Source organism: Sciurus vulgaris (genome assembly GCF_902686455.1).
Source record: "Sciurus vulgaris genome assembly, chromosome: 5".
Taxonomy (NCBI): domain Eukaryota; kingdom Metazoa; phylum Chordata; class Mammalia; order Rodentia; family Sciuridae; genus Sciurus; species Sciurus vulgaris.
In genome coordinates this window covers 78703947-78776035 of record NC_136465.1, presented here as the reverse complement: position 1 = coordinate 78776035, position 72089 = coordinate 78703947, and the positions used below count along the sequence as shown (strand labels likewise).

Here is a 72089-nt window from a genome sequence, read left to right as displayed (position 1 = left end):
TTAATCTTATTTATTTACTTACTTACTTACAGTACTGGAGATTTAACCCACCAGTACTTTACCACTGAGGTATATCCCCTGCCCTTTTTGTTTTTTATTCTGAGACAGGGTCTCACTAAGTTGCTTAGGACCTTGCTAAGTTGCTGATGCTAGCTTTGAGTTTACAGTCCTCCTGCCTCAGTCTCCTGAGCTGCTGGGATTGCAGGCATGCACCACTATACCTAGCCTACAATCTCCTACTTATTCTGCTTCTCTAGAGATTCCAGATTACATACTATACCCTTCGTTCCTTTATGCCTTTCTTTCTTCCTTTTGTCCTTCCTTTCTTTGCAGTGCCAGGGATCAAATCTAGGATCTTACACACACTAAACAACCACTCTACCACTAACCTAGCCCTTTTTTAACCCCAGCCCTTTTTTAATTTTAGTTTGAGACAGGGTCTTGCCAGGTTGCCCAGGCTGACCTTGAACTTGTGATCTTTCCACTTTGGTCACCTGAGTAGTTGTGGTGCACCACTGCACCTGGCTTCCATTTTTGAAATTATGATATAGTTTAAAAGTATAAAAAGAGACATACTGAACCTGTCATTTGATGCACGGAAGGCTCAACAAAGATTCAGAGAATTCTTACCAACATGCATCACCTTACTTTGATTATGGTACAATGACAGACAACTGTGGGACATTTGACCAAATATCTGATCATTGTCAGGTCATGAAAGAGAAGGGAAGACTGAGGCCCTGTCACAGACTGCAGGTGACTAAGGGGAAGGAATAATTCAGTGCAACTTGTGTTTCTAATGAGATCATAGAGTTACAAAAGGACATTAGTGGAAGAACTGGGGCCATTCCAATACTGTCTTTTGTTGGACGCTGTGTATGAATTATGGGTTGGTTTGAGCCATCGTAAGGCAGGAAGATTGCTTTTCAGGAACTCCTGGGTGAAATTCCCTGGGCTTGAGAAAGCCCAGATTGTGCTGGCGTCCTTCCTTAGCCCACAGCCCTAAGTTCAGCTGCCTGGAGATGAGCATAACCTGCCAAACTCCAAACAACATTTTTTCCCCATTTTCATCCTGTTTTCCTGAAGAAGCCCTCATTGAATCCCTTTGGTGTGTGTTACACTATAAATAAAACATTCTCAGACTTTTCCCTTTGTAAGGATCAGACCCATCAGGTCTCCTCTACTTGTCACACCCATGCTTCAAAAAATATTTTCTTGCATCCTTTGCTTGATTTCTCAATATTACTTTTCAGACTTTTTATTTCCAGCCAACCCACACCTCGGAGGGTTACTTATACCCTCCCAGTCAGGCTGTGGCCAGAGTCTTTGTGTTAGCTAATGGTACTGCACCAAAGCTAACATCCTTGTCCGCTCATCATGCTGGTTGTGTAAGCTGCCAACATTAGAGCAGTGAGCTGAGGCATATATGGATGCCCATCAGTGTGCTTGCAGCTTCTCTGGGAATGTAAATTGAGGCCAAGATAAAAAGGTAAAAGAAAAATATACCAAAGTATGGAAAATTATATATAACAAACACTCATCTATTACAACTCAGTTTGTCAGGCTTTAACATTTCGCCATATTTGACTAATTTTTGTTTGTTTGTTTTTAGTTGTCAATGGACCTTTTTTTTTATTTATTTATGTATGGTACTGAGGATCGAACTCAGGGCCTCACACATGCCAGGCAAGCGGTCTACTACTGAGCCATAACCCCAGTTCTGATTATCTTTTAATAAGAATATATTATAGATAAAATGTAGGCCCCTTATCTCCCTCTTTGCTGTTCTGTTTCCCACTTCCCTCACAAGCACAAGTCTCATCTTGATGTTTACTTTATGCATGCTTTAATGCTATTTCATACTAATATATCACTTTGGGGATAAAACATGGGGTTAGGAATATACTCGATACATCTGAATGGTACACATCATAATGGTTAAAGTGGTAAACTTCATAAGTATTTTAACAATAAAAATTGCAGGGAAAAATACCAGTGTACATGGACTTTATGTGATTCTTTTCATGAAAACCTTCAAATTCAACCCTCTCATGCTGAATTATTCTTTCCTGCTACCCTTAATACACCTGTCACAGACTACTCTCACCCACAACCCCTCATGGTCATGCGTTTATGTGGCTTTGACTCTTGAATTAGGAACCCCTGGACCCCAAAGAACCCGACCTCTTTTTTTTGGCATGTTAAGCTAGTGAGTTTTCTGTGTGCTCAGTGTCTGTGGAAGGGAGGAAGGAGATAAGGAGAGTGAAAATGAGGAAGGGCAGTCCTTTACGACTCGCCAAGCGCTCACAGGCTTTCCACAAGGTAGACAATGAAGGTCACAGGGGTGGGAGTGAAAGCTGGAGGAGGAGACCATTGAGGGAACCTGTGGACAAGTGAGGAAGATGATGGTGGCCATGGGAGGTAAACTGGCAGCACAAGAAGGTCAGAAGAAGGATCAGTCCAGCCATCCTTAAAGAAGTTGACCAGTGGGGACGATTTTAATGACACTTGCAAAGGAATTTCAGAGAGCACAGTGCAGTGGGTTGAGAGAGGACTTAGTTAAATCAAGATCTGTTGAAAACCTTACATTTTGGTAAGATGATTTCATTGTGGCTGATAGCTCAATGAGAGTTGACTCCAACTCTCTTGGATGTCACTTGAATGAAGTGTTCAGGGACTATCCTCAGGAACGTGACCAGCACCACCAGCCACAGTATTTATCCAGTGCTTGCTTTATCTCATTCATTCTGGAACATCCCTCTGAGGTCTGCAGTACCATCTCCCTCATCTTATGAATGAAGAAAGCCAGGCTTACGGTGGTTTAGCAGTATTCCCAGCCCCCACCTTCCTCCTCAGTGAGCCACTTACGCCAGCCAGCTTGCATTGTTTCTCAGGTGCAGCCCACAGGGACTTGTACCTGGCAACACTCTGCCTGGCCTCCAGGTCTTCCCTTGAAATCTTGGTGGAAGCCTTCATGACCCCTTATATATTTGTCAAAAAAGAGCCATGGGTTTAAGCACATCTACTTTTCCTAATATAGAAAAGTAGGAAGATGAAAATAAATACCCCTATCCCACCATCCAGGGGGAATGATAACCATCAGAAAAAGACTTTGTACACTTCTTTTTACTCTTATTTTTCTTCATATGTACACATGTGTATGGATTGTACCTATATGCACATATCATATGTATGTGGATGTCACATCAAAGAAAGTGAGATCCTTAAATTTCATGGCACAGCCTGCAGGAAACAGGTATATGGCTATCCTCTAATTCTTAACCACTTTCTCACTGACTTTTTTGGTGATCATTAATTTAGGTGATCAATGGCCCTTAGATTATTAAAACCATTAACCATAGTCTTATTAATGATAGTAAACCCTCTTATCCACAAATTTCTGCCTGTCATTTCATAGCACTATAAGTTGGACAATTGGATTAAAGATCACAAATATATATGTTATGATCATTGATACTAAGTCACTTTCTAGAAAGAACACAGCTATTTAAGTGGTCATCCTCCCACCATCTGATGGCATCTACAGTCCAGCATTTCCTGTGATGCTCTAGCAAGTCACTGGGGAAGATGATACACTCACAATGACTTTCTCCTTCTATCTCTCTCTTACACACACACACACACACACACACACACACACACACACACACACACACACACACACACACACACACATACTCATGTATATTGTAAACTCTGTCACTCCTGGCTCTTGTGACTGCCTGCGGGATAGAGATGCTGCCAACTCCTGAAGCATAAATGGGAGAGCTGAAGTCTTTCAGCTCCTGAATCCAGTAACTAAGAAGTGCATCTGTCAGAAGTCTGTGTTCTGAGACTGTTGGCTACCATGGCAACAGAGGACCACATTAGAGCCAAAAGTGTGGAAGGAGAAAAAGGGGATAGAAAACCGAAGGACCTTGCTTTAGTCGGGGTTTTTTTTGTGTCACTGTGACCAAAGTATATGACAAAACATCTTAGAGAAGGGAAAGTATATTTGGGGCTCACGTTTTCAGAGGTCATAAATAAGTGACTCCCTGGCTCTGGGTCCAAGGTATGGCAGCACATCATGGGGGAAGGACCTAGAGGGGGAAAGATGACAACAGATGGGAGTCAGGAAGCAGAGACAGGAAGGGGCCACAGGAAGAACACTTCCAGGGACAGGCCCCAGTGACCCACCTCCTCCAAACATGTCCCACCTTCCTATAGTTACCACCCCATCGGTTCATTCAAACTAGGATGGACTCATGAGGTTTCAGATCTCAGTCTACTCCTTTGACCTCTGACTATTCTTGCATTAACCGGAGCTTCTGGACACCTCTCATCCAAATCATAACATTCTGCTCCTGTCTTCTAAATAGTTCATATCCTTCTCACAGAGCAGGATGCATTCAGTGTATCTCCACGAGTCTCATGCTCTCAACAGCTCTGGCACTGTCCAAAAGTCCAGTCCAAGTCCAAGTCTCCTCCAAGACTCAAGATAAACTCTTGGTTGCGATCCCCTGTAAAAATCAGAAACAAGTTTCACATATTCAAAATACAGTTGCACAGAATAATCATTCCCATTTGAAAATGAAGGACTAGCGCACAGAAGGAAGACTGGAGCCAAAATAAGACCAAAACCCCGATGGTCTGAGAGTCCCCCTGAGTCCACCTCCAGTGACCAGGACACTTGACTGTGGAATATTATTTCCTAAGGGCTTGGTTGCAATGCACATGGGCTCTCTTAGCCTGATAGTCTCTGCAGCCCCCAGCTTGGCTCAGCTGACAGTCCATGTTACTGGCATCTCTTAACTCCTGAGGTCTCCATCCCAGCCTCAGCTTCACCTTTACAAGCAGGGGCAGCCCATAGGGACTTGCACCTGGCATCTCTTTGCCTGGCCTCCAGGTCTTCCCTTGAAATCTTGGTGGAAGCCTTCATGATCCCTTATATATTTGTCAAAAAAGAGGCATGGATTTAACCATGCCTGAAAATACACACACACACACACACACACACACACACACACACACACACCACACACACCACACACAGCCCTTACATAATAGTAGAATAAATCCAAGAACTAGCTATCTGACCTAAAAGAACCTCAGCTCATTGGGATCTGTCAGTTTCATAAGGCCTTTCCCAATATTTGTCTCTATTTCCAGTCAATAAGATAGTATTTAAAGTGAGCTATAACTCTCTTACATTTTTCACTGTTGATTGGACTTAAATACCTAGTTTCTGTCAATAAGATTGTTGAATGTGACTCTGTTTCAGAGTTTCGATGGCATGATTCAAGAAGTAAGCAGAGCTGGGGTTGAGGAGAAATACCTACTATCCAAAAGTTATGCCTGCAGGCTGCCCCAGGTGCCAAGGTCTCCAAGAATTTGGCCAAGAATTTGTTTCTGAGATGTGCAACAAATTTAGTTCTAAGAGAAACAAATAGCAATATGGTTCAGTGCATCTATAAAAAGAGTCAAACCATTTGCTTACAAAACATGTACAACCACATGTCATACTTCAACGAGAAGGAAATACAATCCTCTGATCAGTGATTCATTCATCCATTTCACAAATATTTATTGAGAGGTTATTATGTGCCAGATATTGTTTTAGGGTCTGGGTATACATTTGTGAGCAAAACAAGATCCTGTACTTATGGAGTTAGGGAAGAGAGATGATAAATAAACAAGTAATTGTATAGTATGTCTGGGGATAGGTCCTAAAGGGGGAAAAAAGAAAGTAGGGGTGATGGATGTGCCAAGATGGAGTTGGGTGGAGTGTTCAGGAAAGGCTTTGCTGATAAGATAACATTTGAGCAGAGACCTGAAGGAAGCAAAGGGGTTAGCTGTGCAGAAATCTGGAGCATTCCATAGATAGCAAATCACAAGGGCATTGGTCTGGGAACATGTTTAAAGTTTGTGAAAGACACTGGGAAGCCAAGGTGATGTCGGTAAAAAAACACGAAGGATCTTGTTTGATGCATTAAGGGCAGTTTTATGCTATACAAAGTGTTCACATCATCTGGCAAAAGCACACTTTCCCCTGGTTATTGTAGAACACACATGACAAACTACATGCTGGCTTTTCTTTTTCTGAACTCTATTCAGCCCTCTGCACTGTTAATAATATAACATAAATGAATCCTTAGTGGGATTTGGATTTCCTGATCTTAACACATTTCTTGATCACTTCTTAGAGAATTTATTACACAGTTATATTTTTATACTTGGTTTTTATTAGCAATGTTTGCATATTTGGGTACAAATATGTATTTAATAATGCACTTAACTTGGAAAGAGAAAATATTAATTCAAATTTTAGCCTTCAAGCTTACTTTTTGTGTAACAGTGGATAAGTTACAACCAGAGCCTCAATTTCCTTATAGTACAGTAAAAAATAAGTGTACTCTTCCAAATGTTTTCTCTATCTCACAAAGCTGTTAGAGGGATCAAAGAAGATGATGAACCTGAAAATATTTGAGAATTCAGTTTAAGATCATCACTTTTTCTAATCTTCTCACATTTAACAAACTCTTGCCAGTGCTTTACTGGAGTCTGGATCTATTATATATATAAATTGGGGTCTCTGCCATCAAGGAAATCAGCTTATCAAAGAAACTCACAAGGAACCATTACAAATTAAAAACACTCTGGGTGCTCAGAAAAAAGAAGAACAGTCTACATTGGAGAGGATTCAAAATGAAACTCAGAGAAGATATACTCCTCAGAGGTGAGCTGGATCCTAAAGAAATATAAGGAATTAGTAAGTAAGTTAGGAGGGGAAGGGTTAAAAGCATAGTGGACAGAGTATGCAAGTTCCCTTGTGGAGTGAAAGGACTTAGTACTTCTTGGAGTTTTGTTGTTGTTTTAGGGATTATGAATAATTACTATGACCAAAAGATATTGCAATGTGGAGATAAGTTTTTATGGAGATTTGCAATCATTAGAAATTTCATTCTGTAATGATGTAAAAATCATTACAGATTTTACATAGTAAGGCTTTGCTTGTTGGAAAAAAAAAATTAGAGGGGGAATAAGAATGATGAATGGAAGCCAGTTAGAAGACCCTTAAAGAAATCCAGACGAGGAGTGTATTTAGACAGTGAATAAAAGAAAGCATACAAGATAAAGAGAGATTTAGAAAGTAGACTGTACTGAACATTTTATAGGGTGAAATGGAGGCAGAAAAAAATGAAAAACATCTACAGGCATTTCCCAGCTTTCTGATGTGCACAGCTAAGTGGATGTGCATTCTTTTTTTTTTTTTTTTTTAATTAATTTGTGGACCTTTATTTTACTCATTTATTTATATGTGGTGTTGAGAATTGAACCCAGTGCCTCACACAAGTGAGGCAAGTGCTGTACCACTGAGCCACAACCCCAACCCTGGATGTGCATTCTTAATTTGAAGTGTGGCACATGCCTGTAATCTCTATAACTTGGGAGACTAAGGCAGGAATGTTGCAAGTTCAAGGCCAGTGTGCACAACCTAGTGAGACCCCATCTCAAAATAAAAAATAAAAAGGGCTGCTGGAATCTAAGTCAGTGGTAATGGGTCCCTGAGTCCAAACCCCAATGCGTGTACACACACACACACACACACACACACACACACACACACGTGTTTCTGTTTTAAGTCAACTTGAGGTTGAACAGACTTCAATAATATAACCAGAAATCTATATGTCAGAGTTTTATTCAGGGTAATCTTTACCTAAAGAGAACAGAAATGGATAAGAAAAAAATATTTAATAGACAAATGCACAGCCAGGACTGTGGCCCACGCCTGTAATCCCAGTGGCCCAGGAGGCTGAGACAGAAGGATTTTGATTTCAAAGCCAGTCTCAGCAACAGCAAGGCAGTGAGACTCTGTCTCTAAATAAAAGACAAAATAGGACTGGGGATTTGACTCAGTGGCTGAGTGCTCCTGAGTTCAATTCCTGGTACCACTCCCCCCGCAAAAAAAAAAAAAAAAAAGACAAATGTAAACCCAGTACAGATTGCACAAGTATAGATGAGTAGAAACCTAGATATCCTTACTAACATTCAGTACTATGAAAATAACACTTAGTAGTGTCTTTAATTTTTAAGAAGTACTTTGAATATTTTTTATTTGAACTTCTCAAGAACTCTGTGAACAAGATATTTTTCATCTCCATTTAATTTTTTAATTAAAAAACTTGCGGCTACTGGGGATTGAACTCTGGGATGCTTTACCACTGAGTTACATCCCTTAGTCCTTTTTATTTTACTTATTTTTAATTTTTTATAGATTTTGATAGACCTTTATTTTATTCATTTATTTTTTAATATGCGGTGCTGAGAATCAAACCCAGTGCCTCACTTGTGCTAGGCATGTGCTCTGCCACTGAGCCACAATCCCAGCCCCAGTCCTTTTTTATCTTTTATTTTGAAAAAGAGTTCCCCTAATTTGCTGAGGTTGACCTCAAACTTGCAATCCTCCTGCCTCAACCTCCTAAGATTACAGGTATGCATTGCTATGCTCAGCTTCATCTTACACATAAAGAAGTTGGGAGTTAGAGGTCAAGTCACATTTTCTACTTAGCACTTAGCGTTCTGCTGATCAGCTATCATGAATGGACTGAGCTGCCTCCTGGCCAACCCACAGCTTTGACAGTTTATACAGGACTGGATGTCTACCTGCCAGAGATGTTCTACTGCACAATGGCTCCAGGAGGCAGGAATTTGGACTAGTGAGGTTTTTTTCTTGTTTTCTTTTTTTTTTTTTTTTTTTTTTTTTTTTGGGGGGGGTGTCTTTAAGGATTAGAGAATCATGGAATATGAAACTTGACAAGGACCTGAGGGATGTTGAGTTTGCCTAACCATTTTGTCTTTTTTTTGTTTGTTTGTTTTGGTACTGGGGATTGAACCCAGGAGCACTTAACCACTTAGCCACATCCCCAGCCTTTTTAAAAATATATTTTATTTAGAGATGGGGTCTCTCTGAAGTGCTTAGGGCCTTGCTAAGTTGCTGAGGCTGACTTTGAACTCACAATCCTCCCACCTCAGCCCTCACATTACAGGCATGCTCCACCAAACCCAGCTGATCTAGCCTAAACTTTTCATTTACAAGGGAGAAAATTGAGGATCAGAAATCTATTCAAATTGATGTAAGTATGGAACCTAGCTGTAGGTCAGTGATCTCTAACTGCACTGAATGATTCTGTGAAAATCATGGGGAAACAAGGGAAAAAGGAAAAAGAAAGTGAATGGAATCAGATGTTTGGCATAATGCCTCAAATCATCACATTTTCCCCCCTGGGGAATATGTATGTAATAGTCCAGAATAAAAGTAGTTGGCAAGGGGGACCCTTCTTTTATGGTCAATAGTGTTTATTTGTAGGAAACACAGGCTATGAAGAACTCTGAGAAATGGACTTTATACTACGAGCTCTTCTAAGCAAACTGTGGTAGGCAGAACTAAGCCCCCACCCCAAAGATATACACACCCTAATGCTCAGAATCTGTCATTAAGTTACCTTAGGGAGCAAAAGGGACAATATAGATGAGAATAAGATATTGGAGTTTTAAAGGGGAAGATCATCCTGTAGACACAATCCAATTATCACATAAACTCTTAAAAGTGGAGTAACTTTCCCAGCTGTGGTGAGAGAAAGACATACATACAGCAGTGAAAGAAGGGTCTTTACACATGATGCGAGAGAACACTGTCAGCCACTGCTATTTTTGAAAGATGGAATCAAGAGCTATGGGGTGCACTGCCTGGTAGCAGGTCCTCAGCCCTGAGAAAGCTTAGAGAGAGCTAGTTGTTACCCTTCAGAGATGTTCCACCATGCCTAATGGCTCTAGAGGGCAGGAGTTTGGACCAAATCAAAGAATGAGGGAGATGTCTTAGATGCCAGAAAAGGGAAGGAAACACACTCTCTCCAAGATCTCACCAAAAGAAATATAGCCCAGCCAATATCTTGATTTTACCCTGGGAGATCTTTGTTGGACTTCTGGCTTCCAGAGCTATAAAATTATAAATTTGTATTGTTTAAGCCATCAGATTGTGTAATTTGTTACATTGACAATGAGAAACTCATATACAGTGTAAACTAACATACAATGTAAGACTGGTATTCAGTGAAAAGCAACAGTATATACATGAAAGTTTACCCATGATCAACCATTCCCTAGAATATACCTGTGTCCGGTGAGCATAAGGTCATACTGAGAATAATATCCCACATTTCCTTCAGTTTGTTGCAGAATCTGTGGCTTTTCTAAGATTCTTTCCCCAACTGTCCTGGGAGTCCTTTAGGTACTAGGGGACCTCACAAATTATCACCAGCCTAATCTCTATCTACTTCACGGAACCCACCATTTCCCTTGTCTTGCTTAAATTCCTTCTGGTGACGTTTGTGGTTCTCTCAGGGGCTTGGAAATCTCATGTAAGGTGCCGAGTAGGCAGCAGTGTCTCTACTGCTGGCTATTCACAGCTTGCATCAGAGTTGTCCTGATCCTCTGTTGCCCTTGTAAGCCTTTACAGGAAAGCCTCAAGATCCTGTGGAGCTGTCATTCACTGGCAGCCACCGCTTGCCCTCTTGTGGTGAAATAGCGCTGTATTTGCAGGTAAAGTCTGATGACTCCATCTGCCTCACTTTGTGTTTCTTTGATACAGTTTCATAGGAGTACTACTCTGTATACCCATTTGTGTGCATGTGTGAAAAACTTCTACAGTTGTACTTATAATCTCCTCTCCCTAGGATTCAGATATAAATTGTGAGGACTTGGCAAAAGGACATTGAGACAGACTCAATGTTGAGCTCCAAGCTATTCTTTCTTCTTTCTTTCTTTCTTTCTTTCTTTCTTTCTTTCTTTCTTTCTTTCTTTCTTTCTTTCTTTCTTTCTTTCTTTCTTTCTTTCTTTCTTTCTTTCTTTCTTTCCTTTTTCTTGTTTTAGGTACTGGGGATTGAGGCTCTCTACCAATGAGCTACATCCTCAGCACCCCAAACCCTTTTAAATTTTATTTTGGGATGGGGGTCCCTAAATTGCCCAGATTGACCTTCAACTTGTGATTTCTTGCCTCAGCCTCCCCAGAAGTTGGGATTACAGGTGTGCACCACCGTGCTCAGCATAAACTATTCTGTTAATGGAAATGTCTTCATGCTTTGGCTTTCTTTTTCCCTCTAATAAATTATTTCCCAGGAATTCCTCATGTAAATACATTCCAGGAGTGTCCACCCCAACAGTCTGCAAGCTGGTGTCCTTCTTCACAGTTGGGAAGTCACATAAGAAGGAAAATACTAAGTCGTATGAATGAGCAGCTATATAGGAGTTAGAGGAGAATATGATCTGGTAGTCTAGTTTCATGTAAACTAGAATGAAGAGAATGAAGAGGTTGCCCGTGTATATTTTAGTGTGACTTCCTGCTGTTCAGTATTTAATGTAGGCAGAATAGACACTGAACAAATGTCTTTTGAATTAATTTCAAGACAGAAATTACCATCCGGAAGGGATACAGGGACTGAAACATTGCTGAAACTGAGTCCAAGAGATATAAATTTGAGATGGAGTTAATATTTGAAATTATAGGGAAGTGACTACATGGAGAGAAATGAGAAATAATGGATATTCTAACCATTTTATTTATGAGTATAATGTGTGGGAAAAGCCACAAATATATATCTCCTATTTATATCTGCTGTATAAGTAGGACTTTCTTATCTTTTATGTACCTAGGTGTTCTTGTGTCTAGGCATTTCTGTTCTCAATGTTTTCTGTCAAAAATTCTTAAAATTTATACTGTGTTTGAATTGCTGAATAAGGCTTGAGAGTAAAATATTGCCTCCTACTTTTTTAGTATTAGAAGTTATAACTTCTATCACTCCTTGAAAATAGCTAGATTTTTAATAAAAATTCTGTACATCAAATGAGTCTAACAATATGCTGCAGGAGTTAAAAATATGAGGAAACCAGTCTCAAGGAGAATAGGAGGTAGAATAGATCACATGTCGTGAGGTTCAAATCAATTATTTTGCTTTTATTTTCTATGGTTGAAAGGATGGAAAGAACAATTGATGGATAAAACTTTACCCTTTTTAAAAAGCTGAGGTAATATCACAAAACATAAATTCAGTACAATTTATACAGTTTTTAAAAATTTTTATTTATTTTTGTGTGTGTGTATATATATATATATATATTATTTATATATATATATATATATATATATATATTATTTTTGTGTGTGTGTATATATATATATATATATATATATATATATATATATATGCACACATACACACACACACACACTGAACCCCGGGGTCCTTTACCACTGAGCCACATCCCCAGCCCTCTCCCGATTTTTGGTACTAGAGGTTGAACCCAGGGGTGATTAATCACTAAGCCACATCCCCAATCCTTTTATTTTTTTATTTTGAGATAGGGTCTCACTAGGTTGCTTACAGTCTCCCTAAATTGCTGAGACTGGCTTCAAACCAGTCTCATCCTGCCTCAGCCTCCAGAGCCGCTGGGACCTTTTTATTCTAGGTCTGGCTAAATTACTGAGGCTGGTCTTGAACCTGAGACCCTTCTGCCTCTGCCTCTTGAGTCGCTAGGATTACAGGCGTGCGTCACCACGCTTGGCTTGTTTGATTTATTTTAAGGAGAAATGGGGATCCCTGGACCTTTCATGGACTAGGCAAGCCCTCGACCACTGATCTACACCTCCAACTTCTCATCTTGCGTGAAAAGAGCTCCAGAGGAAATAAAAATTTCAAAACAAAAAAACTGTAGAGAACTGAAGTACTTTGATCTCTAAATACCCCATACTGCATTGCACCCAAGTTCGTTTCTTTGGTACGCTATCCGTGCTGAACAAATTGGTCATCTATTCAAGTTACTTATGATCAGTATGTCTTTCAAAGACTTTACCGATTCCCTCCTCCTGCGATCTTTATTTTCTTTTATTTCTTACATGTTTTTCATTGTTGCAGCAGTAGTCAATACCCAACGCTTAGCAAAGAGTTGGGGCGCTGACAATCTTTTGCACCACCGAGGACAGCTGCTATGGGCTGGGACGCGAGGTGGCGCTGTTGTGCTTTACGGTGACTCGGGTTTCACCTGGGCTGGAGTCTCCATTGCACCTGCCCATCTAACACTCGCTAGAGTAGGAAATGAGAAGGTAACTCGGCAGCAAGTCCAGCTTTTACAGTTTCACCAGAGGTTTCCTGCTGGTTGGTGTGTGGTGAGTGTCGGAAACCTCAGCGCCCTCAGACTTCCCTTTGTGGGGAGCCCGCCCAAACTCCATCCTTTGCTGACAGCCACGCCCCACAGTGGGAAGGAGAAACTGGAAAGCATTTCCTTGAGGCTGGCACACCTTGCTCTGCCCAAACCGGTCATTGTTCACCCCCATGACTGGGCCAGTTCCATCTGAAACCGGAGTGACCGGAGGAGGGACACGGTAGCGAACGGGGTGTTTGGGGTTTGCGGGAGGAAGAGGGACACAATGTTGCAGTAGGGGTGGACTGAAGTTGGGAAAGAAACAAGGGGAGGAAGCTGCAGTGGAATGGCCGTGATCGGCTGTTCGTGTTTTATGGGAACAAACGATAATCATCAGCTGAATTAACCTGTATTTCTTCAGAACAAGCATCTTTTGGCTTTTGGCTTCTGTGTTTTTATAAGACTAAACCTGTGTCAGCACTTTTTGTGAAGCGAGCAGCAGGAAATAAACCCTGGGACATGGGGCCTCTCTCTCTTCCTAGTCAGGAGGGAGGTGGAAGGAATGAGGGTACAGAAATTCCTTGTCCAAGGACTGCAGAGTTGTTCAGATGAGTGCCTAGGCTTCAGCGTCCTCCTCTCTACTGGAATGACCTCACAGGGTAGCGGTGATATTTAAATGAGATAATATCTGTAACCATGTTTATAAAGTGTACAGTGTGATCTGCTGTTCTCGTTAACCAAATCTGTTTGCTTCTTAATCTGTCTTTTCCCTCTTTCTCCTCTTCCCCTACTGGTCCCTCAACCTCTTTCCCATTTTGTCTCCTTTGTTTCTGGTTCATTTGTGTGGTTTTTACTTCCTTCTCTAACGAATCCTCTCCCCATCTGAGTTTTTCATAGATTTGAGACCTTAGTGAGAGCCACCTGTAGCTGTGGAAATAAAGCAGTTTGGCTCTCATAATGTGTAGCCCACAAACTGATAAGCAGGGGCGAGCACAGTTTTGTGCTGACTACCTGGTTTGTCGGAGTCCCTACACCAGAATCTCCACTCACAGCCAGTGAGGGATCATCTGTTTCAGGGAGGCATCCTGAAGAGTTTGTTTCATTGCACTTTTTCTTCAGCACCTCAATTACTGTATGAGTTTGTTAGGATTGCTGCAGCAAAGGACTACAAAACTGGGTGGTTTGAACAACTGTAATTAATGTTTCAAGTTTTGGAAGCTAGAAGTTCAAAATTAAGGTAGTGGCAGGATTAGTTCCTTCTGAGGAACATGCAGGAAGGATTTATTCTAGGCCTCTTTCTTTGGTTTGTAGAATTGGTCTCCATGTTCTGTGTTCTCCCACTGTATTTATCTGTCTCTGAATTTACCCATTTTGTACGAACATCTGTAATATGGGATTAGAGTCCACCCTACCTACCTCAGTTTATCTTGATTATCTTTTTAAAGACCCTATGTTCACATAAGGTCATATTTTGGGGTCCTGGGTGTTAGAACTTCAATACAGGAATGGGGGGGGGGGCACAATTCAACCCATAACAGGGACTAGGTCTTTAAGATGCACATGTTCAAAGGTAGTTAGGCTATTTTCATTGTCTGCTGTGGACGTTTGCCCCACTCCCCCAGCCGCTCACTACTGGTGCTGACAAGCGTATTTATCTGTCTCTGAATTTACCCATTTTGTACGGAGGCCAGAGGTCAGACAGGTAGGCAGGTCAGTGTTTCTTCTGGAGGCTCCAGGGGAGAACCAGCTTCCTGGCCTCACTGGTGCCCAGAGGCTTCTGGCATTTCTTGGCTCCTACTCCCTTCCTCCATCTTCGAAGCCAGGAATGGCCTGCTGACTTCCACATCCCTTCACACTGACCCTTTTTCCTTCCTCTTGTACTTGTAGAGGTCCTTGTAATTACTTTGGTAATCACTGGGTTATCCAAGATAACCTCATATGTTAAGGTTAATCTATTAAATTTCATCTACAACTTCAATATTCCATTGTTAAGTCTATTAAAAACAAATGATTTCCCAGGGGGTAGGAGGAAGGGCAGGAGAGGAGAGTAATGGGAAATGATATTGGTCAAATTATATTGTTATACTGTGTGCATGTATGAATATGTAACAACAAATCCCATCTTTATATACAGCTATAATGCACCAATAAAAAAATGCAGAGAGAGAGAGAGAGAGAGAGAGAGAGAGAGAGAGAGAGAGAGAGAGAATAAAACAACTAATGCTTTCATAGGTTCCAGAAATGAAGACATAGACATCTTGAGAGTGGCATTATTCTGCCTGCTGCACCTGTCCTGTCTCTGAAGGGTTGTCCTTTATGGAGTTTTACTCTGGGGGATATGTTACCTACTGCTGTGCTGCTCCCTTTTATGTAGAAAAATAGCATTCAGTCTAAAGACAGACTGAAAAATATGTCTTTATCAGGCAGAAGCAGGGTACCCTAATACTTTCTGGGTAACACATTAAAAGCCTCTCTTTTCTATATTTGTCACTGCAGTTTTATTCTTTCTGCCCAGTTAATTTCTATAGATTATTTTTCTATAAAACTTCTTTCAGATCCAGTGCTACTTTTGTTTTTCAGATTGTCATTCTGTTTATTTGCTTCAAAGTTACAGCACTTAAACATTTTATTGCTGAAGGGAATGATGCATAATACCTTTATAAAGTCATACAAGAAATCAACTTAATAAATTATATGCTTTTGTAAGTGAATTTAGTTTTTTATTCAACAGGCATATGAATTCTGATATGTGCCAGAAACTATTTTAGGTGCTGGGAAGATGGTAATGAAAAAAATAGGCAAAGCCCCTAAACTCTTCTCACAGAAGTTTTTTTTTTTTTTTTTTTCCCTAACTTTAACACTTCATTTTTATCCTCCCCAGCAGCCTAGGTTTAGCTGGGCTGTTCCCCCTACATGTTTTCTGAATTTAGACATGGCCACTGCTCTGTGTCTACTTCTGGGCTGTGCTAATGGAGAACCTAAAGAAGATGACTAATAAAGGACCTAAAGAAAAAGTTACTAACCACTGGGCTAAGTCATAGTGGGGTTACAAAAACAAATAAAATACTGCCCCTGCTTTATATATAATCTATTTATTGTTAATTACTTTGCTGCTTGCTATATCAGTGATGCGAAACATAGTGGCTTAAATAAGGTAGATATGTATCTATTTCCTCTAGAGCAATTCCTAAGTGAGTGTGTCCAAATTGGTGAGAGTCTTCTTCCACCCCAAACTACAGAAAGTGGTTTCAAGTGGAGACTACTGTACTCATATTTCAATGGGCAGAATGGGTCATATGGTCACACCTCAAGGGACAGCTGTAATCATAGTCTTCTTGTGTGTTCAGAGTAAGAGGGAAATTGTTAGTGAATATATAGCCTTGTAAATGGTTAGTGAGTATATGGTGAATATATAGCATTGTATAATAATTCAAAAATTATTAAAAACTAAAAACAAAAAAAAAAGAAAAAATTACTATCTGGTAGGAAAGAAACAGATGATATAGGTAAATTTAGTATTAAGTATTAAACAAATAAATTGGGAATTAAATGTTCTATATTAGTAGATCATGTCCTGGAAAGTTTCCAGTTGGGAAAAAAAAAAAAAAAGAAAGTAAAAGTGAATGAATTTGCACAAAGGTAAAGTTGCTAATTACACAGACATCAGTGTTGAGTGGATAGAGTTCTGTCCTGAATTCAAGGGCCTGAAATCTGTTTTTAAGTTCTGGCACTATAGTTATGACCAGAGAATAGGGCATTTGACTCAGTGGTCTTTGGTTGTTTTATTATGTTTCCCTTTAGAAAATGCAAAATATCCAGGGATCCTTTCAGGTTTGAATAAAAGGAGTCTTATTATTTACAATGTAGAATTTCATAATAATGAGGAGATGAGTTAGAGTTTATAGGGGGACAGTCACCTCTGGATAAGGAAAGGAAAACAGAATGAGCAAGGGTTCTTATCCACTCCCTGGCTTGTGACCTCATTCCCTGAAGTAGCCTCATTACTCTCTGAGATCAAAGAACTCTTCTGCAGCTGTTTTCCCTCCTTAAAAAGCCAACTGTCTTGGGTTGTATGGAGTCTGGCTATATCATGATGTCAATGCCACTTTCTAAGGGGAAATCTTCAGGGAATAGAAAGAGTTCCAGGAACACACTCTCCCTAGCCACCATTAGTCTCCTTTGTATTCCAAATTCTGAGCATTGTTGTCCCTGAAACTTGATCTATTTCTCACTTGGCCACATCCCCAACCCTTTTTATTTTTTATTTTGAGACAAGATCTCACTAGATTGCTCACAGCCTTGAAAAGTTGCTGAGGCTGGCTTTGAACCTGTGATCCTCCTGCCTCAGCCTCCCAATCTTCCAGAGGTACAGGCGTTCACCACTGCACCTGGCTGTGATTGCATTTTTTAGATGTGTAATTTTAAACTCTTATGCCTAAAACTATAGGCTAAAAATGGAAGGAAATGTCCTTTAATTTTTCTCAGCCATGTTTGGTGGCCCCCCCCATCTCTATATATTTAAGGGTGGTTCTTCAAATTATCAGGCAATAGGATACATACAAATATGGTTCTATTTATAAAACTGGTCTAAATCCAAATTATTATATATATGTAATTCTAAGTTAAATTAGAATTCTAGTAAGAGCACTTTGTCTTCTTTCTGTTGCTATAATGGAATACCTGAGACTGGGTAATTTATACAAAAACATTTGTTTATAAAAACTCATGGTTCTGAAGGTTGTAAGTCCAAGATCAGATAGATGCATTTGGTGAGAACCTTGAGCTGTGGTAGGGTAAATTGGTATATGCAGAAGGTGAAAAGTGATGGGTAGCTTCTCTTTATAATAACCTGTGTTTGTGTTAGCTAATCTGGTCCTATGAGAAAGGCATTTCTCCCTTTAAAAGACTTAATCCCTTCTTAAAGTTCCTAACACCACTCAATACCATTACATTGGGAACCAAATTTTAATAGGTGTTTCAGAGGGGACAAATTATATTCAAACCATAGCAGACACATATTAGTAAATGCTAAAGGTTTAAGGGAAGAACTATTTTGGAGTGTATACAGGAAAATCACAATAAAACACATATAAACCAGGCATGGAGTCACTCACCTATAATCTCAGTGACCTGGGAGTCTGAGGCAAGAGAATTCCCAAGTTCACAGCTAGCCTGGGCAACTTAGTGAGACCTTGTCTCTCAAAATAAAAAATAAAAAGGGCTGGGGATGTAGTTCTGTGGTAGAGTGTTCTTGGGTCCAATCCCCAGTACAGAAAACAAGAACAACAACAACAACGAAAATGCATAATATTCACATTCGAAATCAAGTACTTTTCTGTGAAAGCTTTGAAATTCTTAGCTTTAGCTGTGTACTCAGATCTTGAATGATTTACCCAGACGTACTGTGTTGTGGGGTAAATGTAGGGTGTTATATTGAATAAGTGCAGAAGGCGGCATTGTTATATTCATATTATCCTACTAACTTAATTGAAAATCATTTGCCAGGGATGACAATTTGGGGTTTAGAGAAGATAATCTCAAGCACTTTTCTTTTTTTCAGACAATCATAAGCTATCAGCATCCGTTGTGTATCAAAGCTGCCCCCTAGTTTATATCAGCAAAATGGGCTTAGGATCCATTTTTCCAAAGTCCCTCTTAAGTCACATTGGGCTGGCTCAGTCCAGACAGGGAAAGCTCCCAGTTGACCTTCACCTAAATGCTCTCTGAGTCCTCTTCAGCCTGGGCCCAAATTTAGTGCCGCCTCCGGCTAAAGCAACAGGAAAACATTTGTTTGAGTAGATGTGGTATGCTTGGCTTGTCATTCCTTTAGGAATGGGGCCAAGGGAATGCTGAAATTCTGTTTTGATTATCCCATTTTTATCAGATTCACAGTCAGATTCCACAAATCCAGTCAGTCTGGTCTGAGGTCAAATGGCTGCCCTGCCTCCGCCCTTGCATCTTGCCCCACAAGTCTCAATGGGCTTGGGGCTGATACCTTGGTATGAGTTAAAATGAGTCACAGTAAATGAAGAAAGGAACAGAGTATTCATCAGAGTATTCTTAAAGATCCAGCAATGAAAACACAACCAGGATATAAATTTGATATGTGGGACAGGAGTTTGCAGAGGATAGTTCAGACACATGCACATCCCAAAGTTCCAGTAGGCAGAAGACTGTAAAAGTACATGCACAGGATGAACTACAAGAACCAGGATCTTCCTCCTCATTCTCATCCCTACAAAATTTGCCTGAATATACAAAAGACTAAATATCTAGTTGGCCTTGTGAATAGCGGGAAATCGCAGCAGAAATAGCACCATACGGAGAATGAGAACATAGAATGCTAGTCTCAGCTTAAGTGCTCATCAACTGTCTGATGGAATGAACGCTGTGTGCCTCAGTGCCCTCATTAGTAGTTGGAAGTTAGGTTTCTTGGTTTGGTTTGAAAGGGATTTTTTTTTGTGTGTGTGTGTGTGGTTATTTGTTTGTTTGTTCGTTTGTTTTCAGTACTGGGGGTTAAACCCAGGGACCCTCTACTGTAACAGGGGTTCACTTGATGCTACGACTATATCCCTTGTGGCTTGGCTTTGAAACTTACATTTTTTTTCCCCAAACTTCTCCTCCCTGACCTTCTTCTCCCTGACCTTTTCCTCCCTGATCTTCTCCTTCCTGATCTTCTTTCCCCTAAACTTTCCCCTGATATTCTCTGATCTTCTTTTTTCTAACTTTTTCCTCCCTGATCTTCTTTTCCCCAATCTTCTCCTTCCTTATCTCTCCTCTGTAATCTCATTTTCTCTGAATTACCTCTATAAAAGCCCCCTGTTCCTGCTGATGAGCAGAATCACAGTCTTTGGGACAGGAGTCCTCTGGGTTTCTCCTTTGCTAGCAAAGCAATAAACCTTTTTCCTTTTTCTCAAAATTGTGTCCTTGTTATTGGATTGGCACTGGAGACAAGGACTGAGCTTTTGGTAACACTACCATTGGGCTAGACCCCCAGCCCCTTTTATTTATTATTTTGAAACAGTGTCTCACTAAGTTGCTCAGGCTGGTCTTCAACTTGCAATCCTCCTGCCTCAGCCTCCCACATTGCTGGGGTTACAGGCATGTGCCTCCATGCCCAGCTCCAAAGGGTTCTAATTGTTGCACATATTTAGAATTATGTGGCATTTTTGAAACATGTGCTGCCTTTCATAATGTGAAATCTTCTTTTACAAGAAATATTAAGAAATGGATAGCAAGGTTACTGTTTTTTTTTCTTGTTTGTTTCTTTGAAGGAGGTGTGACTATAGGGTGTAGAGTATATGAGGTGGTTGTTACATTTGCAGTGTATAAATGGAATGGCTTTCCCACTCTGAGAGTTGAGCTTAATGTGTGTGCATCACTTCTTGAAGCCCAAGCAGCTCCCATGACCCCAAGTGACCTTGACTTCATTGTTTATCTTTTCCTTACCCATGCTTCATACTTAAGGATGGTCTAACGCTAGGTTCGTGATCAGGGAGTCTCACATCTCCTGATGAGATCTCTGATTTATTTTCTGTCTTCAGGCAAATCACCTTTTCACTTAAACTTTAGTTTCCACAGGCAATATGAGGTTGACTAAACAGTCATGTGTTATTCTGAATGATTTTCTACTACAAAAGTGAAGATAATTTTGAAGAATATTCCAATTTTGTAGGATTGGGAGGAAGAAATAGAGATAAATCAATTGTGATTTGTAATTGTCTACACATTCCCTCCTTTATCAACACACTCATCACACTCATCTTTTTGCTTGGACCAATGTTAAAATGAATTATTTTAAATACACTGAGTTAATAATGACTAGAAAATAGAGTAGGCTAACTTAAAAATGAAAGTAGGCACTTAGGTTATCTACTTATAGGTAGGCAACATATTTGATAGTATCAGCAAGGCCATAACTGTTGACAGGTTATGGGTTTATAGGTATTTAGATAGTGTGCTAGGCAAATCATTCCCCCAAATAAATTCTTTGAACCCTGGGATAGAATTCTCTGTGCTAGATTTGGTGTACTTTCATACATGAGGTAGAGGTTTAGCAGCAATATTGGGACAACATCTTTATGAGCTTTTATTTAAACTTAAACATACTTTGGGTGCCTCAGAAACACTGGTCTCTGCAGGGGAATAGATAAATAGAGGTATTCTTATTGTGGAAGTTATGGATGTGGATATTTTGGACACCCTGGTCTCACCAATTCATGGCAACCAGAGAAATTTAGATCATCTTAGGACTGTCAGAGAAAATGAACTGGGTTCTGATACCAAGAGAGCTATAGAATATGGTGCCTTAGACTCCATCTATTTATGCATTAAGAGAAAGATCACTCACGCCCTAATATTACATGATACTTGACATAGATAGCATTTTTGGCCAGTTTCTAGGAGGTAGTTATTGCCCCAATTATTCTGGGACTGATTAATTGAGAATAGAACATTCTGTTGTCTCATCAAATCACACACAAATTCTGGCTTAACCTTTTGAGTCTATGGAACCATCAGTGTTATCATCAACCACAACTACATGAGACCTGAACACTGGAAACTAAAACAGTTCCTTGAAAGAAACTAAAGAAACTTAAAAAGGAATACATCCTGTGTTGTTAGGTAAGGAAGACTTAATATTGTTAAGATGGCAGTACTCCTCAGATTTATCTACATACATAGCATAATTTTTTCAAAACTCCAGTTGTTTTTTTATTTTTGTTTTTGTTTGTTTTTTCAGAAATGGTCAAGCTGGTTCTAAAATTCATATGGACTCAGAATAGCCCAAACAATTTTGAAAAAGAGAACAAAGTAGAGGGCTTAAACTGAATGATTTAAAAACTTAATATAAAGCTACAGTAAGCAAGACTGTAGCTCAATAGAAGAGAAGCAGGAGGCTGAAGTAAACTCTGACATTTATGACCGATTGTTTTGGTGCCAAAAGCAACTCATTAGGGAAAGAAGAATCTTTTAACAAATTGTGCTGGACATCTAAATGCAAAAAAGTGAATATGACCTCTTCCTCATACTCTATGCAAAAATTAATACAAAATGGAGCAAAGACTTGAATGTAACAACTGAAATTACAAAGTTCTTAGAAGAAAACAGGTATGAATCTTCATGATATTGATGTTTTAGATATGACATCAAAAGCACAAGCAACCCAAGACAAAATTGTCAAAATTTTGAAGGATATTATCAAAAAAAGTTAAAAGACCAAATGAATAATAGAATAAAATATTGCAAATAATATGTCTAGCTGAGCACAGTGACTTGGGAGGCTGAGGAAGGAGGATCACAAGCTCAAAGCCAGTCTCAGCAATTTAGCGAGGTCCTAAGCAAATTAGCAAAACTCTGTCTTAAAATAAAAAAATAAAAAGGTCTGGGGAAGTGGCTCAATAGTAAAGCACCCCTGGGTTCTATCCCCAGTATCAAAAAACAAACAAACAACAAACAGAAAAATCAAATAATATGTCTAATAAGGCTAGAGGACATAGAGTATGTAAAGGCCACTTACAATTCAACAATAAAAATCTTAGCCAGATTAAAAAATGAGCAAATGATTTGAAAGGACATTACTCCAAAGAAGATATACAAATCACTAATGAACACATGAAATGATGCTCAGCATTATTAATCATCAGGGACATGCAAATCAACAAATCAGAACCACATGGGATACCATTTTACACTAGCTATTGGGGCTATTAAAAAAAAAAAAAGACAGAATATAATAAGTGTGTTGAGGGTGTGGAGAAACTAGACCCATTATGAATTGCTGTTAGGAATGTGAAATGATGCAGTCACTTTGGAAAATAACTGGTAGTTCCTCAAATTTAAACATAGAGTTATCACATCAGTAATTCCACTCCTATGTGGAATTATAATTCCAAACAGAAATGAGAACTTACATTCATATAAAACTTGTATGTGAATGTTCATAGCAATGCTGCTCATAGTGGTGAAAAGTGAAAACTATTCATGTATCAACTGATAAATGGAAAAACAAAATCGATGTATTCACACAATGCAATATTATTCAGCCTCAGAAAGAAAGAAAAGAAGTTTTAGCTGGGCATGGTGGTGCACATCAGTAATCCCAGCTACTGGGGAGACTGAGGCTGAAGGATTGCAAGTTTGAGGCTAGCCTCAGCAACTTAACAAGACCCTAAGCAACTTAGAGAGATCCTGCCTCAAAATAAATAAATAAATAGACAAACAAACAAATAAATAAGTAGGTTGGGGGATGATGCTGCATGCTAAAACACCCCTGGGTTCAATCCCAGTATAAAAAAAAAAGAGAGAGAGAGAAAAGAAAAGAAACAGCAATAGGGAGTGATTGCTACTTGGTGGTAGGAATTTCTTTTTTGGGTGATGAAAAGATTCTAAAATGAGATAGTAGCGATTGTTGCATACTTTTGTGAATATAATAAAGACTATTACATTGTATACTTTAAAATGGTGACTTTTGTGGTATGTGAATTATATCTCAATTTAATAAACAAAGGCATATTAAATGTTATTCTAATTTTACCAAAATAGAAAGAAAGAAAGAAATGGAAGTGATTTTGAGGATCTACTAGATAGTTCAAAATAATACAAATTTTATGTATATGGACTCTAGGGCCAAATGACCTGGTTTAGAATCCCATCTTCACTGATTAAAAATGGTGTTATCTGAAGCAAAGTATTTAACATACAGTTTCTTCATTTGTGAGAATTAAATGACATCATAAGTTAAGTGCTTAAAACAATCTGACCTGTGGTTAGCACTATATAAATGATTCCATTATAACCACATGCAAAATACTGTACTTGGCTACAGTAGGAAGCAAAAACAGTATCAAGAAAACTTGGACTGAACACAAATGTCAGTTAAGGATGAGCAGAGCAGGTTAGAGTCCAAAGCAGATTGCTTCCCTTGATTGTCTGAATCTTCTCCATGCTAATAAATGGAAAGAGCCTGGGTTTAGTGGAACAAGAGAGAGGTGACCTGGGAAGGTTACAATACCTAAATTTAGCCTTCTTGCCTGGGTCCTGGAGAAAGGTCCAAAAACATGTTAGGTGAGTCATATACAGGCAATGCCAGGTGTGGTGAATAGCACTTAATGAATCCTTGTTATTCAATGTAAATACACATTATGCAAAAACTTTTGATGGGTTTTCTGTGGAATTTAGGCAGTTTTCTTGTTGCTCTCTGTATTCTTGTAGTGATATGAAGTTGTCTTTTTTATTGAGATGTTGGTTAGTCTTTCATTCCAAAAGGTAAGGTTGAATTCATCTTTTTTGCGGGGGGTTATTTATTTATTTTTCTCTTTCCACATTTTTTATTGGGGCATTACAGTTGTACATAATGATGGGATTTGTTGTTACATATTTGTACATATACACAATATAAGAATATGATTTGGCCAATATCACTGCCCAGCACTTTTCCCCTCCATCTCTGCCTCCCACCCACCAGATCCCTTTCCTCTACTGATCATCCTATGCTTTTCATGAGATCCTGTCCCCTTACTTTTTCTTTTTCCTCTCTAGCTTCCATGTATGAGAGAAAACATATGACCCCCAACCTTCTGAGTTTGACTTACTTCTCTTAACATAATGGTATAAAGTTCCACCCACTTTATTGCAAATGACATAATTTCATTTTTTAATCACTGAATAAAACTCCATTGTGTGTTTATGTCTATATCTATTTATATATATCTATACATATACATATATATATATATAGATAGATATATATATCACATTTTCTTTATCCATTCCTCCACTGACAGACACCTAGGCCGGTTCCATAGTTTGACCATTGTGAATTGTGCTGCTGTGGGTATGCATGTATCACTGTAGTATGATGACTTTCATTGTTTAAGATAAATACCAACTAGTGGTATAGCTAATCTTTTGAGGAACCTCCATACTTATTTCCATAGGGTTTGTACTAATTTACAATACCACCAACAGTGTAGAAGTTTATTTTTTTCACATCCTTTCCTGCATTTATTATTTGTATTCTTGATGATTGTCATTCTGACCGGTGTGAGATGAAATCCCAGTGTAGTTTTTATTTGCATTTCCCTAATTGCTAATGATGTTGAATAACTTTTCTGAACTCATTATATATTCTCGATATTAATCCTCTGTCAGAAGAGTAGCTAGCAAAGATTTTATTCCATTCTATAGATTATCTCTTCATATTCCTAATTGTTTTCTTTGCTGTACAGAATCTTTTTAATTTGATGCCATCCCAATTATTAATTCTTGGCATTATTTCCTGAGCTTTAGAGATTCCTTTGTGTTTTTACCTGTGCCTATAAGCTGGAATATTGACCCTATGTTTTCTTCTCGAAATTGCGTAATTTCTGGTCTGAATTCTAGGTCTTTGATATACTTTGAGTTGACTTTATTATTATTTTTTTTGATACCAAGGATTGAACCCAGGGATACTTAACCACTAAACTGCAACCGCAAACCTTTTTCATATTTTATTTAGAGAGGGTCTTGCTGAGTTCCTTAGTGCTTTGCTAAGTTGTTGAGGCTGGCCTTGAACTCACGATCCTCCTGTCTCAGCCTCTTGAGCTGCTGTTGAGTTGATTTTTGTGCAGTGTGAGAGATAAGAATCTAGAGTCATTTTATAAATGGAAAACCAGTTTTTCCAGCACCATTTTTTAAAAGACTATCCTTTCTCCAACATATTTTTTTAGCACCTTTATCAAGGATCAGATGACTGTGTCTGTGTGGGTTTTTCTCTGTGTCTTCTATTCTGTACCATTGGTCTATATGATTGTATTATACTATTACCATACAGTTTTTGTTCCGGTAGCTCTGTTAGTATAATTTGAAGTCAGGTATTGTGATACCTTCAGCATTACTTTTTGGGTTTATAATTACTTTGATTATTCTGGGTCTTTTATTCTTCCAAATGAATTTTAAGACTGCTTTTTCTAGTTGTGTGAAGAATGCCATTGGTATTTTTATGGGGATTGCCTTGAATCTATATTTTTCTTTTGGTAGTATGGCCTCTTTAGCAATATTAATTAAATCTATTCATGAACAGGGACATCTTTCCATCTTCTTGTGTCTTCTTTAAGTTATTTCTTCAGTGTTCTCTATTTTTCATTGTAAAGTTCTTTCACCCCTTTGGTTAGATTTATTCGTAGATACCTTATTTTTTGAGGCTATTGTGAATGGGATTGTTTTCCTGATTTCTTTGTCAGTATATTTATCATTTATATACAGGAAAGCTATTGATTTTCGCATGTTTCTTTCTGTTTTCTTGGGTACTTCCATGAAATATCAATAAATAATGATAATGTCTTCAATTTTCATTTCTTTTTATATTTTTCATAAGGCATTACACACAACCCTCTGACAAAGGTATTGTCTTGGTTAAGGCCACACAGGATGCCATGGACTTAGGGCCATTGTTGAAGCTTCATGACTTCTTTGTCTATTTCAGGAGAGGAAGTCTTCTCTTTCATATTACATCTTTCCTAGAACTTTCTATTGAGAAATAATTTTGATGAGGAAAACATCACGAATTATAGGGCAGAAGACAGTTGAAGCCAAAGGGAAAGTTAATGCCAGGGCCTTGTCATACTGGAGACCACACAGTTACAAATATAGCATTATTTAAAGTTCATTTGCACTCAGATCTTTTCCAAAGTGCATCTTACATCACCTTTATTTAGATGCATTCATCTTTATCTTCCTAAAAATTATAAGTGATAATATAAAAGAGGAGAAAAAGTGTGGTCGACAAATAGTGATGAGTATAGTGGTTTGACATCCTCTAAAACCCAAAGCTTTGACTATTTAATAGAACCACAAATCACATACTGCAGAAAAACTTTAACTTCTGAAAGTGAAGTTCTTCAGAAAAGATAGGCATGGTATATGCATATGTGGAGGGGCAGGAATAGGGAAAGGAAGAAGATAATTCTACCTTGGATTTCTGAAATACTTTTGTTCTAAAACTTTAAAGTACTTTCATGTTTTCCCTCATTTATGTAGTCAGAATGCCCTGGATTATGTTCTGCAGGATTATGATTTATTATTTTATAGATTAGAAATAAAAATCCAGAAGAGAGGAAGTTTGCCCAAAATTACATAGAAAAATGAAAGGGAAGGCATGAGAGAGGGGGTGACAGGGAGAGGGAAAGAGAATACACTAAAGTGATGGTTGCCAATATAAAATCTTATTCATTAAATTAGATTCTCATGCATTTTCTCTTCATTAATTAAGAAAGGATAACTAGGGTTTAAAGCAGCATTCCCAAATTTGGTTGCACATTGAAATTACATTGAGGGCTTTAAATAAATGTTACTAAAATAAATAAATAAATGTTACTATTTGGTTCTCAGTCCCAGAAAATTTGACTCTGATTTAATTTATTTGAGATATATCCTAGACAATGGAATTAAAAAACAAAAACAACAACTTCTCAAGCCAGGTGTGATGGTATATGCTTGTAATCCCAGTGACTCCAGCAACTGAGGTAGGAGGATCACAAGTTCATGGCCAGCCTCAGCAATTTAGCAAGACCCTGTTTTGGGCGGGATGGGGAAAGGGTTGGGGATATAGCTTAGTGGTAGAGAACCGCTAGATCTAATCCCAGTACAAGAACAACAAGCAAACAAAAACTCCTCAAGCAGAACCACTGGTTTAAGTTTTGGAGGTTAGTGTCTAGAAAAAGAAACCTAAAATCTACTTATTGACTTTAAATCACAGAACCATAGAATTTTTCAAATTCAAAACCTATGAAGCCATTTACAGAAATGAACATGACAGGTAAAAACTTAAGATTAAAAAAGCAGATGCTTAGTCCAAGGAGGGTGAAAAAATTGTACTAGAAGCTTAGTTAAGATTTATTGCAAGAATATATTAAACATCAGGAAATAGTTTTCTTAATACCTGTGTCAAACATGGAAATATGAGTATTCTAGTTGTGATATCATGTTATTATTGATATTGCAGAGAATGAGGGTCTTACCCAAAGGAGAGGTCATTTTAAGATATATGACTTGAGGAATAGTAGTAATGATAATATTAATTATTTACAAAATTATTTTTTATTTTTTATTAAAATTTTTAAATTTTGACAGACTGCATTTTGATTCATTGTACACAAATGGGGTACAACTTTTCATTTCTATGGTTGTACACAATGTAGATTCACACCATTCATGTAATCATAAATATACATAGAGTAATACTGTCTGTTTCATTCTCCTCTTTTTCTGTTCCTCACCCCTTCCCACCCCTATTTCCTCTACAGCATCCAAAGTTCCTTCATTCTTCTCTTCCCTGGCCATTCCTCCTGGCTATATATCATCATCAACTTATCAGAGAAAACATTCAGCTTTTGGTTTTCTGGGCTTGGCTATTTCACTTAGCATGATATTTTCTAGCTTCCATCCATTTACCAGCAAATGAGATAATTTTATTTTCTTTATGGCTGAGTAATATTCCATTGTATATATATACCACAGTTTCTTTATACATTCATCAATTGAAGGGCATCTAGGTTGGTTCCACAATCTAGCTATTGTGAATTGAGCTGCTATGCACATTGATGTGGATGCATCACTGTAGTATAAGTCCTTTGGGTATAATCTGAGAAGTGGGGTAGCTGGGTCAAATGGTGGGTCCATTCCAAGTTTTCTGAGGAATTTCCATGCCAATTGCCAGAGTGGCTGCACCAATTTGCAGCTACACCAGCAAGATATGAGTGTGCCTTTTCCCTCACATCCACACCAACACTTATTATTGTCTGCTTTTTTTTTTTATAATAGCCATTCTAATTGGAGTTAGCTGAAATCTTAGGGTGGTTTTAATTTGCATTTCTCTAATTACTAGTGATGATGTGCACTTTTTCATGTATTTGTTGATCACCTGTATATCTTCTTCTGTGAAATGTCTGCCCAGTTCCTTTGCCCATTTATTGATTGGGTTCTTTGTATTTTTGGTATAAAGTTTTTTAAGTTCTTTATAAACTTTGGAGATTAGTGCTCTGTCTGAAGAGTGTGTGGAAAAGATTTTCTCCCACTCTGTAGACTCTCTTTTCACATTATTGATTTTTTCCTTTGCTAAGAAAAAGCTTTTTAGTTTGAATCTATCCCATTATTGATTCTTGCTATGGGAATTTTGTGCTATGGGAATCTTGTTAAGGAATTCTGGTCCTAAGTCAATGTGATGGAGATTTGGGCCTGCTTTTTCTTCTATTTGGTGAAGGGTCTCAGACCTAATTCCTAGAGCCTTGATCCATTTTGAGTTGAGTTTTGTATAGGGTGAGAGATATGGGTTTAATTTCATCTTACTGAATATGAATTTCCAGTTTTGCCAGCACCATTTGTTGAAGAGACTATCTTTTCTCCATTGTAAGTTTTTGGCACCTTTGTCTAGTATTAGAAAACTGTAATTATGTGGGTATGTTTCCATGTCTTCTATCCCGTACCATTGGTCTACCTGTCTTATTTTGGTGCCAATACCATGCCATTTTTGTTACTATTGCTCTATAGTAGAGTTTAAGGTCTGGTATTGTGATACTTCCTGCATCAGGATTGGTTTGGCTATTCTGTGTCTTTTGTTCTTCCAGATGAATTTCATGATTGCTTTTTCTGTTTCTATGAGAAATGTCATTGGGATTTTAATTGGAATTGCGTTAAATCTGTATAGCACCTTTGGAAGTATGGCCATTTTGATAAGATTAATTCTGCCTATCCAAGAACACAGGAGATCTTTCCATTTTCTAAGGTCTTCTTCAATTTCTTTCTTTAATGTTCTGTAGTTTTCATTGTAGAGATTTTTCACCTCTTTGATTAGATTGATTCCCAAGTATTTTATTTTATTTTTTTGAGGCTATTGTGAACAGAGTTATTTTCCTAATTTCTCTTTCAGATGCTTCCTTGCTTACGAATAAAAGTGTTTTACATTTATACATGTTGATTTTATATCCTTCTATTTTGCTGAATTCATTTATGAGGTCTAGAAGTTTTCCAGTGGAGTTTTTTGGATTCTCAAAATAGAGAATCATGTCATCAGTAAATAGTGACAGTTTGAGTTCCTCTTTTCCTATTTGTATCTCTTTAATTTCTTTAGTCTGTCTAATTGCTCCGGCTAGTATTTCAAGGATGATGTTGAATAGAAGTGGTGAAAGAGGACATCCCTGTCTTGTTGCAGTTTTTAAAGGGTATGCTTTCAGTTTTTCTCCATTAAGAATGATGTTGGCCGTGGGCTTAGCATAAATAGCCTTTACAATGTTCAGGTATGTTCCTACTATCCCTATTTTTTCTAGTGTTTCAAGCTTGAAGCGGTGTTGTATTTTTGTCGAATGCGTTCTCTGCATCAATTAAAATAATCATATGATTCTTAACCTTAAGTCTATTGGTGTGATGAATTACATTTATTGATTTCTGGATATTGAATCAACCTTGCATTCCCAGGATGAACCCCACTTGATCATGGTGTACTGTCTTCTTAGTATGTTTTTGTATGCAATTTGACATAATTTTGTTAAGGATTCTTGCATCTATATTCATTAGAGATATTGGTCTAAAATTTTCTTTCCTCGATGTGTCTTTGTCTGGTTTGGGTATGAGGGTGATACTAACTTCATAGAATGAGTTTGGAAGGGTTCCCTCCTTTTCTATTTCCTGGAATACTTTGAAAAGTATTGAAATGATTTCTTCTTTGAAGGTCTTGTAGAACTCACCTTAGAATTCATCTGGTCCTGCGTTTTTCTTGGTTGGTAGACTTTTGATGGCTTCTTCTATTTCATTGCTTGAAATTGATCTGTTTAAATTGTGTATGTCCTCCTGGTTCAGTTTGGGAGGAGCATATGTCTCTAGAAATTTGTCGATGTCTGTGATATTTTCTATTTTGTTGGAGTTTAGATTTTCAAAGTAGCTTCTCGTTATGTATTTCAGTGGAGTTGGTCGTGATATTTCCTTTTTCATCATGAATTTTAGTAATTTGAGTTTTCACTCTCCTCTTTGTTAGTGTGGCTAAGGGTTTGTCTGTTTTGTTTACTTTTTCAAAGAACCAACTTTTTCTTTTGTCAATTTTTTCAATTGTTTTTTTTGTTTCAATTTTATTGGTTTTGGCTCTGATTTTAACTATTTCCTGTCGTCTACTACTTTTGGTGTTGATATGTTCTTTTTCTAGGGCTTTGAGTTGTAATGTTAGGTCATTTAGTTGTTGACTTTCTGTTCTTTTCTTGAATGTACTCCATGCAATGAATTTGCCTCTTAGTACTACTTTCATAGTATCCCAGAGATTTTGATATGTTGTATCGACATTCTCATTTACCTCTAAGAATTTTTTTTATCTCCTCTCTGATGTCTTCTGTTATCCATGCTTCATTCAATGGCATATTATTTACTCTCCAGGTGTTGGAGTAATTTCTCTTTTTTATTTTGTCATTGATATCTAATGTCATTCCATTATGATCTGATAGAACATTAGGTAGTATCTCTATTTTTTTTGCATTTTCTAAGGGTTGCTTTGTGGCATAACATATGGTCTATTTTCGAGAAGGTTCCATGTGCTGCTGAGAAGAAAGTGAAACCGCTTGTTGATGGATGGAATATTCTATATATGTCTGTTAAGTCTAAGTTATTGATTGTGTTATTGAGTCCTATAGTTTCTTTGTTTAGTTTTTGTTTGGAAGATCTATCCAGTGGTGACAGCAGTGTGTTAAAGTCACCCAGAATTATTGTGTTGTGGTCTATTCAATTCCTGGAATTGAGAAGGATTTGTTTGATGTACATGGATGTACCATTGTTTGGGGCATAAATACTTATGATCATCTTCCTGATTTATGGTTCCCTTAAGCAGTATGAAATGTTCTTCTCTATCTCTTCTGACAAACTTTGGCTTGAAGTCCACTTTATCTGAAATAAGGATAGAAACCCCTGCTTTTTTAATGAGTCCGCATGCATGGTGAGTTCTTTCCCATCCTTTCACCTTTAGTCTGTGAATGTCCTTATGTATGAGTCTCTTGAAGGCAGCATATTGTTAGGTCTTTCTTTTTAATCCAATCTGCCAGTCTATGTCTTTTGATTGATGAGTTTAGGCCATTAACATTCAGGGTTATTATGGATATATGATTTGTATTCCCAGTCATTTGGGCTTATTTTTGGTTTTTAACTTGACTTGGTTTTTCCTTTGGTTGGGTTTTCCTTTAAGGTAGTTCCTCCCTTTGATGACCTACATTGTTGTTTTTCATTTCCACCTCATGGAAAATTTTGCTGAGAATATTCTGTAGCACAAGCTTTCTGTTTGTAAATTCTTTTAACTTTTATTTATCATGGAAGGATTTTATTTCCTCTTCAAATCTGAATGTTAGTTTTGCTGGGTATAGAATTCTTGGTTGGCAACCATGTTCTTTCAGAGCGTGAAATATGTTGTTCCAGGCCCTTCTAGCTTTTAGGGTCTGGACTAAGAAATCTGCTGATATCCATATTGGTTCCCCTATATGTAATCTGATGCTTTTTTCCCACAGTCTTCAAAATCCTTTCTTTATTTTGTATGTTAGGCATTTTCATTATAATGTGCTTTCATGTGGATCTGTTGTGATTTTGTGCATTTGGTGTTCTGTAAGCCACCTTGTACTTGATTTTCCATTTCATTCTTCAGGTTTGGGAAATTTTCTGATATTATTTCATTGACTAGGTTGTTCATTCCTTTGGTTTGTATCTCTGTGCCTTCCTCAATCCTGATAACTCTTAAATTTGGTCTTTTCATGATGTCCCATAGTTCTTGGAGATTCTGTTCATGATTTCTTACCATCTTCTCTGTTTGGGCAACTTTATTTTCAAGATTAAATATTTTGTTTTTATTGTCTGATGTTCTGTCTTCCAAGTGGTCTAGTCTTTTGGTGATGCTTTCCATTGAGTTTTTTATTTGGTTTATTGTTTCCTTCATTTCAAGGATTTCCGTTTGGTTTTTTTTTTTTTTTTTAGTTTTTTCTTTTTTTTTTTTTTTTTTTTTTGAGAATCTCTATCTCTTTGTTGAAATGATCTTGTGCTTCCTGCATTTGCTCCTTCAGCTTATTGGTATTATCATTCATTGTCTGCATTTGCTCTCTTATCCTTTGCTTCATGAATCATCTTAATCATGTATAATCTGAAGTCCTTTTCTGACATTTCTTCTAACATACTGTCATTGGATTCTATTAATATAGAATCTAGATTTGTTTGGATCATTTTCTTCCCTTGTTTTTTCATGTTGTTCATGTATCTTCCCCTCTGGCAGTGCAGATCTGGAGTATTGCAGATTCTCCCCTATAGGCTTATAGTGGCCCTATAGGTTTCTTAAATCTTTTCTTTAAGGGGGATATCAATATTAGCAATGCCCAATTCAGACAGTATGCAATCCTAGACCAAATAACTCCTATGAGAACATTAACAACATTGTCATAATAAACAGGATGAGTTCAATTATTATCTTCAGTATAACAAACAGATTTGCAATAAGGTCTACAGTTTCTAATGGAGGACAAAGAGGATGCAGAGGGATGTAGGATGTGGCTCTTAATGGCAAAAGAAAAGAATATACAGAAATTCTAGATAATAGAAAGGGTGAGAGTATAATCAAAAGAAATTGGTTGTTAGCATGCAAAAAAGGGAGAAAGAGACTCTGAGGGAACAGGTAAACAAAAGGAAAAGAGAGCAAAAAAAGTAAAGAAATAAAAACTTAAATTTTTCAATAAGGAGAAGAAAAAAAATCTACACTATAACAGTAATATAGTATTCAAACCTCCCAGTCTTCAGTAGCCTGATGTATGAGAGGTACCTGACAATGAGCTTCAAGTCTCCAGCAGGCATCTCAGGATGAGATTTGCCCCACCTAAAGATGGGAGTTACAACTTCCAGGATTATCCAAGATGGCTGCTCTGGCTTCCAAATGTGTTGGTAAATGGGGAGCTGCAGCACAGAGTGTGGGCGTGGTTGAGTGGAGGTCCTGGAGGTGGGGTGTTGTCAGTCTGGTTTGGGGATCCTGGAGGCGGGGTGCAATTAGTTGGTCTGGGGGTCCCGGTGGTAGGGTGCAGTCTGTCGGTCTGGGATTCCTTGTGGCAGGGAGCATTCAGAAATGTGAGGGCTCCAGAGGCAGGGAGTGATCAGTTGGGCTGAGGGCTCCTGGAGATGGGACTCAGTCAGTCCGTCCAGGGGTCCTATAAGTCCTGGCTGTTCTCTCAAAATGGCAGCAGCCACATGTAACCAAACCTGTAGGTAGTGTGACAGTGAGCTTCCAGGCAACAGCAGGCAGCTGGTACTCCACTGGCGGTCTGTGGTCAGTCTGTTGACTGCTGCCGGATGATCAGGAGATGAACCTCATGCGTTGGGTGATGGGTAGGTGAAAGGCAGGCAATGGACAGGCAAAAGGCAGGCAAATGGTGGATGGTAGGTGCCAGACAGTGAGCAATCTGCACTCAAAAAGTAGTCAATATGCTGGTAGACTGAAGGTGATCACAGTAGACAAATGGGGTAAACAGTAGGGAATTAATAAGCAGCAAAAACTGCCTCACTGAGAAACAGATATCCTCTGCTTGAAACTCGGGTTATGGAGCGACAAGAAATGCAGCCTCCCTCTAGTCCACCATCTTGGATCGACATCTATTTTTTATTTTTATAATTATTATAGGAATAATTAGTAACCAACTTGTATTTACTACATGCCAGGTATTATTCCAAATTCTTTATATGTATTAAATTATTTAATTCTTTAAATGACTCTTTGAATTAGATAATATTACAAACCATGTTTAACAAATGGGAAAACTACGGATTAGGAGAGATTAAGAAATCTGCTTAAGAGTACACAGCTAAGGGCTGGGGAGATAGCTCAGTTGGTAGAGTGCTCGGCTCGCAAGCACAAGTCCCTGGGTTCGTTACCCAGCACAGCAAAAAAAAAAAAAAAAAAAAAAAAAAAAAAAAAGAGTACACAGCTAATTAGTAGTAAAATGGGTATTTTGCCTTCTAAAAATGGGCTATGCTATGTTTCTGAAACCTGTAACAAAGTTGAAAGGGGGCTGAAGACTAGGAATATGAATGATAAATATGTGTTTGTCATGATAGATAGAAAAGACCATAAGGAAAGAAGTGTTGGAAAACAGTATCTTTTGCATGCATACAAGTTCAGACCCGGGAGGTACAGGACAAAGGCAGGTGACAGAGGTTGGTCCTGTTGCTGTGCTGCAGTGTGATGTATTAAGGTAGCAAGCCAGCTGTAATACAATAACAAACTTCAACTTAGGCAAATACACACCCACACACACCTGCACACAATCTTGTTTCATTAATATCTCCACCTACTTCTCCTCCCCTTAGTTCTTAGATCATTTTGAAGCAAATCTGTACGTTAACAAAGAAAAAAAAAAAAAGAAAAGAAATGTAATGATTTTTTTTATGCATTCAGGTATATCTTCCATTTAAAATCACTTTTTATTTGTCTATCAATTGTGATCATAGTGATTTTTCTATCCTTCTTATAAGCTTAAGAAGTCACTAGCATTTCCATATTATTTATAAAATTAAAATTTTAGTTTTCTAAAAACATCTAGTTTTTCCACCTAAAACTTATTTTGCATGGTGATGAAGCAAGAATCTAAATTATTTTTGAGCAAATAAATAATCCATTGCCTAAACTCCATTTAATGAATATAATGAATAATTTATTTTAGAAGTTTTCAACACCAGTTGTATGTTTGTGTCTCCTAGGAAGCTTTTCTGTTATTGAATGGTGATATGTGAAGTCATGTTCGATGGGTTTCACAATTTGTTTTAGTCAGCTTTTTCACTGCTATGACTTTTGAGTATCATCTAATGACTCCTAAGTATTTATCTCCAGTACACTTTCCCAATGAATCCTAAAAACTATACCATCAACTTTCTGGCTTCCTTCCTTCCTCCTATGCTGGGGATTAAACCCACAGCCTCACATATGTTAGACAAACTCTATCACTAACTTACATCCCTAGTCCCCCAAATTATTATTTCTAATACTAGAAAGCTACACTGATATCTCAAATTGAAATGTTAAGAACAACACATGATCCCTATGAATCTTCCTTTTTGAGTTCTCTTTTTCCCTTCCACCTCCTATAAACACCATGTTCTGCAGGTTCAATCTCCTTCAGAGCTCTGATCACTTTCTTATTTGTTTTTGCTGTCAATATTGTAATCCATGAAACTGTGAGTTTCATAATTGGTATTATTGTATTCATTTTTATCACCTTCAATTTATTATTCAATGGTTGCTGAAGTCATATTTTTTTTTTACTTTTAATTTTGAAATAACTATAGACTCATGAGAGTTGCCAAATTGAGTATACAGAGGTGGGTGGGCCCATCACTCAGCTTCCCCTGGTGGTAACATCTGTATGACATCAGTGTCTTATCAAAACCAGGAAACTTACAGTGGCACAGCATCATTGACTGGGCTGCACACCTTTCTCAGATTTCAGTTGTTGCATGCATTCAGTATTTTGGACCTTTCTAGGTATAGTTCTGTGACATTTTATTGCACGTATAGATTCAATACACCCACCACCACAATCAAGAAACAGAATCATCTGTCACCATAAAGAAAGTCTCTCATGTGATCCTTCTATAGTCACATCTTTTCACTTCCTCTGGCAACCACTGATCTATTCTGTCTCCCTACTTTTGTTATTTTTGAAAATGTTGAATATGTGAAATACAATCTGGAGCCTTTCAGATTGGCTTTTCTTACTCAGCAACATGCCCTCAAGCTCCTTCCAATAGGAGTATGTAATTTGATCCTTCTTCTTACTAAGTATAATCCCAAGTAATGTCTTTTTAAACTATTAAAAAAGATTTTGTCACTCTCTACTTAAGATTCTTTAGTGGCACTTAGAATAAAATAAGCAAATCTTAGCATGGCCTAAAAGTCTCCTTATCTGCACCTAGTCTATGTGGACAATGTCCTCTCTTCTTGTTTTCCCTTTCTTGTTGCTGTCCAGGTACACTGACTTTCCACCTGAGAACATATAAGTTCTGCTCTGATTCAAGACCTGGGTGTCATCTCTCCTCTTCCTTTGTGCCTTGCCATCCTTATCTAGTTAGTTCCTACTTGTCTTTTGCCCCAGTTTACCACTTACTTAGGAAAACTTCTCTTGACATTCTTCTTTTTTCACCTCTTATAGCAAAACATTTCTCATTCATAGCAAAACATATTTTAAGAATTCTTGTGATTTTTTTAACCTCTAGATGAGTAACTTAGAATGAGACTTGACTCCTGAGAGTGAATGGTGTAAGATAAACTAGACTGTACATGTAGACTCTAAGCAGAGAACAGTGCAGTTATAGAGTAAAATTTAGGGAGAAATTAGCAACTAGTGTTTTGGGTGTGGTTGGCAGAACACAGGGTCAATGATCTAGAGTGTGCTGGTGGGAGCAAGGAAGAGTCAGAGCAGGAAGATGGTCATACATCAGACATGAGGCCAGCAGGGCTGTATTTATCTGGAGGTCTTTCCATTAACAGCAGGAGCTTAGTAATGGAAGTATACAACACAATTCCAGGCTTATTTAGGAGGATAGATTTAGGCAAAGAGAAGACAAGACCTACTTGTATAGCATTCAAGACAGAACTCCAAATTTGAGGGGAAGCAAGAATAATTGGCAGATTTTGTGAAAGTAGATCTAGGTTATACCTTTCCAAACTGGGAAGTATGGTATGAAAAATGGGAAGAAAGGGAATGAGACACTTGGTTCTTATTTTCACCCTCAGGATTAGATTAGGAATTATGTGGAAATTATCCAACATATATATGTTATCAGTGGAACTAGCTACAAGGAGCTGAGAGATTTAAGCACAGAAGAAATGGGGCAGATGTTGTTAGTTGTTCCCTGGTTAATATGCCACTATACAGTATTCTTTCCATTCTTATACCTTTCTTTACAGTGTTATGCTATTTGAACCATCTGTGTAAATCTCTTACTCAACCTGATTGTTCAGTTCAGAGACTAACTAGCAACTATAAAACGTAAATTGTCAAACGACACAAGGTGAAGTATGAGTTTTAAAACCCTTGTTAATTGTATTAATACCTGACCTCCCTCTTCACATGCAGAAATGCATATACTTAGATCCACAAATATTATAAATATTTAGATGAGTTTTTTGGGTTTTTTTGTTATTTTTTTGTTATATATATTTATTTGATTGCTGCAGTTATGTAACTACCTCCCAACCTGCAAAGCAGATGGAGAAGGAAGAAGAAAAGAAAGAATAACATAGATCATCAGCAGTGGTCCTGGCAAGGCACTAGGTATTTAACATTACTTATGCCGTATAACTCTCAATAGCCCTGGAAGGGCTGGAAGGTAGATAGCATCATTGCCACTTTACAGATGGAAAAACAGAGGCCCAAAAAGTTAAACCACCTTATACAAAATCAGAATGAATGGTAGAAGTGAGTTTTGATTAGAAGTCAAACTCTAAATCCCTCTTCTTACAACAGGAATGGAAATTGTAGGCAGGGTAAGGGTAGAAATAGATACTGCTGAGATTCTGGGACTGCCATGACATGGGTAGGACAATGCTGGAAAAGGAAGCCTCTCAAGTTCAAAAGCCCTTGGAGGGAAGAGGTGAGGTGGAACGACTGGCTGAGGGAGCTGATTGATTGGACTGATCCTTTTGTGGCATGATCCATTTCCTGCTGCTCTTTGTACTTCTTTATTGCCCTCAGAGAGATTCAGGTTTCCTGTACCTTAAAGTAGGAGGAAAAGGAGTGTCAAGGTCAGGTATTATGCCTCTAGATGCTCAACAAATCACCTACCAAACCAGACCTAGAACTTCAAACACTTTGTTATCACAGCACCAAGTTAGTGCTGGTCCCACCTCCCCTAGCTTCTCGACTGTTCACCCAGAATCACCTGTCTCAAACAGTTCCCCAAAGAGGGGGAACTCTGGCTCCTGACTGTGTTGCATGAGGTGGTATGTGTTCACAGAGGTGTCCTTATCATCTGGCCAGGCATTTGTTATTGTTTACCTGGGATTATATTCTATATATAGAACCTTTACTGGGACACACCTTATATGAAACAACACTGACGTAAAGGGCAGCTGAGTTGATTTTCTGATTGTGAAATCTCCTGTCCTTCTGTCTCTGCCTTTTTGGTCTGGGACTTATTTACAAGAGAAGAAGAAAGTGTGTGTGTGTGTGTGTGTGTGTGTGTGTGTGTGTACGCGCACGCGCATGCATATGTGGTTTTACAATCTTTTGTAGACTGTCCTCCTGCCCTCAGCTTGAGACTTCTTCTCTGCAGGAAGGAAGTGTGCTAGAACAGACTGGAAGAGTGGCCAGAAAACAAGATAGCTCTCCTCACTTATGGGGAAAACCACCAAGAAATTTTTAAAGAACCAGAAATGCCCCCTTAGACGGAAACTACCAGAATGAATCCCAAAGTGGGGAGCCAATCCTTGGAAATATGATTCAATTCACAGCAGCAAGGAAAAGGTGTTTAAAAGAAGCCCTAGGCAGCATGTGCAGTGTGTTTATCAGGTAGGAAAAAGGTGAGAGAAGGAGGGAGGGATTGTGTTTAGGGCAGGCAATGATTGTGTGTTCTAGGTTTTTCCCTTTTTGGAGGCTCTTATTTTGGGTTGAGAAAATTGGGAACATGGGAAAATTGTTTTCACAGGAAAAGAAAATAATTGGCATGAGAATACCTAATTTAAGATTTAGCATTTATGAGCTTTTGAGGTTTAAAAGTGGTAGGAAACAAAAAATGGAATGATGATTATAATAAAAATAAACTTTTGAGTAAAAATAACCTTTTGTAACACCTCTGAGGGAATGAAATGCATTCATCTATGTCTTTATATTTAAATTCTGACACTGTTTGTGGCATCTGTGAGCACTGGTCTCATTCTACCTAGATGTTATGTAGCCTGTCTGCTTTGTTATTACTTTGCTTCTCTACCAAGTGAACTTTTGCGAGGTGCCAGGACACAAATTAGGTTTCCTTATCTCATCTGCGTATCACATGGGGTTCAGAAATTCCTGTAGAGAGAAGAAAAGAAGGAGCAAGAAATGTTAGTAACATTCAGACTTATTGTCAAAAGACCTCAATTTAAACAGGTTTAGAAATCTTTGGCACCACTGCTGAACCCCTTCTCTTAGGATTTCAAAGTTCATTTCAAGGCCTGGATATCTAGGAAGGTGAGAGAGGGTGAAGATCAGGAACAATCACCATCTCTCAATGCCTGAGCAGAGCTGGAGAATAAGGTAACCTTCTCTCCTCTCCATCTCTTTCACACTGGAAGACACCTCAGGCATAATGCAGGTTATCTATACAAATCTGCTTGTCTGGATTTAGAAGGATCACCTCTTCAGTGACCATTCCATTCACTCTTTGTCTCCTCACAGGTTTGTTTCAGTAGAAAGGTGAAGCACAGGGCACTAAGGGATGGAGTCAAGAATCCCGTGTCCCTTGGGATTTTAGGGCCATTCCTGATTTTTTTTTTTTTTTTTTTTTTTTTGCTTATAGTGAAAGAGTGCCAGTCCTGCTGGGAATTTTTTTTTTCCACTAAAAAAGCAGAAGATAGAAATAGGAATGAGGGTCAGACCCAGGAAAATGAATGAAGAAAACAATCCAAGATTCCATATTTTTATGAGTACTGAAAAAAATTCTGATTCTCCTTTTTTTTTTTTTTTTTTAAAGAAATATGCCTTTAAGACAGATATGCAGTTATCATCTGTGTCCTATAAGAACTTTAAAGAACACACATACAGGAAGATTTTATTCATGTGTTCTTTCTAAATTATGGTGTATTTGTTGATAAAATTTGGTTTTCATGATTCTTATGGATTCTGATGTAATTCTTTCTTGACATTGTTGGTTTTGTTCATTTGAATGACAATACATATGTATAAGAGTAGTTTAAGGAACATTGAGTTTGTAAATAAAAGACCTGGACCTGAGTATGCTTGCTCTGCCACTCATTTGCCTTTATTAATTTTTCTCATTGGCTAATCCATAACTTAATCACACATAATCAAATCCCTCGGTTTCTACCTTGTATCCTATGCATGATATTTTTCAACATAATACCTGTCACAGTGCAAATGCTCAATATATGCATGTAAGATCCAAAAACAGTGGAAGTACAACTTGTTTTATAGGATGTTGGAGATAAGTAATTCTGGAATGCTCTAGATCTGAGTTCTTCTCAATCTTGCTTTTGTAGGATATTGTAGATAAATAATCCTAGAGTGCTCTAGATCTGAGTTCTGTATCTCCAGTCAACAATACTAGGTGGCTCAAGGATAAGGATGAAATGGAGAGGAGAAGAAAAGGTTGAATGGTTTTGCAAGAAGGCTGACAGGGGGCTACCATGTTTTACCCTCCTCACTCTCTGAGTCTGCAGTCCTCTGCCCCAGATCCCATAACCATTAATAGCCCCCTGAACCCAGTGTGGCATCCACCTGGGAGTGTGGGTTGCTTGTCTGTCTAGAGAGATCATGGTTGGCAGATCTACTTGAGTTGACAAGCAGGTGGTGAGACTGGGGTGAGGCTGGCAGAACAGTTTGAATCACCTTTTATGAGAACAGGGCCAGATGTCATTCTGAGGTCAGTCAGGGAATTTTTCACAGCAGAGTTCAGGAGAATGAATTTGATTTTTAAAGTGAGATATGTAGATGTATTTGGGAAACATAAGTTTCATCTGGAAACTCACAGGAAAATTGGTGTCTGGGAAATGATATTGTGCTAACTGAACAGAAATGTCTCTAGTAAGGGTCCTGTTACTGTCACAGAGAGAAGAACTCTTTGCGTGCATTAAAACAGAACAGAAATGCAGTGTGGCATTATGCTTGTATTGTGAACATGTGTAAAAGTCTGGAGAGCTAATATTAATATTTAGTTCCATTCTAGTTGAAATCGTTAACATCTATGGACTCCAGACTATAGCCTTTCAAATATTTCAGGTGGCTTTCATTCCCCATTTCACTCTCATTCTCTTCCTATTTGTATCTCCTTCCTTATTGAATTCTTAGTTCAAGAGGGGAGATAAACCTAAGAGAAAATGCTAAGAGAAACCTGAAGCAACTAGGAAGAAAAAAGCTAAGGAATAAATGGGGCACAAGCAGGGCAATAATATTGTTTTAGTTAGATTTGGCACTGTAGATAGAGGTGAATGTAAACTATCCACAAGCTATATACATATTTTGCAATGTTCAAATGATTATCAGAATAAACAATTTCACAACTTACCTAGACCCTTGATTCCAATACCCTGAATTTTATTATACATTACACTAACTGTGGGATAATGCTTCATATACTTAAGTATTTTATAGTTCAGCTAAGAGAAGTAGCCAACATACATACTTTTCTACAACATACAGTTTTGGGAAATTGTCTAGATATAATTAAGGGGAATAGAGTATCAGATTGTACAGAAGTGTTGGCTAGAAGCATTACATTCTTTTCTTTTAATAATTAGATGTATTAGTCTCCTATTGTCTTTCTTCTTTTCCCTTTCTCCTTCCTTCCCTCTTTCTTACTCTCCTTCCCTGCTTCCTTCCTTCCTTTTCTTCCCAGTGGTGGGGGGTTGAACCTAGAGAATTACACATGCTAAGAAAGTACTCTACTACTGAATTGCATCTCTAGCCCCAGATGGGCTAGATTCTGGCCCATGGGAAATGTCGCATAAATTTTGGCATAAAGGCATACCTTTTCTCAGCTTGACACTGAGCAGGCAGACAAGGCCATGTGGTACCTGAACAGGAATTACAGAGAGAAAGGTGGTGGTGAATGTGAGCATCTTGTGATCTATGACCTTGGTGGGCTCTGTGTGGTGAGTTTCCCATATAGGCTTTTGTGGTCAGTGTGTATGTCTGGTGTGCTTATTTTAAAAATTCTGGATTTCTTTGGTATATTCTACATTCCTTTACCCAAACTGCATTAGGAAGAACTTGTTGTACAAATATCTGGAAAGCAACATCACAGAATGTACCTCATCACCCTGAACATTTATCTCCTTGCTCAAGCACCCATTTTCACTGGGCTGCTAGGTGTTAACAAGCCTAGCTTCTTTAAACTCCCTATAGCAAATAAAGGTGATGTTGAGAACCGGGTCCAGGAAGTGCAGTAGAAGGCCATACTGCACCTAAAGGTGGGTGCTCTGTATTAATTGTGATATCCAGGCGTGAGGGAATAAGCATGGGTTTGAGTCACTGGAGGAAGGTGTGTTTGGCTAGGCACCTATAGTTCTGTGGGGTACAACCATGAGCAGTCCAGAGTGGGGTACTGTGCTCACAGGGCTTCAAATTACTTCCTTCAGTGTATATTAGTGGGTGTGTAGTTTGGTTTCTGGGCAGAGCTCACAGGTCTGAGTTGGCTTCTGACTGACCCTTTTTTTCCATTTGTACCATGGTAGAGAGGTTATGCTCATAGCACCTACTCCCCTGAGAGCCAAACTTGCTAAACTGGCTGCTCCCTGAATGGAAATAATTACATCTGATAATATCCTGAAAAGGAAGCAAGAGGAAAAGAAAATAAAAATGACAATGGCAGTGAGAAATTTTCAATTAGCTTCTGAATTCACCCTACTGAGCTAATGTTTAATTTTAAGACTTTCTCTCCTTTGCTCTTCCCTCTCCAGGCACTGCTTGTGCTTTTGCTGGTTCCTTTCCTTCTATTAAGGTCCCATTAACTGTGGAAACTCTCTCAGTAACCTTTCTTCTCACCTTTAAGGCTTATTTTTATTGATTGTGAGGGTGCAGATGTTTAAGAGAAAGAAAGCAAACACATAACTCATCTCTCCTGACATCTGACCCTGTTTATTCATTACCTGAATTAATTTTATATAAAAATAAAATTTTTTGTTTAAAAATGTGATGCACAGGGCAACCCCTATTGGGTCCCCTCTGGCCTTGTGGAAGTTATTTCTATTTGCAGTTGAATAAATTCTACTCTTACACTGAAAGCAAAATGTGATGAAAAGCTAAAGAAAACATGACATGCTTAAAGACTTAGGCGATGTCGATTTTGCCTACATAACCCATGAGAAACAGTTGTTCAGACAGGTGCTATGAATCTGTACTTGAGCATAGTAGAAGTGTTTGGTGGGAAGGGAGCCTTTACAATAATTTCGGTAATAATGGGATAGAATAATAAGATTAGATTAGGGCTGTAAAGCTGTATAACAGAGAAAATGCCAGAGGGGGAAATAAAGGATTCTTCCCAGTCTGAGTATCAGGCAGATGAACTGATATAAGTGGATGGCTCAGAGAGGTAGATATGTACTTAATTAGTGATCCATAGAAACATTTAAAATTCCTATGTGTGCTTCATTTTTTTCTCCTCAGAATCATTCAGTCTTTGGAAATTACTCACAGATGTCGTTGTGCTCTGGGCATTTTCTGTGGGTCTAGCAGAGAAGTAGCAGCCCTGTAGCAATGGGCGAGAAGAGGGGCATGGCACGGGTGCTACTGGAATGCAGTCTCAGTGACAAATTGTGTGGTAAGTTCAGATGCCACAAATGCCCGTCCTTTGATTTTAGGATTATGGAGACTAAGGTCCAAATAGATTCTACAAGGAAGATGATTTGATTTCTAGTAGAAATGAATATAGTGGTATTAAAGAATGGGGAGAGATGTCATTGTCTTTCCAGGGTAGGGCAGGGACAGTGCTAGTCAGAGATTCAGATGTGGCATCCTCTATCTCGGCAGGAAAAAATGCTGAGAAAAAGCATAGTACACACTTATGGGTTAAGAAACAGGAACACTGGGGTTTCTGATTAGAATTGCTCCCATTATTATATACATTAAATGTCACTGCAGGGAAAGGCAGAAAAGCCAACAATTTCACCGATGATGGGCTGAGGGGGTAAGGAAAGTTGTGTGGCATCAGGTCAGCCTTCTTAATCTTTTTACCTTCCTGTTAATTGCCTGTCCAGTTGTCCAGGAGCAGCAGTATGAAGTGATCGTTGTCCCGACTCTCCTGGTTGGCCTCTTTCTCATCCTTCTTGCAGTCATCTTGTGGCTTTTTATGAGAGAACAAAGATCCCAACAGCAGCGTCCTGGACTTCAAGGTAAAACTCAATCTTTGGGGATAAGCAGGGGCACAGGGAAGATGGATATTAGGAAAAATGTGAGCCTCATTTCAACAGATTCAAGTCCAGGAATCTAGGTACCTTCAATGGCAGAGACAAGGGCTGCCTATTTGGAGTGGAGAGGGGCAACCTCTTCTCTAGGAAGTCAGGAGTTGGAACTCCACAGGTGCCTGTTGACAGAAAGTGAAGTGGCAAGAGAGGCTTCATGAGACCTGTTTCTGTTCTCTTTGTCCTACTGCACTATCCAACATTTGACTATGTGAATGTCTAAAAATTAAGGAAGAAAGTCTAAAAGATAAAGCTCAGGGCTTTATTAACATCCTTGAAGGATAATATTCTACTCTTATGATCCATTTTATCCCTACTCTTTGCCTCCAAAATATATAATGAAAAAGGACGGCTTTCCTTCTAGTAATTGAAGTGCTGGGTGGGAAAGGCTTCCAGGTTGTTCCAGACTACCATTGAGCATGCAAGAAAAGAATAAGTTCATACAGGAAGCTAAGAGTAAAGAGGAGAAAATTTCCTGACAGTGATATAAAACTCTACAGTGACTGATCCTTAGTCCTCCTCCAAATTTTATGTCAATTGTTTTATAAGTTCATTTTTATTGAAAACGTCTCAAAGGAGTTGTATAAACTCACCACTTCTACTTGTCACATTCTCTTTTTTTGGGTGGGGGTACCAAAGATTGAACTCAGGGGCACTCAACCACTGAGCCACATCCTCAGCCCTATTTTGTATTTTATTTAGAGACAGGATCTCACTGAATTGCTTAGTTCCTCACTTTTGCTGAAGCTGGCTTTTTTTTATTTAAATTTTTTTTCATACATGTATATAAGGTAATAATGTCTGTCTCAGTCTACTGTCCTTTCCATCTGAGGCTGGCTTTGAACTCACAATCCTCTTGCCTTAGCCTCCTGAGCCTCTGGGATTACATTCTTCACAGTCTCTTTGTAACCCACAAAACAAGGCTTTTTGTTATATCTATCATTATCCAAAACAACTCTTTCCAAGCTCATTAATGATAGCTAATTTGACAAGTTCATCTTACTTGATCTGTCAAAAGCATTTGAAACACATTCATACTTCCTCTTTCTTAAAACACTTTTTCAGGAAAAAAAATTAAAGTAAATTTCCAAATGATATCATTTTCATTCTTATATATTCAAATATTTTTTCTATTTTGATTATGATTCCCAGAACTCCATATTCTTACATTAAATCAACTACTTTGAAGTTTCAATATAATGCACATCTTGTATGAAATATGTCCAAAACCAAGGTCTTGAAGTTACCTTACATGTGTCCTCTTCCAGCCATCCTCCATAGCTTAGTAAATGGCAAGTCCAGCTGTCTATAATTTCATCTAAAACCTTGTAGGTATCCATGACTCCCTCTTTCTATCACATATCCAACCCATATGCAAATACTCTCTCAATCTATCTTTAAAGTTAACCCAAGCCAATCTCATCTCTCATAGACTGTAGTAAGATACTCCTAACTGCTTTACCTACTTTTGGCCCTGCCCCTGTCTCCTCAGAGAAATCAGAATGATTCTTTTAAGGCATTCATCAGTCTGTCAATTCTCTCCTTGAGATACCTCAATAGCTTTCTATCTTGCTCAGAAAGAAAAAAGTCAAAACTCTTCCTATGGTCTTAAATAGTCTGAGTCTCTCTTGCCTTATGTCCTACAACTCTCCAATGATCCTACTTGGCTGTGCTGCACCAGGTTCCTTGCTATTCCTCAAATACATTAAGTATGGTCTTTTCTCTGTGTCTTTGCACATCTTGTTCCCTTTGCTACAGTATTTTTTCTGACATCAGTGTGGTTTGCTCCCTAATCGCTTCCATATCTTTCTGAAATGTCATTGTATCAGAAAGACCTTTCTTGATCTTTGTAGATAAAATAGCATCCACTGATGTTTCTTCTTTCATCATTTTCTCTATAATATTTGTTGACTCATTATTATCTACCTGATCACTAGAAAGTAATCTTCAGTTGAATCAGAATTTCACTTATTCCCAACATCTAGAAAAATATCTTGTATATGACTGGTGATATTTGTTGAATAAATGGATGAGTTAATGAGTGATGAGAAATTTAATGAAAACAATGAACCTTACTTTTCCAAATGGAAGAAAGTTCATGCCATCTAAGGGAGAAAGTATCAGAAGGCTTTTTAAACCAATACTCAAGGAAATATGGAATAATCTGACTTTTAAGATAACTTGAGGAAGGAAGCAAAAGCCACAGCTATGGTAAAGTAGTTATCTATACATTTATTCCAAATATGGAAACCACCTGACTGACTTAAATGATAGTCTCCATTGCCAGTTACCACTGCCTTTAAGTATCTGTGATTTTTGACTCCCTTGTCTCCTGAACTGAATTATAGTCCTGAGAAAGACAGGAAGAAAATGTCATGACTACTTTCCAAGGGTACATCTTAAGTTTTCCTAGAAGTAAAGGGGATTATTATAAAGGTTCAACAAACGTGGTGTTGTTACTCATTAATACAGAGGTGTTGGAAGATATCCCTACATTGACCAGAGAGAAAACTGCTAAAAGAACTTCTTGACTAGTTCATTCTAGGCTGTGCTTTTCTGGAGTTCTCAGAACAAGGAACCGGAGGTTGATATCATCTCTTTATTCTAGGCAGTGCTGCTGTGCCTCCATCTAGGAGTCCAAGCTGGGAAGCAACAGGACATGGAGGAAAAGTGCTTGTGCCACTTAAGGAGACATCAGTGGAAAGTTTTCTGCGAGCTACCACACCTGCCCTGGCTAAGCTACAGGTGCCCCGGGAACAACTCTCAGAAGTTTTGGAGCAGATCCATAATGGCAGTTATGGGATCATCTACCGAGCCAAGATGTGTACTGGGGATGCTGCTAAGCCCAAAAATATTGTCCTCAAGACTTTAAAAGGTAAATGGAGAAATGTTAAGACTTCCCTTCACTTTTTACTTTTCCATTGTGAACCCCTAACAATAAATATCAACAGCTTAGCAAACATTAAGATATTTATCAACAAATATTGTGATCACAACTATGTAAAGAAGGCAGCAATTGAGAGTGGAAGCTTGAGACAGAAATGATATTCTTGGGGGTCTTTGTATCCCTAGCTCATCTTTACCCACTGAGGTTGTTAGAACAGACTTTTCCATATTAGATGTTTCTTGGATAGGATTCTGAGGTTGTTTTTTAAAATTTTCTTTCCTGTTTGATATCCTTTCCTGATAATGTATTTCTCCCTCTCTCTTTTGCTAATACTCATGATATGGACCAGTAATAGTGAGTATATAATAATAGAAAATGGAAAGAATAAACAAGAATATTAACAAAAGGCCCAGACAGTTCAAGTGTTTCAATAAGAGCAGAAATTTGCCTATTTAGGAAGATGAAAGCCTATCCATTTCTAAGATATATGATTCTATGATATCTTTGATAAAGTGTCAGTGACACTGAGCATTATTCTCTTCTAATTGGTCATCTATATTTACTTTTTGTCTGCACTTACTCCCCTGAGGGGTCTTGAGAATCACCATCTGAAGTTGTTTCTTGCTCCTTGTCTCCTATTTCATCTGTTTTGCTCTTACTGCTCACTGCCCTGGCTCTTCTATCCTCTGCAGAACCTGCTGGGCTCCACGAGGTGCAGGATTTTGTAGGACGAATCCAATTCTTTCAGTACCTGGGGAAACACAAGAACCTGGTACAACTGGAAGGCTGCTGCACAGAAAGATTGCCACTCTATATGGTGTTAGAGGATGTGGCCCAGGGGGACCTGCTCAGCTTTCTCTGGACCTGTCGCCGGGTGAGCAATAGAGTAGAGGTGTTAGGAGGCCAAGTTTGAACTGGTTGATTAGCTGTTCACATATCAATTAATGTAACAAATGACAAAATATGGGACAATATAATAACATAACCATAACTGAATGTCAGTGTCCAAGAGAACTTTTTGCAATAATTGAAGTATTCCATATTTGCTGTGTCCACTGGTAGCCCCCAGTCACATGTGATTATTGAACACTTGAAATATAGTGGGTATGACTGAGAAACTGAGTTTTAAATTTTATTTAATTTCGACTAGTATAAGTTTAAACAGACACATCTGGTTAATGGCTATAATATTGAGCACTGTAAGTTTACAGTAGGGACTCTTGGTCCCACTTACTAGCTCATAACTTTTGGGAAGTTATGTCTCTGAATCTGAGTTTCTAAATCTGTAAAATAAGAATAATAATAAATTATTACAAAAAGTCAAAGACAGGCATGTAAAAACATAGCAGTAATTGGCACTTAATAAGCACTCAAATGCTGTTATAATGATAATTATATAATAATTATTGTTGCTATGATTACAAATCTGTTGTTATTATTTAAGTATATTTTCTGTAACATCATGTTGGTGTTTCAGGACTGAGAGGGAAAGAATTCAAGTTGTAAGCGTTTGTACTTCAAACTCATATTAAATAAAAACATAAAATATTCATAATTTTCCAGACTTACATGGCATTCCTCTTCCTTACAATTTCCTAGTTCTCTATATAGTCCTTTTTCTGAAGCGCCACTGCTTCCCTAGTTCCTCACTTGCTAACATGTAAGTTCAATATTATTAAACCTTTACAATGTGCTGATCATATTGTACAACCAAATGTATATGAAAAAGGGTTTCTAATGTCCTTCTCATATATTTTTCTTTTTACACCAAACTTCTTCTCTTCTTTGCATTTAATATCCATTTATTCTTCACATCTCATCAGAATCTGTTTCCTCCTCTCCAACTGAATCAGTTCTCTTCATCCCATGCTCAGATACTCTCTTAACACTCTGTGCAGTTCCTTCATGGCACTTAAACATCTATAACTATTTACTTATGATTATTTGTTTCTAATTCACACAGCTATACAAAATAAGTGACAAAAGTAGCAACTATGTTTATTTTGCTCACTCTGTATTCCAAGGAAACTGGGGCTTTACAGGTCTTCTATAAAAACCAAAATGCATTGAGGTAATGTGTTGTTAATCACATGAACATAGATATAGTACTCCAGAAAAATTATTGCTTTATTCAGTGGATAATCTTATATGTGCTTGTCATTCATACCCGCTGTTCATCTCTATTCTTCATTATGCTTCCAGTCCGATGAATCATTATACTTTTCTGCCTATCAGAAAATATCTCATATCAGACTCTCCATCCCTTTGTTTTTGTGTTTTCTGTAGCTTTCATATATCTACATTTCAGAGTATATTTATTGTACTTAAAAAAATCAAACACATTAATGCCACTTTGAAATAATGTTTTTTCTCTATCTCTTCAGGATGTGATGACCATGGATGGTCTTCTTTATGATCTCACAGAAAAACAAGTCTATCACATTGGAAAGCAGGTCCTTTTGGCTCTGGTAAGACCAGGAAAAATAAAAACAGAGGGTGGGGATTTTTTTATTAGCCTAATATTTGGTGCCATTGTTCCCATGTTCAGATTCCCAGATGGGGCATATATTTTAAATTAGAAAGAGATTAGGGGGAAGATAGTCATACACTCATAATTACTTTTAGTCCCTTCTCTATGAAATTATTTAGATAATCTACTACAGGATTAGTATTTCCAGGAAGAAGGTGATCAATTTAGAATTTCTGGAAGGAACAGGAAGAATTTTAAGTTTACTAAATCTTAAAATTTCAAAAACCAGTACCAAGAGCTATATGCCCATTTACTTTATACTCTTATTTATCCATGTATTCTTTTAAGAACTGATGGGAAAGGGGAAATTTGGGAAGCAAGTTGGGAGAAGATATGGGAAGAGAAACGGAATGGATGAAAGGCCACAGAACTAGAATACAAATTTGTATCTGGAAAACAAGACAAACTGGTTTGGAACATTTTTGGCTGGAGACATGATTTGATAATGAATGTGATAGGGAGTGCACATACTTAAAAAAGAATAAGAAACAAGTGAAAGAGGAAGAATGTGAAGGGAGACAGTAGAATCACTCTTTTATTTTAAAACAACCTAAATGAAGAGGTTATAGAACTCTGAGTTTAAAAGAAAATATTTACCTTTACTAGAATCAATCACTCAGGAGAGTTAGATGACTCTATGAAATCACTCAGATAATTGTGTTTAAAATTAGCATTTGTTAGAAAAAAATCAAGGCTCTGTGAAGCTATTCTTTTTAAGTCTTTGATGTATTTGGACACCCTAATGTGTGAAGTATACCAGTGATATAAGCAGAATCAGGAAAAAGTAAAAAAAAAAAAAAAAGTAGTGAAGTGAGAAAAGAGCAATCGTATCTGAAGCTCCCATGGGATAAGGGGTAGGAGCACACATCATATGGATGAATATTACCTGCAGCATTTGGAGTGCTTAGCTGGTATGATCTCTTGGTAAAGTTAGGATGTCAGATTACAGCCTACCTTGCTTCTGAACCTTAATTGCTGAGGGTCCAAATAGGGCTAAATTGATGAAACTGATGCATTCATCAGGGCCCTGTGTTACCTACAACAGGCAATACCACACAATTTGTTGTTATTTTTAACAATCTCAAAGTCAATACTTTCCTTAATTCTTCTCATTACCATATAATTTCTTTGTTCTAAAACCTCATGAGAGAAAACTAGTAGTCAACTGTTTCCTTCTTCATCAACAACTGGAAATTACAGTTCAATCTTTTAAATTTTTATACTGTCCTTGGTTAGCAATCATAACTTGCAATCTCTATCTCTTTAGTCACACACAGCTTCTCAGTTTCTCCATCAACCTTGGATATATTTGTGCCGGAAGAGAAATAGCCTAGCAAATCTAAGCCATTAGTCGCTGTGGGTCTCAAATGCTTTGAGGTCTGCACTAGAATCATTTTGATACTTCTGTATAATATAGGTTACCAAGTGTCTCTTCCTAGATTATGGTTTAGTGAATTCAGGGTGAAAATCCTGTTTTAAAAAAGTTTTTAGGCAATTTCAATTTGGAGCTTGACTCAAGAACTATTAGTAGAATACAAAATAAAATGGATTATTAAATAAAAATATAATTATTAGTAGAGTTTTTGTTGTATTTTCTATGAATTAGAATACCTTGATCTGGTCACTACCATTTAGTAACTTTTTGGCCTTGTGTAATCATTGAAATTTATCCAAAAGATACTCCCTAAGATCCAAAATATTACTACCTCAGTTCATCCAGTTATGTTAGGGAGAAAATAAGATAATATAAAATTTTTCCATGAAATCTACTACCTCTTCAAATATCTAACTGGTGGATGATAATTAATCTTCAGTGGAATTTACTAGAAAGTGGTAGTCAGATGATGTTGAACTCAATCCCGGCACTATCACTACCTAACCTTGGACACATCACTATCTCTCAGACTGTTTGGTCATCAACCAAATAGAAGCTTATAAAACTGTTGGGACGATCAATTGAGATAATGTATATTGTCAGGGTCCTCTCTGCCACATTCTGTGTGGAGGAAGAAAGGGTTAACTGCCGGAGGAGGATGTTGGTGATTTTTCTATCTATTACCCAAAAAACTTATCTACTCACTAAACACTCGAGAGCCAATACTCTACTTCTGAGAGAGTGGGGTGTAATGGGTCCAGCCATACCAGCTCTGGCCTCTTTACAACAACCGAGTCACCCAACTCTCCTTTATTTATAATATGCAGATAAAAGGGGGCAAGGACTGGGAGGAGCTTCTTCTGATGAACAGGATAGAGTGGAGTTAAGGGAGCCATTCTCTTAGTGGGAAAATTCCAGAAGGAGACAGGGAACTACTCCACACACCACACACTTTCCTGCAGTTCCTAGAAGCCAGGCCTCTGCATCACATGGCTCAACCTAGTCTGATTCTGCTAAATAAGGACAGTTTCCCACAGTATATAAAGTAAGTTTTGAATTTGATATGACATGGGTTTTAACATACATTTCTTATGTGCCAGAAACAGTTGAACAGTAGTAATAAAAAGATAGAGGCATTTGCACCCATACTCTAAAAAAGAAAGCAAACATGTAAGTCAAATATCAGCACAAAGGAGCAATTGCTATAATAAAGAATACATATAAAACATGTTGGAATACTATAAAAGAAAAGGAGTCATTTTATTACAGATGGAGTTTGGAATTTGTAAAAAGGTAAGTATCAAATTTTATGATAGTACTTTTGAAATCCTGTATTAAGGATGGGGGTGTAGCTTAGTGGTAGAGCACCACTAACCATGCATGCATGAGCCTCTGGGTCTAATTCTTAGCACTACAAAAATAAATAAGTAAATAAATCTAGCATTAATGTCATTTTGATTATTAGCTCAGTTTGGTCATCTTAAACATAAGGTAAAAATGTCTGTCTGATCCATTAGCTTGCTTTGGAAGTGATGTCATTATAAGGAGACTTGTTTAGAGTAGAAAGTGCCCTTGACTTTTTGAGTCTTCCTAGAACTGTCTCTCTTATCTGTAAGCTGAGCAGTGACCTTCAGACAGCTGATTATCTTTGATCCTATGCTGTCAGGAATTTCTGCAGGATAAGCATCTGTTTCATGGGGATGTGGCAGCCAGGAATATCCTGATCCAAAGTGATCTGACTGCTAAACTCTGTGGATTGGGCCTGGCTTATGAAGTTCATGCCCTCGGGGCCATCTCCTCTGCTCGGACCATCCCTCTCAAGTGGCTTGCCCCTGAACGGCTTCTCCTGAGACCTGCTGGCATCAGAGGAGACATGTATGGTTTGTTCTTGCCCTTTGGATTTCTTCTCTTCACAACCTGGGTATTCTCCCTGATTATTATTGTGTGTATTGTCAGTTATGTCTACAAATGAGATCTATACTTAGAAGTTAGACATACACTCAAGAAAAAAATGTTATGGTACAGAGTACATGTTTGGCCTCTGCTTGCAATCTCCTTTTAGTGCTTTTTCAAGCAGTCCTTCTGAATTAGATTAGAAGTTTACATTAGGAAAGAAAAAAATTGAAAAGATTATTTATACCAGTTCTGAGGACTTAATCTAGTAGTTTTGCTTTTACCTGGAGGGTGTAAACCAACTTAACCAGAAGGCCAGTTAAATAAAGAATCCCCAAAGTAAAAATATTCATACCACAAATACTTAATTTTAACTTAAAATATATAGATGTATATTTATCAATCATTTGAAGATGGGAAAAGCTGCATTTTGGGAGGATGGGGCTTCTAAATGAAGTCATATGTTGTGTTTCCTGTCTAAATAGCACCTCTAATGACTAACTTTTGAATTCCAATTTGGGATTGTTCTAAGTGCAGTGAGAAACTTGAATACATTTGCACAATTTGTACACTGGTTATTATTATTTTTAAATTTTCTACTGTTCTCACCCACACAATTTTATGAAACCTAAACAAGCCAAAGTTGTTTCGTTTTTCAAAAGGATTACCCAAAAGGGTACCAGGGATTGAACTCAGGGGCACTCAACCACTGAGCCACATCCCTGGCCCTATTTTGTATTTTAATTAGAGACAGGGCCTCACTGAGTTGCTTAACACCTTGCTTTTGCTGAAACTGACTTTGAACTCAAGAACTCCTGCCTCAGCCTCCTGAGGTGCTGGGATTACAGGCATACCTATCACACCAGGCTGTATTTGTTTTTCAAACAAGAAAATTATGTTAATGTAAAACATAAAAACACAAAAATAAGAACAATCAACGTACAAAAATCAGGGCAAACCCTTCCCAACCTGCTCCCCAAGTTTTAAAGCCTTTATTACAGTTTCCCAAAGATTACACTGTATTGAGAAGTCACAATATTGAATCCGTAAGATAAGAAACACTTTTCAAAAGGTATGTACACAGATGTGGGAAGTGAGTGGGGATGGGATGTATGCTCTATCATTTCAATATCAAGAACAATGCAAAAGGGTCTCAGTGATCAGTCACAGGTTTCTAGAATCCTACCATGTCTGCTAGTCTCCTGTCCACTTTTAAAAGTTACTTTAAAAAAGGATAAAAAGTACACACTTTTTTTTTGTATGTGTGTGGTACGATGGGTTGAACCCAGGGGTGCTTAACCACTGATCCACATCCTCCTTTTTTATATGTTACTTAGAGACAGGATCTTGCTAAGTTGCTTAGAGCCTTACTAAATTGCTGAGGCTGGCTTTGGACTCGTAATCCTCCTGCCTCAGCCTCCCAAATTGCTGGGATTATAGGAGTACACCACTGCACCTGGCTTACATAGATACTTTCATAAGGCACAGACAGACTGTTGTACAAGTCCTTTCATTAGGGATTTGGATAAGACAAATTCCAGTAAATGCCAGAAGGTCACAAGTACCTGAGCTGGAATCCCCCTTGCAAAGTTAGGGCAGGGACAGGATTCAACAGTGGGGTGTTATTGCTTCTCATTGACCACAACTTTGCACAAACCTATTCTCAACACCACACTTTATTTTTTTTTTTTTATTTTTAAATTTTTTTTTAGCAAGGCATTCAACTTACTTTTCAGGGAGACAACATTTATATATAATAATCCTTTATAATATTTATTTGCTTACATAATAATATACAATTACAGTTATATGTACAAATGGTGTAAACAGAATTGTAAAGAATCACAATTGACTATTTTTGCTAACCATATAACTCAAGTGCTTGAAGAAACACAGAGATGGAATGTAGAGTATCCTATTAACCAGGAGTGTCATAAGTGGCAGAGGAAATTTAGAACATTAGTTAATATGATATTAGTTAAGGGCTGGGGAGATAGCTCAGTTGGTAGAGTGCTTGCCTTGCAAGTACAAGGCTCTGGGTTCAATCCCTAACACCGCCAAAAAAATATATATATAATATTTTGTTAAAAACTTCCATCGATGTTTTACTGATATCTACTTTTCAACAGTTACCTGTTGGTAATAAGCTTAGTCATAAAATATTACTCATTTAATGATTTTTATTATAGTGTTATACACACTTTTGAATCATATTGCTTAGGCAAATACCTATTCCAAAAATATATAAAGCTTGGCTTGCTAATATTTTTTTCTAGTTTTGGGCAATTAGATTTACTGAGAAATGGTAGATAAGTAATAACCTTGTTTGGGCTTGTGCTAAGAACAAAAACTAAAATTTTATCAGAGAGGGGTGGAAAGAATCAAAAAGATGCAGAAGTAATTATGGGTGAATAGATTTATGTGATTGCATGCACACATACATACAAATAATAGTAAACATCTTTTCTTGTTAAATATAGAAGAGATATAGATTCTGTCCTCAAAGAAATTAGAATCTAAGGGAATTGTAGAGAAATGCTTTCTCTTTCTTCCTTTTTCTGTGGCACCCAGGGCACTCTATGACTGAGCTACATCCCCAGCCTTTCTGTTTTTTATTTTGAGACAAGGTCTTGCTAAATTGCCCAGGCTGGCCTTGAACGTGCAATCATTCTACCTCTGCGATTACAGGTATGAGCCACTGCACCTGGCCAGAAATGCATTATTACTTTGCTTATTTTATCAGATACCCCTTTATTCTCCTTTATTACCTTCTTTATGGTACTGTTACTGAAGGCTTCTATATTTAAGTGGGTTCTCTAGGAAAGAAAAAATTGAAGTTAAGTAGATGGTTTTGTTTCTTTTACAGCTGGTCCTTTGGGATCCTGCTCTATGAGATGGTAACTCTAGGTAAGGATGATCCCCAGTAGTGTGTGTCTGGCTGCAAATATAAAAGTATGTTTATTTGGGGGTTGATTTCTTTATTGAGAAAGTGTTTCAGAACAGGCCCAAAGATGAAGTGGGTTGACATGACTTCCAAGTCTGATTCCTGAGAAGTCTGGTAAAGTTATGATCCCTCCTTACTCTGTTCCTTCCCTCCCTTCCCTTCCCCTTCTCTTAACTTTCTTTTATTCTCTTCCTTTCTTTGTTTCCACCCAGCAATATTAATTCCAAGGAATTTTTTTCTCATCTAAAGAATAATTCCTAGATTGATCTTGTGTAAACATGTTTTCTTCAGACTTATTAATTGAATGAATTAAGAAATTATAGCACCTTCCCATGTTGTGCAGAGTGTAGGAAAGGTCATGTTTCTTACTTTGCATTATTTTATTACTTTCCTAAAGACTCAAGATTCTCCTTTCCCTAAATTCATTATGCTACATCCTTACTTAAACAGCAGGGGACAATTCTCTTGTATCTAATAGTTTCTCTATTCTTTTGCTAACAATTAGCTCAAGTGGATGGAGAGTAATGTTATTCGAAGTTCATATTTTACAAGACCCTAAATTTCTTTTGCTACTCTAATTCTTTCCATATTGACAGGGGCACCACCATATCCTGAAGTTCCTCCTACCAGCATTCTACAGTATCTTCAGAGAAGAAAAGTCATGAAGAGACCCAGTAGCTGCACACACACCATGTAAGTGAATTTTGAAGGTTTACTTTTCTCTGATTACAAATACGTTTTGCTCCCTATCAATCACTCCCTTGTCAAAGTGACTCAGATGATCCTTAGTTGTCCTTATGTGCTAATGCATGGACTTAGACCAAACCCTTGAAGTAAAACACATTTGCTTATATATAATTTATGCACATATGTCATATATGTGTGTGTATACACTCACATTATCATACACAAAATGAGAACTATATTAGGAATCTAATTTGATAAAATTAGTTTAATTCTATAGGGATCTCCTAAAGTAGGAAGATCCCTATAGAATTATAGGGATCAAATGCAATGGAAGTACAGTATTGCTTTGTCTAAATGTCAGTCCTCTGCCAGCCTCAGTTCAAAGACAGCTCTCATAAAATCACTTGTACTAGACTTTTTCATTCAGAGTATACTGGCTCTTTTTCATTATTTAACTTTTAAAACTACTGCTGTTTTCTCAGCTCTCAGCATAATAGAAGTAACCCAAAAAAGACACGGTGGGTTGGGGGGCAATAGGAGAAATTACAAAGGCAGGAGGAGGATTCAATATTCTCAACAGAAAGGAACCACTGGCAAACCAATCTGAAGGAGTAGAATAAGAAAATTGAAAATTACATGCAGAATATTTTGATTAATAAAGTTCAAAAAGGTACTATTGTGGAACATAAGAAAAAGTTAAACTATGTTAAAAAGACAGCAGTGATAACATGTTAGTGAAAATTTCTAGTAGATTACTATTTGTAAAATTTTTAAGCCCTGAAAGGTAAATTTCTAGTACTTGTTTTTCTCTATAATAAATAATTACTATATTAAGCAGATTATAAAGTGTAAATATCTTAACTTTATGCATGTATATGCACATATGAACAGTAAATAAGGCTAACTGGGTATCTATAATGAAACTGCTGCCAAATATTTCCTGTAGGTTTCAGTGTATAAAAGTTTGTCCCTGATACTGGTGGAGCCACATAACTGACAAAATACCTTACTTTAAACATAAGATTTTGATGAATATCTGAAATAACAAAAAGATCAACATAAAGTGTGCAGCAATACAGTAGAATAATTAAAACTTCCAGCCCATGTCAGAGTAAAAAAAAAAAAAGTTTAGTTCTAGCCCTGTCTTTAGTGTGCATTGTTTACAACATACAATGAACAATGCATAATGAAAAAAAACTGCCCTATCATACTCTGTAGTTTGAAAAATCTTCAGTCTTTTCTATTATAAAAGAAGTCCCATGTACCAATTAAAAAACATGGAAAGAAAAAAAAAAAAGAAGTCCCAATAAGAAGAGGACATTAACAGACTTGATATAAAGAGGAAGAGAAGAATTATTAGTCTCTGGGAATGAGACAGGACAAAGAAGATTAAAGAATAGCAGAGTTTGTTTATGTGTGTGTGTGTGTTAAGAATTCTTGAGAGAGGAGATATGTTTCTTATACATTTGCCTGTTTCTCTCATCCCCCCTCAGGTACAATATTATGAAGTCCTGTTGGCGTTGGAATGAGGACAGTCGTCCCTTACCCAGAGACCTGCGCTTTCGCTTAGAAGGTGCTGCTAGAACTGCTGATGACAAGGCTGTGCTACAAGTACCAGAGTTGGTGGTGCCTGAACTATATGCTTCTGTGGCTGGCATCCGTGTAGAAAGCCTTTCCTACAGCTACAGCATCCTTTGAAGACTCCCAGCTGAGATACATTTATATACAATCCTAGTCTCTTGGAACCAATTCCTCCAAGAACCCAGAATGGACTTTCTAGTGGGACACAAAAGGATAAAAAGGACATAGATACTGGCTCTTTCCCTACATATTTCCCTAGAAATGTGAAGTTATGCTGGTTGCTGCTCTCCATGCCACATACCCTTGAACTGAGAAATACTGTCGGTCTAATTTTTCTGTCCCAATCCTAAAAACCCTGGGTAGAAGTGGTAGATGTGTCAATGCAAAGGAGGTTTTGAAAGTTTGCAGTTTTAAAAAAATTTGCAGTGTTTGTTGAGGTATAGCACAAATAGACTAGTCCTTCTCAGGCTAGTTTACTCCTTAACAATATTTTTGTCTAGACTATTACAAAGTTTTAAAGAAACTGGAATGGAATGAAGAAATAGAAATCTAATAAAGGAGTTGAAGAGAAGAGTTAAGATTTTATTTGCTCAAGAGTATAGATGTGGACCAAAATCTCCTTCAAAGAGAAGCTTGAGGGGGGACATAAAATTTTCCAGTCCTGGTCCTTACATGCAAGGTTGAAGAACTTTGAAGGAAAGCTTCAGAATTTCTCCTTGGGTATAGATATATGAAAGATAGTCCCCTTTTATCTAATTTTGAGTCAAGTCAACCCTGTTTGGGTACTACATTTGATAAGAAGCTGGAGGATTAAGAATATTCAACAAGTATTGTTCATCAGGTTTATTTTCCATCCCTACAAGACTAAGGACAGCAAGCCTAGAAAATCGAAGTGAGATGAATGATGAAAATGTTGTGTGTGTGTGTGTGTGTGTGTGTGTGTGTGTGTGTGTAATAACAAATGTGGAAACCAAGCAAGAAGTCTTAGTAGCTCAGATGGCCATTAACAAGGACTAGACAAGAATGCAATCTGACACAGGATGATTAACTTATAATTTTCAAGCATCCATTGATTTACTGTGAATCTTACTTCATTAAATTAGTATTTATTGAGTGGAAGTAGGTTTTTCTAGTATACAGCTACCAAATTCTCTAAAATAGAGAAGGTAGAAGCAAATAAACAGAAATTCATGTTAGTAGAAAAATTCAAGTGACAACCTACAAAGACAGAAAAAGAATTCTTTATGTGTAAAATGGAAAGATTGGTATCTCACTGGTTTGTGGTGAAGACTAATGAGTATTTGTACAGTATATGATACATACTATGTGCTCAATAAATGTTAGCTTCCTTTCTTTTTATTTTTATATTTCTTTGCATGACAGTATATTTTGAAATAGTATACATACATAGAATAAATCTAACTTGTTCCAATTACGATCCCATTATTGTGGTTGTACATGATGTGGAGTTAAATTGGTTGTGTATTCATATATGCAGATAGGAAAGATATGTCCGATTCATTCTGTCTTTCTATTTCCATCCCTCCTCCCTTCCCTTACTTCCCCTTTGTCTAGTCCAATGAACTTCTAATTAAGAAGTCATCACTTTTATGTGAGCTTTTGGGTGATGATAGTAATCCCCTACTAATTCAGTATATTGAAAATATCACAATGAAGGCAAATCTGTTGAACAGGGTGATCTGTGATTTTAAAATATGAGTACCCTAGAAAGGAAATCTTAAGACTGATATAGGAAAGATAATTGGCATATGAAAATATTGTAGAAAATGGATTCCTGATGGAGTTGTAATGAGTCATCTAAATGAAGAATGACTGTTGACCCTGTTAGAATACCACAAGGAGTAGCAAGGATTTAAGTAGGTTGTAAATGGCAGTAGGGAGAAAGGAGGTGGAGGGCTTCACACCCAGTGGTAACATCAGGTGGAATTCTGTTGTTGATTTTTAGCTGTTCATTTAAATCAAATTGACAAAATTATTCTAATATTAAAATTTGCTAAACCTTGCTGTACTAGACAGTGAGTGAGCTAGGTGTTAGAAGAAAGAAACAACTTTTGGTTACAGTTTACACAGTAAGAGACATTATATATTTAGTTAAGTGGGTATCTGATAATTATAAATTAGGTGCTATGAAGAAAAGTATGGGACAGTAGAAGGAAGTAAAAAGTAAAGATCTCCTTTGAAGAAATGGCATTTAAATTAAGACCTTAGGTTTGGGTAGGAAAGCCAGAAAAAGAGAACTTTTCAGGAGTGGAATTATACATGTGAAAATTCTGAGGCAAAAAAAAAAAAAAAGTAGTTTGAGGAACTGCAAGGATATACAAGGGGTTGTAGCATGTGTGTTAAAGGGAAGAGGCATGTAATAAAAAGGATTGCTCTCTTATGGCATGTTTTGGTATTTGTTTTGGTTGAAGGAAAAGAAGCAGACAATTGGCATTTTAAATGTTTACCTCCAAATTAATTTGTTTTTCTGGATACAGATCTGGAAAACAGGCTAGAGTGATTTGGGCTCCAAAAAAACTGGATATTTCTCTCACTTGTTTGGGTTTTTTTTTTTTTCAAAACAAATATTATACTTCTGAGAAATATATTTTTGGTATCTTTGCACTGTCAGCCAAACTAATCATGGAATTAAAATATTTACCATATAATTAAGTGGAATCCACATATAGATTTTTATCATTTGATTGCCCCTCCTACAGTCTCATTTTTCCAACCTATGCTTTATGGTTAGAAAAATTCCAACAGTTAGGAACTGAGCAAACATATACCTAGATAAACTGTCTAATGGAAACTTAACAATAGTATTTAACATAGAATACTCTGAACCAGGAGTTCTCATATCATGCTCATGCAGAACAGTAGTGGCTTTCATGCTACATTTAGGTATCCTATTCAAATTGACTAATGGTATTTTCAACCAGCTTAAGAGAAAAAGTAAGTTAACCAAATTTTTTAATCTTGTTGTAATAATTTTAAAAAGGTTTCTTTTTTTCTTTTTGCTTTACCATGCTCGTTTAAGTAAATGCAAGTGGCAAATTCAGTGGAAGGCCCAGAGGATAGTCCATTATTCTTAACTTAATGGACTGTTTTTATTTGTTTTGGGCATGAATTGGCATGCTTGTTTGAGCATATAATATTGTCATAGTCTATCAAAAATTCCTAGATTCAATTATGGAATTAAATACACATCATTATATCATGATAATTTAGAAATAGCACCTAGTGCTTAACATGAACATGTTTGATAAACAATGGTATGAAAAGTTCTGCATAATGGTGATTCTCTTATTTAAAAAGTAATATAATTAAATGGTAAAAAGACAGATATGGCTAAAATCCATATGGAAGTCTATTACAGAAAAGAGAAGAGAAAGGTGCATGGATAGAATTAAGGACCAATACAGAATACCTCACTACAGCCTTTCTTTATAAAACACTCTCATAGATTCTTTAAGGCCACATTCTACTTTTAGTATTTTTCTATTGTGGTACTGTGGCTGGAACGCAGGACCTCAAGCAAGCTAGGAGAGTGCTCTACCACTCAGCTGTAATCCCAGCCCTCTTATTCTTGATTTAGTACTCTGATCTATTTAAGTGAATGAGATAACCCTGACAACTCTTGTTCTGTAAATACTTAAAGAAATCAAAAGTTCCTGAAAAAAAAAAAAAAAAAACAAACCCCACAAAAAACATGAGACTCTAATCTCTAGTATTTATCTCAATACAGTTAGAACATGTTTTGAAAATTGAAATTTGGACTGGTTTGATCATTTTAAATAGAGAAGCAAACCAGGAAAAAAAGAGGCAGGTCAGAGGGGACATAAGGGAGATCAAAGAAGAGAGAATTTTAGATGTTGGAAAAAATTAACAGAACATTTTAAAAATTAAATTAACAACTGTAAGAAACAAATGTCTCTGACCATAACCCCTTCACTTGATTCATTACCACAAAGCTGGAAGGAATAAAAACTCTGGTGGAAAATCATTATTCTATCAACAAGTACTGTATATTTGAGTAAAACATTGAGACTCAATTTCAGCTGGAATTGGGAATATATCTTATCTACTTCAAAACTATTTCACAAAGTGCTTTGGAATTGGCCACTGTTTGTGTTAGCAAAGGCAGAAATAGGATTTTGGTTTCAAATAAGCAGCTTCAACATTTATTTTTATAAACTTTGGTGATATGAATACCTGTACTCTAATTTGGAGTCATTAGCAACTTTGATTGAAAAAGGCTCATAAAATAGTTTAACTATTTCTAGGCCAACTAAAGGCATATAAAGAACTCTTTATATAATTGCGCTAACCAACATAGTAGTCACTAGCCATATGTGGTTATTTAAAAATGTTAATGTAAATTACAAAAGTTAAAAATTCAGTTCCTTAGTCACACTAACTACATTTTAAGTGCTCAGGTGCTATACAGAATATTTCTACATCACTGTTGTATGCCATCTGAGAAGATCCCCCCTCCCCAAATGCTTTATTGCTTTGTAATACTTAATCACAAGAGGTACCTATTTTGGCATATTTTAGGCTTATCACATGAAGAGTTAACATAGTTTTACTTCATCTTAAAAATAGGTAGGGTTATAAAAGAACTAGACTAAACTTTTCAGGGGATCAAGACAACTGGGCCACTTACAAAGATCTTAAAACTTTATTTGGCTGGCTCTTTCCACGGGGCAATCCAAGATGGCGGACTAGAGGGTGACTGCATCTCCTGTCGCTCCAGAACCCAGGATTCAAGAAGGGGAGGCATTGAGAAACTCGAACTAAAATACAGCCATGGGGTGAGTCTCCCCCACCAGGTGAAGCTCGGCCTGGCGGGCAGGGTGGCTTCTCAGAGCAGGGCACGGCAGCTAGAGTCTTCCCCAGGTAGCCCCGCTCCCTCTGGCGGTGGGCTCGTCTCACACGGCCAGCTTCTCAGAGCAGGCCCCCCAGTGAGAGCCTTTCTGTACAGAACCAGCTTTGAGTCCCAGAGCCAGCGGCGAGCTCCAGCCCACAGGCAGCTTCAGGGACCAGGATAGGGCAGCCAGGGACTTCCCCAAGCAGCCCTGCTCCCTCAGATGGCAGGTGCCTTTCAAGGCTAGCTTCTCAGAGCAGAACGCCCAGTGAGAACCTTTCTACACAGAGCCAGCCACAAGTCCCGGAGCCAGCGGAGAGCTCCAGCCCGCAGGCAGCCTCTGGGACCAGGGCAGGGCAGTTAGAGACTTCCCGGCCTCTGGCTCTTTCCAGAGGGCGATCCAAGATGGTGGACTAGAGGGTGACTACATCTCCTGTTGCTCCAGAACCCAGGATTCAAGAAGGGGAGGCACTGAGAGACTCGGACTAAAATAGAGCCATGGGGTGAGTCTCCCCCACCGGGTGAAGCTCGGCCTGGCGGGCAGGGTGGCTTCTCAGAGCAGGGCACGGCAGCTAGAGTCTTCACCAGGTAACCCCGCTCCCTCCGGTGGTGGGCTCCTCCCACACGGCCAGCTTCTTGGAGCAGGCCCCCCAGTGAGAGCCTTTCTGCACAGAAGCAGCTCCAGGTCCTGGAGCCAGCGGCGAGCTCCGGCCCACAGGCAGCTTTAGGGACCAGGACAGGGTAGCCAGGGACTTCCCCAAGCAGCCCTGCTCCCTCTGACAGCAGGCACCTTTCAAGGCTAGCTTCTCAGAGCAGACCGCCCAGTGAGAGTTTTTCCGCACAGAGCCAGCTCCAAGCCCTGGAACCAGTAGCCGGCTAGGGGCAGTTTTTGTCAGAAGAACTGCATTATCAAGTTCCTACAAGACTTCAGGCTACTGAAGGCTGGGAGGTGATACACTGGGAATCTACAGGGACACTATAAGCCAACAGAGGAAATCTGCAATATCTCAGAGTCCCACTGACATCTGACCAATATGAGAAAACAAGGAAAGAAAATGTCTCAAACAAACCTAGATGCTATAGCAATAAAACCCAATGATAGCACAGCAGAAGAAATGTCAGAAAGGGAGTTCAGAATGTATATAATTAAAACAATCAGGGAAGCAAACAAGGAGATGAAAGAGCAAATGAAGGCATGGAAGGAGGAGATAAAAGAGCAAATGCAGGCATTAAATGATCACACCAATCAACAGTTAAAAGAGCAAATATGGGAAGCAAGAGATCATTTCAATAAAGAGTTAGAGATACTGAAAAAAAAAAAAAACAAACAGAAATCCTTGAAATGAAGGAAACAATAAACCAAGTTAAAAATTCCATAGAAAGCATAACCAATAGGATTGAACACCTGGAAGACAGAACCTCACACATTGAAGACAAAATATTTAATCTTGAAAACAAAGCTGACCAAACAGAGAAGATGGTAGGAAATCATGAACAGAATCTACAAGAAATATGGGATATCATGAAAAGGCCAAATTTAAGAATTATTGGGATTAAGGAAGGCTTATAAAAACAAACCAAAGGAATGAACAATCTATTCAATAAAATAATATCAGAAAATTTCCCAAATCTGAAGAATGAAATGGAAAACCAAGTACAAGAGACTTATAGGACTCCAAATATACAAAATTACAACAGACCCACACCAAGGCACATTATTATGAAAATACCTAACATACAAAATAAAGACAGAATTTTAAAGGCTGCGAGAGAAAAGAATCAAATTACATTCAGGGGGAAATCAATAAGAATATCAGCAGATTTTTCAATCCAGACCCTAAAAGTAGAAGGGCCTGGAACAATATTTACCAAGCCCTAAAAGAAAACGGATGCCAATCAAGAATCTTATACCCAGCAAAACTTACTTTCAGATTTGACAACAAAATAAGATCCTTTCATGATAAACAAAAGTTAAAAGAATTTGCAAAAAGAAAGCTGACATTACAGAACATTCTCAGCAAAATATTCCATGAGGAAGAGATGAAAAACAACGATGCAAATCAGTAACGGGAGGAACTAGCCTAAAGGAATAGCCAAATAAAGGAGAAACCAAATCATGTCAAAAAACAAAAATTAGTCAAATGACTGGGAATACAAATCATATCACAATAATAACCCTGAATGTTAATGGCCTGAACTCATCAATCAAAAGACATAGACTGGCAGATTGGATTAAAAAGAAAAATCCAACAATTTGCTGCCTGCAAGAGACTCATTTCATAGAAAGAGATACCCATAGACGAAAGGTAAATGGATGGGAAAAAACATACCATGCACATGGACACAGCAAAAAAGCCGGAGTATCCATCCTCATTTCAGATAATGTGGACTTCAAGCCAAAACTAGTCAGAAGGGAAAAAGAAGGACATTACATACTGCTTAAGGGAAGCATAAATCAGCAAGACATAACAATCTTAAATATCTATGCCCCAAACAGTGGCTCGTCCATGTACGTCAAAAAATCCTTCTTAATTCCAGAAATCAAAGAGACGACAACACAATAATACTAGGTGATTTTAACACACCTCTCTCACCACTGGACGGATCTTCCAAACAAAAATTGAACAAAGAAACCATAGATCTCAATAACACAATCAACAATTTAGACTTAACGAACATATATAGAATATACCATCCAAAAAAAAAACAAATACACTTTCTTCTCAGCAGCACATGGATCCTTCTCTAAAATAGACCATATATTATACCACAAAGCTACTGTTAGCAAATACAAGATAGAGATACTATCTTGTACTCTATCAGATCATAATGGACTGAAATTAGAAATAAATGACAGAATAAAAAACAGAAAATTCTCCAATACCTGGAGATTAAATAATACACTATTAATGATGAATGGATAACAGAAGACATCAGGAGGGAAATAAAAAAATTCTTAGAAGTAAATGAGAACAAAGACACATCATATCAAAATCTCTGGGACACTATGAAAGCAGTACTTAGAGGAAAATTTATTTCATGGGGTGCATTCGACAAAAGAAGTAGAAATCAAAGCCCTAGAAAAAGCCCTAGAAAAAGAAGAGCAGACCAACACCAAAAGTAGTAGAAGACACGAAATAGTTAAAATCAGAGCCAAAATCAATGAAATTGAAACAAAAGAAACAATCGGAAAAACTAACAAAATAAATAGCTGGTTCTTTGAAAAAAAATAAACAAAATTGATAAACCCTTAGCCACACTAACAAAGAGAAGAGGGAGAAAACTAAAATTACTAAAATTTGGAATGAACAAGGAAATATCACAACAGACACGAGTGAAATACAAAACATAATTAGAAGCTATTTTGAAAATCTATACTCCAACAAAACAGAAAACCTCGAAGATATCAACAAGTTTCTAGAGACATATGAATTACCTAAACTGAACTACGAGGATATACACAACTTACATAAATCAATTTCAAGCAATGAAATAGAAGAGGTCATCAAAAGCCTACCAACAAAGAAAAGTCCGGGACCAGATGGGTTCTCAGCCAAGTTCTAGAAAACCTTTAAAGAAGAGCTCATTCCAATACTTCTCAAAGTATTCCATAAATAGAAGAGGAGGGAACCCTCCCAAACTCATTCTATGAAGCCAATATCACCCTGATACCTAAACCAGACAGAGATACATCGAGGAAAGAAAATTTCAGACCAATATCCTTAATGAACATCAACACAAAAATTCTCAACAAAATTTTAGCAAATCGCATACAAAAATATATTAAAAGATAGTGCACAATGATCAAGTGGGTTTTATCCCAGGGATGCAAGGTTGGTTCAACATCCGGAAATCAATAAATGTCATTCACCATATCAAAAGACTAAAAGTTAAGAATCACATGATTATTTCAGTAGATGCAGAAAAAGCATTCGATAAAATACAGCATCCCTTCATGCTCAAAACACTAGAAAAAATTGGGGTAGTGGGAACATTCCTTAACATTGTAAAGGCCATCTACGCTAAGCCCATGGCCAATATCATTCTAAATGGTGAAAAACTGAAAGCATTCCCCCTAAAAACTGGAACAAGGCAGGGATGCCCTCTTTCACCACTTCTATTCAACATCGTTCTCGAGACTGTAGCCAGAGCAATTAACAAACCAAAGAAATTAAAGGGATATGAATTGGAAAAGAAGAACTCAAACTATCCCTGTTCGCTGATGACATGATTATATATTTAGAGGAACCTGGAAATTCCACCAGGAAACTCTTAAAACTCATAAGTGAATTCAGTAAAGTAGCAGGTTACAAGATCAATGCTCATAAATCCAATGCATTTTTATACATAAGTGATGAATCTTCAGAAAGAGAAATTAGGAAAACAACCCCATTCACAATAGCCTCAAAAAAAATAAAATACTTGGGAATCAATCTCACAAAAGTATTGAAAGACCTCTACAGTCAGAACTACAGAACACTAAAGAAAGAAATTCAACAAAACCTTAGAAGATGGAAAGATCTCCCATGTTCTTAGATAGGCAGACCTAATATTGTCAAAATGTCCATACTACCAAAAGTGCTATACAGATTCAATGCAATTCCAATTAAAATCCCAATGGCGTACCTTACAGAAATAGAGCAAGCAATTATGAAATTCATCTGGAAGGATAAAAAACCCAGAATAGCTAAAGCAATCCTCAGTAGAAAGAGCGAAGCAGGGGGTATCGCAATACCAGATCTTCAACCCTATTACAAAGCAATAGTAACAAAAACGGCATGGTATTGGTACCAAAATAGACAGGGAGATCAATGGTACAGAATACAGGACATGGACACAAACCCAAATAAATACAATTTTCTCATACTAGACAAAGGTGCCAAAAATATGCAATGGAGAAAAGATAGCCTCTTCAACAAATGGTACTGGGAAAACTGGAAAACCATATGCAACGGAATGAAATTAAACCCATATCTCTCACCCTGCACAAAACTCAACTCAAAATGGATCAAGGACCTCGGAATCAGACCAGAGACCCTGCATCTTACAGAAGAAAAAGTAGGTCCAAATCTTCAACATGTCAGCTTAAGATCAGACTTTCTTAACAGGACTCCCATAGCACAAGAAATAAAAGCAAGAATCAACAACTGGGATAGATTCAAACTAAAAAGCTTTCTCTCAGCAAAGGAAACTATTACCAATGTGAAGAGAGAGCCTACAGAGTGGGAGAAAACCTTTGCCACTCATACTTCAGATAGAGCACTAATTTCCAGAATATATATAAAGAACTCAAAAAAATCTACATGAGGGGCCTGGGGAGATAGCTCAGTTGGTAGAGTGGTTGCCGTGTAAGCACAAGGCCCTGGGTTCGATCCCCAGCACCCAAAAAAAAAAAAAAAAAAAAAAAAAAAAAAAACTCTACAAATAACCCAATCAACAAATGGGCTAAGGATATAAACAGATACTTGACAGAAGATCTACAAGCAATCAACAAACATATGAAAAAATGTTCAACATCTCTAGTAATAAGAGAAATGAAAATCAAAACTACCCTAAGATTCCATCTCACCCCAATTAGAATGGCGATTATCAAGAATACAAGCAACAATAGGTGTTGGTGAGGATGTGGGGAAAAAGGTACACTCATACATTGCTGGTGGGGCTGCAAATCAGTGCAGCCACTCTGAAAAGCAGTGTGAAGATTCCTTAGAAAACTTGGAATGGAACCATTTGACCCAGCTATCCCACTCCTTGGCCTATACCCAAAGGACTTAAAATCAGCATACTACAGCTACAGAGATACAGCCACAACAATGTTCATAGCTGCTCAATTCACAATAGCCAGATTGTGAAACCAACTTAGATGCTCCTCAATTAATGAATGGATAAAGAAACTGTGGTATATATATACCATGGAATATTACTCAGCCATAAAGGATAATAAAATTATGGCATTTGCAGGCAAATGGATGCAGTTGGAGAATATCATGCTAAGTGAGATAAGGCAATCTCAAAAAATCAAAGGACGAATGATCTCACTGATAAGTGGATGATGGCACATATAGGGGGTGTGAAGGGGGCAAGAATGGAGGAAGGAGGGACTCTATAGAGGGATAAGAAGAGTGAGAGGGGTTGGGGGGAGGAAAAAATAACAATGTATTAAGAACTATTCCCCTGGGTAGATTTATGATTACACAAATGGTATGCCTCTACTTCATGTAAAGAGAAACAAGATGTATCCCATTTGTTTACATTAAAACCGAATTTAAAAAAAATTTAGTATCTCAGGTTGTTCCCTGAGTTGCTGCATCCCCGTTAACTTCTCTGCACTATACTATACCTGGTGGCCTCCTGAAGGGGCTGTGCAGTGACTCCAATGTGAAGATAAGCCAGTACCTACCAGGTGGACCAGCACTTCAGGGTGACAATGAAGAAGAAGAAAAATTACTGAAGAAAAGCTGCTGCATTGTACACTGGAAATCTTTCCTTTTACACAACTGAAAAACAGATTTATGAACTCTGCAGCAAAAGTGGTGACACAAAGATCATTCTGTGTCTGGATAAATTTAAAGAAAAGCAGTATGTGGATTCTGTTTTGTGGAACAGTATTCAAGAGCTGATGCAGAAAATGCCATGTGGTACATAAATGGAACACATCTGGATGACCAGATCATTCCCACAGACTGGGATGCAGGCTTTAAGGAGGGCAGGAGTATCTCTGCACAATCACAGAAGACTATGATGCTGGGAGAGGCAGCTATGGAAAACTGATACAAAAGCAGTGAGTGGTGAGAGCCCCATCAGTGCAGAACTCCCTCCCTTGATCTGTTGAATTTGTTGAAGAACATTACCCACAGTCTGATTAAAGTCTCTACTGAGTTGGAAGCCTTTACATGGTTTCCTCTGAAAATTATTAAAGGACAGAATACAAAAGAATGCCTTTAATTCTAGTCTTAGAATATTGGCCATGTGTCAAGCTACCAGATGATTTTCTGTTACCAGGTCTAAAACTGTGTTCTCTGGGGCTGGGATGTGGCTCAGCGGTACAGTGTGTGCTTCACATGTGCAAGGCCCTGGTTCGATCCCCAGAACTACATCCTCACCACAAACAGTGTTCCTTAGCAACAGGTTTGATCTATAATGTTGATTATTCTGTCAGCCAAAAATGCCATACTTTTTAAAAGAAGATGGAAAAATATAAACATTTGTTTTACCATGTTTGTGTCTTAAGTAGGTTCATGATCTACACTGGTGCCTGAAATGATTACTTTTTAAAATTTAAGTTTGCATGAGATAAGGTTTAATAAATGGAATTTTGCTATGTGGTATAGCTTTGTTCTAAACTGGCAACAGGTGTTTGACAATTGAATTTTTTTTTCTATGTTGAATTCTAATCTCTAAAGGGTCAAGGGACCTTCCTAAATAGTTGGCAGAGAAGTAAAGTATATCTACAATGATCCCAGGGACATATCCCACTTCCATTCCTTATGTATCAGGAAAGTAGATGTAGAATTATACACATTTTTCAAAAGACATTTTACCTAAAGCTAACAACAAGAACAACAAAAAAAGGCAAGTGTTTCTAATACAGAGAACCTCACATATTCCAGTGGGTGGGGAAATGATGCTATTAGTAGGAAATGGAATGAAATATCAGGAGACATAAGATAAGGGATTGCCTTGACATGATGAAGTTTGTTTTAAGAGCCATCAGATTTATTCTTTCCACTTTTAATTGTAGTCTTGGGAATAGAATAGGTTCTTTTTAAAAGAGCCCGATTACTGAGAGAACTTCACAAAAACAGAGGAAGGCTTCCTAAAAAAAGTGTCTATTTCAGCTACTTCTCACACTGAAGTCTGTTTTATTTTTCCCAAATTGTGCTTACTATGGTTGAAGCCAGGAGAGTCTAGAGAATTTATTTTGCATTTGTATGGCAAGAGGTGATTTCAAATATCATATGTGAGTAAAATTTTCCCCACTATGA

The 72089-nt window shown here is 37.7% G+C and overlaps 1 protein-coding gene across 5 annotated transcripts; it reads left to right on the top strand.

Moving 5' to 3' along the window:
* The first annotated feature begins 13070 nt into the window (after positions 1–13070).
* STYK1 (serine/threonine/tyrosine kinase 1) lies at positions 13071–60585 on the top strand. Of its 5 annotated transcripts, XM_079143008.1 has the most exons (11): positions 13321–13438; positions 39499–39734; positions 44544–44697; positions 45134–45268; positions 47946–48212; positions 48917–49098; positions 50609–50692; positions 53796–54004; positions 56889–56929; positions 57563–57659; positions 59147–60585. In XM_079143008.1, exons 3-11 carry the CDS (start codon positions 44634–44636, stop codon positions 59349–59351), a joined length of 1284 nt encoding a protein of 427 aa, XP_078999134.1. In that variant the 5' UTR covers positions 13321–13438; positions 39499–39734; positions 44544–44633; the 3' UTR covers positions 59352–60585. The 5 variants fall into 5 exon arrangements, with proteins under 5 accessions (XP_078999137.1, XP_078999135.1, XP_078999134.1 ...); XM_079143011.1 differs by lacking the exons at positions 13321–13438; positions 39499–39734 and adding an exon at positions 13071–13222; XM_079143009.1 differs by lacking the exon at positions 39499–39734 and having other exon boundaries at positions 13295–13438.
* The last annotated feature ends 11504 nt before the right edge of the window (positions 60586–72089 follow it).

What these genes read in the sequence shown, in the direction of transcription:
- STYK1 (XM_079143011.1), top strand. Translation starts at nt 44,634, where the DNA reads ATGGGCGAGAAGAGGGGCATGGCACGGGTGCTACTGGAATGCAGTCTC. An exon ending in TCTCAGTGACAAATTGTGTG is followed by an intron (nt 44,698 to 45,133) that starts GTAAGTTCAGAT and finishes TTGCCTGTCCAG; the next exon opens with TTGTCCAGGAGCAGCAGTAT. An exon ending in GCTGGCATCAGAGGAGACAT is followed by an intron (nt 54,005 to 56,888) that starts GTATGGTTTGTT and finishes TTTCTTTTACAG; the next exon opens with CTGGTCCTTTGGGATCCTGC.